This window comes from Vicugna pacos, chromosome 16 (genome assembly GCF_048564905.1).
Source record: "Vicugna pacos chromosome 16, VicPac4, whole genome shotgun sequence".
In the NCBI taxonomy this organism is placed as follows: Eukaryota; Metazoa; Chordata; class Mammalia; order Artiodactyla; family Camelidae; genus Vicugna; species Vicugna pacos.
Genome location: NC_133002.1, coordinates 26467630 through 26539718, shown reverse-complemented (window position 1 = coordinate 26539718; position 72089 = coordinate 26467630).

The window sequence follows — 72089 nt, the reverse complement described above, 5'->3', positions numbered from 1 at the left end:
TAATTGCAACAGACTAACACCTCCCTCCACCAAGATACCCAACTATGTCATTTTTCTCCCCAAAGAGAAAATAAGGTCCATAAAAGAGGAGACAACTCCATAGTCACCTCTGAATTCTTAGCATATAGTAATGTCAATAAATACAACTCAGATTATTGTTAGTTTCCTTTAAAACCTTTCTGGTTATTTGAATGAGACCTTGGAAGAGAGGTGTTTGCTGTCCAGTATCTTGATCCACAAGACTCTGGAGGCCTTTTTCGGAATAGCTGTTCACTGATTCATTCAAAATACAACTTATCAATCAAGGAGTAGCTGTGCTTTTCTGCCAGGAGTTTGTGGTCACTCTCATGCCAGAACAGCTTTAAACTATATCCTTACTTTGGATTTGTTATTTTTCCCCTCTTCCAACAAAATTGACTTTTCTTACTTTCTTGTCTTGAGGAATTTTTTTTTCCTATTTCACCCTTTAGTAAAGCAAGATTCTCAGGATGGGCTTGGCCCATTATATGATCACCCATCCAACTCCTAGTGTGAGAGGTCTGGGGCTCACATCCTTCCCTCCTGTCAAGGCAACTGAAAATCAGTTCAGGAGCCAACCAGCACACCACGGCTTCTAACGCTCACGTATCTCTCAGAAACCCTGCTTTCTCGTTTGTCTTGGCTTCTGAGAATTTTCCCTCACTTTCTTGACAATGAGTTGTGCAGCTTGAAAGATGAGGAAGGAAGGTTTTATTTCTCAATCAGCATTTTAAGGAACTTGTGTAATGAAGGTTTTCAGGAGTTTCTAGTACCCTCCATTGCCGAGACAGAAAACACACTAGACATTTTCTATATTTAGTTCTCATGTGCATTTTTTCTTTGCTTTTTTTTTCTTAACTGCTAACAGACATTTTTTAATTAAAAAAAAATAAGGCCCCAAAAAGAATAGAACACTGAAGGGGCAAACAAAATTAAAGGGTAAAGACAGAAAAATGATAACTACTCTACAAAGTTAATGTAATACATACACTATGTATCAGATCAGCAATTCTCAGTAACAGCTAATTGAAACATGACCATGAGGTAAAATTTCTCTCCTGTCAGGACATGGCCAACAGAAAATACAATTAAATCAACAAACTAATTTCCTAAGTCTGGCGAGGTACAGAAGTCTACAAGATAAATGTGTCTTATTCTAGAAATGAGGGAGTCTCACCAGCTCTTTTCTGTGGAGCCTGAGCCCACGGGAGGACGGTGAAGTGAGCTCTGTAAGTACCCAATTAGCAAAGTGAGTGATGAATAAATAGACGTGAGCTTTGATGACAGAGATAATACTACTATTCGTTTGTCCTTTAAAGTATGACTTCACGTTCAGTGATCAATACTTCGGCGTCCTTAGGAGTTGAGATTTTAGGAAAATGCACAACCTGGGCCCAGATCTCCTCTTTAAGCTCGTGACACTGCAGTTAGTTGTCTCAAAAGCAGCTCCAACTCCACATGCAAAGAGCTGACTTCACGGTGTTCCTCCCATAGCCGTCCTTACCAGGGCCCCTGGTCGGAGGGTAAGGTCTCCCTGCGTCTCCCAACTCAGGCCCATCACTCACAGATGTGAATGGACCCCTCCTTCAGGGACCAGATATCCTCAGACACCGAGTCCCACTACCCTCAACTGACCTACCAGATACTCACTGGCACTCACTCAGCACTGACTCTCTGCTGGAGACCACGCTGCACACTGCACAGTGTATCTCACTGGATCTCCACAATAGTCCTGGGAATTGGGTACATCACTGCTTCAATTGATTAGATAAATTGTTTCACTTCCTTGCGTGCGTCATTCAAACTGACACGGCTACTAAACCACAAGCCTGGGCCTGAAAACCACTTGAAAATTGGACACTGCTACACCTCGCAGCCACCCTACTCTGACTCATCACATCATCTCCTGCCAAGCCTTCTAAATGTTTCCAAACATTCTAGAAGACAAATATGAACTATGAGAGCACCCCACTCTCCTACTTAAAATCTGTCAATGATGGTTCACTCCCCTTAGGAGAAAGCCCAACCAGGCCTGAGCACAGCCTAAGGCCCCAGCATCCGCTTTCCCTGCACGGCCGCGCCGCCTCACCCACCACGCAGCTCTACACGTGCCGTGTCTAGGACAGGGATGCTGACTCCGCACAACCCAGGGCTTGTCTCACTCGAACAATGATCACCTTCTTCAGTGTTCATCTTCTTCATTGCTGACTCTCACAAAAATGTTTTCTCATGATGAATCAATATCTTTTTCCTTACAACTGCCCATCATTAATAATGAGCTCCCCCCAAAAGAGAGAAGACCTAATTCTCAGTCTCCTTATCTGTAAAGTGAGAATAACAAGGAAATATCTGAGGTTTCAAGAGAAATAATATTCATGTGAGGCTGAGGGGCAATTCCATCATACAGTAAGCATTCAATATGTGCTTACTTAATATTAATAAGAATATATTGCATTCTAGCAACCTTCAATCAATGTTTTATGACTTTGTCCAACAGACTACTGACAAACTGTTGGACGAACCACTTTGAGCAGATCAGCACAAGCATACTGGGAGAGGTAAGTGCTGACTCCAGTTACAGCTGCAGCCACCCAGCACTACGGGGCGGGGGCAGTTTGCTCAAACTCTTATATGTTGCTTGAGCATTTAGTTCTCATTATAGAATAAAGACAGTTGTTCTTTAGTCAAAGCTCCTGAAACATAAATCTTCAAAGATTGATGCAAATTACGTTTCAAGTACAACACTCTCACTAGAATTTATTTGAAAATTATAGTCTTAGCTACTCTGCACATCAAAAGGGCATAATCTTAATGTATCTGACTAAATACACTGAAAGGGTTGTTTAAAAGTAATTAAGAAGAAGCCATTCAGAATAAGCTCTCAGTATCATCTGCACAAAGACCCACACAAGGGTCTCATTTCTCACTTCCACATAGGTGTTTTCAAGTAGCTTACCTTGGGTCTTGGTTTCTTATAACACGGGGCAGGGAATAGTTGTGGATAGATTTATGTAGCAAATATATACCAAGGGTATTTGTTGTGAAGGAATTCTACAAATAAGAAGATTGATACATAGTCCCACCCATAAGAAATTCAGACTTTCCATTTACAACAGCATTAAAAATAAAGTGAAGATACATTTAACAAAAATTTACAAGATTTGTACATTGAACTTTTTGAAGTATCACCAGAATAAATTTTAAAAGATCTACATATATGGAAGGCATCCCATTTTCATGGAATGATTGACAATATTATTAAAAATGTTAAGAATCCTCAAAGTGAACTATATATTCAGTGGAATCCCTATCAAAATTCCAGCTGACTTCTATGCAAAATTGAAAAACTGATCCCAAAATTCACATGGACGTGCAAGGGGCCCAGGACAGCAAAAACAACCTTGAAAAAGAAGAGTAAAGTTGGAGGACTCACTTTAAAGTGTACTAAAATGCTATAGTACTAAGTCAGTATGATACTGGCATACGTTTGGATAAATAAATCTAAAAGACACAATAAAAACCCACGGCGAAAAACTTACATTTACAGACACTTTTCCACTAGGGGGCCAAAAACACTCCATTGAAAGAATAGTCTATTCAACTAATGGTTCAGGGACAGCTGGGTATCTGCAGGCAAAAGAATCAATCTGGAATCTGAACACCCATATTTTATATAACAAATAAAATTAATTGAAAATAGATCACAGACAGAAATGTAAAAATTAAACCTATAAACTTTCTAAAAGAAGACACAGTATAAATCTTTGTGGGCCTAGGATAGGCTTTGGTTTCCTAGATACAAAACCAAGAGCACAAGTGATAGAAGGAAAAAGCAGATAAACTGGACTTCATCAAAACTAAAACCTTTTTCTTACAAAGGACATCATCAAGAAAGTGAAATGACAGGGGAAAAGGGTATCTCAAGTCAGAGACTGCGTGCTTTGCAAAAAAATAAAATAAATCTTTACATCTAACTACCTCCCTTGTAAAGAAATTGTTTTAATGTTTAAAAAAAATATAGTTAAAGGACAATGTGCAGAATAGAAGAAAAATTTTGCAAAGCATGTATCTAATAAGAGAGTAGTATCCAGGATATATAACGAATGCTTACAACTGAACAATACAAAAAAATACACCCAATTTTTAAATTTACCACGAATTTAAATAGATATACAAATGGCCAATAACCATATGAAAAGATGCTCAGCATCACTAGGGAAGTCAAAAACAAAATGAGATCTCATTTTACACCCACTAGGATGGTTATAACCAAAACATGGACAATAACAAATGTCGTTCAGGAGGCAGAGAAACCTCATATGTGGCCAGGGGAAAGGAACAATGTTGCAGCTTCTTTGGAGAAGTCTGGTATTTCCTCAAAAGCTTAGAGTTATATGTCTCAGCAATTCCACTCCTACATATAGAGTCATCTCTCAATATCCTTGGGGGGTTGGTTTCAGGAACCCCACACCCTGGATACCATAATCCAAGGATGTTCGAGTCCCTTTACAATCAACCATCTGGATTCATGTAGTGGAAACTACAGATATGGCGGGGCAAATGTACAGCCAACAGAATGAAAACATATTCTCATAAAAAATTTCACATCAATATTCATAGCAGTATCTTTCAGAGTAGCCAAAAGTTACTAACAATATCCATCCATCAATGAACGGATAAACAAAATTACCAAGAATAGGCCCACAAACTTTTGGTCATTGAAACTTTGACAAAGGAGGTGACAACATACAATGGAGTAAAGACAGCCTCTTCAGCAAATGGTGTAGGGAAAACTTAACAGCTGCATGTAAATCATTGAAGTTAGACTACTCCCTCACAGAATATACAAAAATGAATACAAAATGTGTTAAAGACTTAAACATGTAGACAAGACACTATAAACCTCTTAGAAGCAACCATAGGCAAAACATCTGACATACATCTCAGCAATGTTTTCCTAGAGCAGTCTACTCAAGCAATAGAAAAACAACCAAAAATATACAAGAGGGATCTAATTAAACTTACAAGCTTTTGCACAGCTATGGAAACAGTAAGCAAAACAAAAAGACAACCAACCTATGGAATGGGAGAAAATATTTACAATAAATGAAACTGCTAGGGGCTTAATTCCCAGAATATGTAAACAGCTTTTACACTTAATAAGAAAGAAAAACAAACAATTCAATTCAAATATTGGCAGAAGTCCTAAAGAAACATTTCTCCAATGAAGACGTACAAATGGCCAGTAGCCACATGAAAAAATATTCAATATCATTATCAGAGAAATGCAAATCAAAACTGCAATCAAGTATCACCTCTCACCAGTCAGAATAGCCATCATTCAGAAGTTCACTGACAATAAATACTGGAAAGTCTGCGGAGAATTGGGAACACACCTACACTGTGGTGGGGATACAGTTTGGTGGAGCCATAGTGGAAAAGTTTATAGATGTTCCTCTAAAGACATAAAATTGACCTCCCAGATGACCCAGCAATCCCACTCCTGGGCATATATCCAGAAGGAACCCTAATTGAAAAAGACACCTACACCCCAATGTACACAGCAGCACTATTTACAATATCAAGACATGGAAGCAACCGAAATGTCCACTGAGAGATGACTGGATAAAGAGGTTGTAGCATATTTGTCCAATAGACTACTATTCAGCCATAAAATAATAATAAAATAATGACATTGGCAGCAACATCAATGGACATGGAGAATGTCATTCTAAGTGAAGTAAGCCAGAAAGAGAAAGGAAAATACCATATGAGATTGCTCACATGTGGACTCTAAAAAAAAAAATAGAAAGAAACAAAAAAATAAACTTATCTACAGAACAGAAACAGACACAGAGACATAGAAACCAAACTATGGATACCAGTGGGGAGAGGGTGTGGGAAGGAATAAACTGGGAGTTCAAGATTTGCAGATACTGAGTATGTAAAGAATAAACAGCAAGTTTATACTGTATAGCACAGGAGAATATATTTAATATCTTATAGTAACTTATGTTTAAAAAGAGGATGAAAATGAATACAGGTAGGTTCCTATTTAGCTGAAGTGTTGTGCTGTACACAAGAAACTAACACAAAATTATAAACTAACAAGACTTCAATGAAAATATTTTTAAATAGACCAAAAACGAAAAAAAAAGGAAAAGGATATTATCAAGGAAAAAGAATAAAGTACTGATTCAGGCTACAATTATGGATGAACCTTGAAATTTTATGCTAAAATAAGCCAGACACAAAAAGCCAAATAGTGCCCTTTAAAGTGAACTGTATCTAAGCGTTTATTGTACTACTCCTGTAAATTTTCCAGAGGTTTGAAATCTATCAATATCAAAATAAAATGTATTATGCATTAAAAACTTAAAACGCTTCCTCACAGGAGGGCTTTAATTATTAAATGCAGAAACGCATATAAAGCTCTTGGAAAAACAATTTGCACGTCCACACACAGTCACTGCTGTCACTGCCACTCAGAGGGTGGTGACAGCGCTGATGAGAGCTGCCTCCACTCGCTCCCCTGCAGAAAGGAGTGAAGGCCTGAGCTCTGACAGGCAGGGTGAGCGTGAACCTGAGTCATACACAGCCACGTTCCAGACTCTGCGTTACCCAACTTTCTTATACAAACTGCAACATGTAATGTAAACACGCTAGAGGGATGTATCTTACAACACAGGGAATACAGACAATGTTTTACAGTAACTATAAATGGAGCATCTATTGTACACCTGAAACTAATATCATATTTTAAATCAGCTATATTTTTATGAAAAATTAAAAAATATTTTTAAAATGCTATCACTTTAATATTCAATTCGGTTTTTAAGTTACTACTAAACAGCTCAGAATGTATAAAAGCATTTAATTGTGCTGTTTGCTTACATATTTATTTACATTCAGCCTCTTGCTAAAAGAGAATTTAAACAATTCTGTTAAACACAGCTTAACAACCATAACAACAAAAAGGCAAAACTGAGAGTGAAGAGAAAATGAAGATTCAATACTTAAATGAAACCAGGGGGAAGTAAACTCATAAAAATGGATTCCATGAAGTCAGGGCAAGTGTTAAGGCTGACTAGAAATTCAGCTGTAGGATTCTTGGCAGCGAAACCAAAAAGAAAAGTTGATGGGGCGGGTGGTAGAGCGTGTGCTTAGCGTGCACGGGGTCCTGGGTTGAAGCCCCAGGGATTCCACTAACAGGTTCATACATCTAATTAACTGCCCCCCTAAAAGATCACCAAAGAAAAGAAAAAGAGAAATTTCTTTCCCAAAGAACCCTGATATTAAATTTGGATTAAATATTAAAAAAAAGAAAAAAAGAAAAATTCAAAAGATAAGTGACACTGAAGGAAAACCACAGCTGGGCTAACAAGCTAAGTCACAAATCAAAGTGTGATAAGTGTCGGTTTCCTGATCTAAGTTTTGCTGGGCTACCTGGTAAATCTGAAGTTTAGTGTCAGTTTACTGGGCTAATAAGCTAACCCGAAAATCCAAGGTCAACAGTTGTCAGTAACGTGATCTGTTCCAAATTGATAAGCTTCAGTGTACTGATTCCTTGCTTTTTGTTGTTTGAGCCTTATTGGGTAATAGCCCCATACTTGTAATTAACCCTATAAAACCTCATGTGCACGTCTTGGAGGTGCTCAGAGCTTTGGAAAAGAAACCCCTCTGAGCCCGCCAGCGTAATAAATCTCAGTACTCCAACCCTCTGTGTGATTCTTATTTCTTGGCTGGCCTTTTGTTTCCATAACAACACAAGCGATAATGCCCGTGAGATAAATCTGGGGAGGCTGCTGGTAAATCCCCATGTCTCACGTGGGAAAATCTGAAACATCCTTCTCAACACTCAGAGTCATCATAAGCCCACACCACACCTCCTGCCGTTAAATGCAGGAGCACGGTTAGGGCCCGGCCTTTGCTGTCTTTGTGTCATCACAGTGATACAGGATGGAAGGGGGAAGAGCACAGCCATTCAAGGAAGGCCGCAGCAATTGACATCAAAATGGTGAGGGATTCAACCCCCAATAGGCCTTGAGGCTCAGGATGAAGAGATTTAACTTCTAGCAGATCTTGAGATTCAGTAAACATCCATTGTAATAGTAACCTGGTGAATAACATGCCCCAGGCACCATGGCAGTCCCAATGATAGCCACAAAAGGTCAAAGGGTGGGAAATGGCCAACTCCCTGGGAATCCTAGCCCCTTGCCCTAAGGCTGGTCCTTCTACTTATTAGCATATGAAACCACCAAGCCCAAGAAAACAAGCAACACAGCGCCACCTCGCGGTCACCACTCTCTGTCCCTCTTTGGAGAAGACAGACCTTCTGTCTGTGGGGTGTGTACCTACTTCTAATCTGTGCATGAAACCCCCACACCTCACGACGTTTCTCTTGCATTTCAATGTATCTGTCTGAATATATATACCTTTACTCAACACTGGCTTGCTCTTGAATACTTTACTGCATGAAGTCAAAGAACAAAATCTGGTGGGGCACATCCCAGGGGCTCAACGAAAGCCTGGGACACAGCCCTTCTCATGCCCAACGTTTTTTATTCTTGTATCAACAGGACTGGGCTGTGAAGTGACGTCTGAGGCCCCAGCTAAGGGACAGAACCAGCTTCCAGGGTTCCAATTTGCGGGCAGCCTCTCCCCCAGCTTGGGCCTTGGGGTCTGTCCGGTTCTCTGTGTTTCTCTGTTGTGCTGACTCCCCAGCCATACAGCGTACTCCTAGGCCTGTCCCCACAAAACCCTTCTCTCCAAAATACAAGCACGTCATGTCACAATCCTCTTGTTCAACCAGGAAATGTTCAGCCCACTTTTTTCCTCCCCAATAAAGTACCCAACTGTCCTCCCTCCCATCACATCACTTCTTTCTTTGTGAGAACTCTGCACTCGCCACACCCCATCATGAACACAGGTGTCTTGCTGGCTGTGACCGAGATGTTTCTTTCTCACACAGCAAGCGTCCTTTCACTTTCCCCTTGTTACCTTAAAAAAGCCTTTCCTGAGTCACCCACCCCTCTGATTATGAACTCACAATGTGCTGAAGTTGCAGTCACTATGTGCATACATCCCAGTTTTGGCTAGGTTTCCATCACAAGATCTTCATTAAGGAGCTGCATCTAGAAGTTATACAGGGTATTCTTACATCAGAGTGGAGGAACCTGCAAAAAATTTAAACGGCTTTGAAGAGAGTGTTAACCAGGGACAGAGATGTCGCGGGTCCTAGTCAAAAGTGTCATGAGGCAAAATGTTCTCCCAAGGCTCAGAGTGGCTTCTGAACACAGAATCCTCAGGGAGGAGGTGACAGGCAGTGATTAGGGTGGGTGATACAGGTTACGCTCCCCCAGCTGGGGAAGAATAGGTTTTTTTCTTGTTTTCCAAACAATTTCTTACTACCTTTTTCTCTTATTGCCACATACCATTTCCTACGAATTAAGCATATCAATGTCAGTCATTTGGGCCACTTGGGAGAAGCTACATGATGCCATTCACAGGGATGGGGCATGACAGCCACAGCAGTCTGGGTTGAAAGACCAGTGGGGGTATTTGCAAGGTAATCACGGGCATGCAGCAAACTCCCCAGCTTCAATGACCTCATCTCAAAGCTGGGGTCAATAAAACTACCAAGCAAATTGCGTGAAGATTATGGCCAATGTTTACTAGGTAAGTGCCCGTGAAAGCTGCCGCTTAATGGGGAATGAGTACGATCAATGAGGCCCTGTCTACCTGCCCACACGCGCCCTGCCTTCCTGCCTTGCTGCAACAGCAGAACTTGTTTAGCTGAGATGAACACCCCCAGAGCAGCCCAGACGGGAAAGCTCCCAGCTCTGTACGGCGAGACGTGTTCCTTTCCTTCTCAGAGCTGATCACAGTTTGCTGTCGTATGTTTTTATGTTTATCCCTTTTGTAACTCCCTCTCCTCCGGAGTTTTTGCTCAAGCAGCACAGGGCCAGGTGTGTCTTGGGTCCTGCCGGATATTCTGGGCAGGGAAACAGCCAACTCCATATCTGGCTCTGGTGCTGAACGGAGAGAGCAGAAGGCCCAGGGGCCCATGCTGAACTGAGGCCCCTGCACCCAAAATTATGGTCTGACCTTGGGCAAATTACACAGCCTTCTTTACCCTGAGATTCCTCATCTGTCCATGAAAATAACTGCCCATGTCACACAGAGTTACAAGTATTAAAGGAAATCAACAAATTCACAACCTAGCCAAGGGGCTACAAGTGCATCCTCAACAGACAAATGCTGCCTTTACGGCTCTGATGCACGCTAAGCGGGGCGGCCCCACACAGTGAACACTGCTAAGTGCCAGGGTGTTAAATGCTTCATGTGTGCTATAATACTCTTTAGATCTTACAACAATACCAGGAAGAAATGAATATTATCATGCCCATTTCACAGATTCACCAACAGGTTGAGAGTATGCATTCTATTCCAAGGCCCTATGGTGAAGAAATGGCAATTTAAACCGGAATCTGGGCCCAGGCCTTGGCTCCATCTCTCTCCCATTCACCTGACCACTTGCCTATGAATTCCACCTGTCCAATATAAAAGTTTGCAGCCGGCCATCTCTTAAAAGCAATGTGTGCCACCGTTTGTCAATGTTGTTTAATTACCATAAACTGTTCTCAGAAACCACTACAGTAAAGAAAGTTGGACTTAAGGAATTCTGCATTGCGTTCTCCTGCAATGTGCAGGATCCCTTTCCTACACCTCCAAATCCAAGTGTATGCTTCCTCCATGTTTATGTTTGCACACGGCTTATTAAAGCAGAAGGTATCTGCAGTAATTCCATCTCGGTTGCTTTCCAAGTTTGCAGATTATCCATATTCGGTCTGTGAACGAAAATACTACAATGTGAATGAGAATACTGCAACCATGTCAGTAAACAAAGAATACTGATACCAAGTCATTAAAGGCTTCCGCCACTCCCCGGCGAGGACAGGCCTGCAGCCCAGCCACTGCAGCAACTCACAATGGTGCCCTCTGAGCAGACTCAGAATAAGAAAGGACGGGCTACTGGCCCGAGATAGCTAGGTGCTTGTCTAAAAAATGAATTCAGTGAGTCCTAATATTTGCTTCCTCCCATTCATACAAAATCACTAAATTCTTGAACTTGAGATACCTGGCTTTCTTTAGATAACAAGTAATCTTCTATTGTTCCAACAACCTGGTCTTTGTTGTAGTGCTCCTATATATCCTAGCTCTTCCTCAACCTCTTGGGAGCAGTCCCTCAGAGAGTTCTGAGAGACGGTCATCCTGGCTCGAGTCCTCCCGCCAAATAAAACATAACTCTTAACTTTTAGGCTGCACGTTTATTTCAGTCAACAGTTTTGGACACCATGAAGCACCACAGCAGATTTCTCTCCACCTGAACTCTCCAAGTAACCGGAGCCTTGGTACCAGCAGTGGCCCTTTGTGCTCATCCACATCCTCGGGGGGTCCAGATGAATTTGGCTGAGTCTCTCCTGGTTCTCAGATCTCACATATTGGTTGATGATCCTAAGTTTTATCTGGCGGTGTATCCAGGTACGTGGCCCTCCAGTTGAAAGAAACTGAGGTGAATTACCCACCCAGTGGAGACATCCCGAGTGGGTCCAAGTTGAAAGACACTGGGTTCAGGACTGAGTGGTTAGGTAAGAGGCTGGTCTAATGTTTTCCTCAATTTGGTTACCTCCATTGAATTTTTCAGGATAAAAGTAAAACTCTTATGAGGAAACTTTCAACTCCAAATTTTGGACCATCCTCCTGGCTGGTAACAGCATTCTCGGGTGACAGGGAATCTTCCGGGAGTGGTAGACACAAAGACTTCATGCCACAGAGTTGTCCCTGTGGGAAATCTTACTAGCAAATTTATTCTGAGAACCCGACCTTACAATGGGGAATAGAACTTTCAAAAAAAAAAAAAATACACAACAGAAAAGAAAAGAAAAAGAAATGACAGATTGCCAGTCTCCAAGTAAAACCCCAGCCAGATTTATGTACATACAAAACTTACAACATTAATCGGGAATAAGAAAAAAAAAAAAAAAACTCACTCTGGAAATAACCAGGCCTGATAAAAACATTTTTTGGCATTCTGAACTTATAAAAACAAAATCCCCTTTAGTGGGAACTTGGATTTCTCTTCCTGTGTCCTTGAAATGTAAACGTTTTATCTTTCTCTGGATGTTTTAAGTGTGTGCATGTAAGTATATATATGTTTAGTTTAGTTTTTAAAGGAAACCTTGGACTCTGCCATACAAAAGGTTCAAGTATTGTGTACATACGGTGGCCACGCAAATAAATTGGGATTCTAAGCAATTCTTTGATTGTACCAATTTTCAGATATTTTGCCATCTTAAACTTTGTTGCATCAGCCTGGACCACGAAGGCTTTAAGCTTTTGGAGAGTAAACCTTTGAATTTTATTTAGGCAACACCCCGACTCTCATGTGGAAGGGCCTCTTCATCTTATTGGTTTAAAATCACTATATATATATATAAATATATATATATATATATTTATATATATATAAATTGATGGCCATATGATGGATTTTTTAATTTGGAAAAACTTTTTAATTGGTGAAAGTTTAAAGAGATCTCATTATAAACGGCTGTTTTATTGGTACCTATTAAAATAAAGTTTAAATGCAGAAAAATATATCTAATGGTTAACCTAAGAACTCAAATATAAAAATATAACTGGTTTGAAAAGCTACATTTTTGTTTTTCCTTTCTGATAAATGTTTCTAGAGATGCTAATAAAAACTTAGTATAATTAATGTTAATTAGGTTGAATAACTGGAAAAAGGATTGTAAAAAAACAGATAAGTGGCTTATCCCAAAAGGATAAATATTTTTATATGGTTATTTTGAATGAGATAAATAAAATGGACATTTTTGGATTTACATACAGGGTTTTGATACTACACTACGTAAAGTTAAAAAAAAAGGGCCAAAGAGTTCACCTACTCCCCCCCAACATTAAAGTTCAAACAAGTCCGTTTTATTTACCACAGTTTAAAATATATTTATATGTAGACTGAAATACTTGATCAAGGATTGGGACAACAGACCAATTAATGAAATTAAAAATCGAGAAGGGCCTAAGCTCTTTGGCTGAAACTTGGGCATCCTAGAGACTTCTATAAAATTATATACAATGTACACCCACAAAAAAAAGGTTTCTGTCACTCCTTCTAGAAATAAGAATTATTGATTAAACTTAATAAATATAAAAATTAAAGGTATAAGATTTAATAAAATTGAGATAAAAGTTTGTGAAATTGGTATATTTAGATGGTCTTTATATAAACCTTTTGCTTATGTTGTGGGATAGATATGTTTCAGTGGAAAAACGCTTCCCCTTCTTGGTATTATAAGGCTGGGCACATGTCTATCCCTCTGAAAATATTAATTGAACAAATTAAAGGAAACCAATATAGTTACTTGAGACGTCCAATATAACGTAAATCTAAAAAGTAATTTGAGTAGCTAAAAAAAAAATATAGGTTTACCCTGGGTTTAACTTATAACTCAAGGAAAAGAGACCTTAATAAATGTCTTATGCAAGCTTTGGAAGACAAAATAAAGAAAACCTTAGTTTTAAAACATGGAATTCTTTGTTTACAGCTCTTCTCACTGATACAAAAATGCCAATTAAGGAGATAAAATTGGGTCTGGGTGACAGAGCAGTTATCTGGGGACCTGGAAGAGAGTGTCTTTGTCTTGCAGATCAGAAATATAAATACAACAAACAGTGACCTAGGACTGAGCCTAATTAGCTCAACGAAATAAAACTTGAGGCCATGAAATTTTTGGCATTTTAGAACTCAGAACTCTGACGGGTCCTTCAGACTTTGTGAGGAAATCTTAATTATCTGTTTCATAAATAGTAAGCCTTAGTGATTTGAGCAAGCAAATTCAGCTTACTCCAACTATTATTATAAATATAAGTAAGTTTTAAAGTGAAGCTATGAGATCTCTAGCTTTTGTCTGTTTATAAGCCTGTATACAGATTATAGAAGTGAGATATTTCTACTGCTAAAAAAAAAAAATTTCGAAGTCAAAGAGCTCTGCTTAATTGATGTAAAAATATAAGAGCTTAAAAATTAAGTATTTTTAAAATAAAAACTTAACAAATTGACTTTCAGTGTCATGTGAATTGGAAAATATTCAATATTAAGGTAATATTTGATATTGTTTAGTTTAAGTATGTTCTAATAAATATAGACATCTTTAAAATCATCCATCTTAACTATAATACCTTTACTGTACCTAGGTTTAATGAAAGTCAAATAAGATTCTGTTATATCTGTTGCAGATTTGTCAAAAAAAAAATAACAGTAATGTGCTGTGGTAAAATTTTAAGTAAATTAAATGCAAATGAGATGAGAGCTTTGGGTAAATATTTAAAATATATTTTTAAAATGTATGCTTAAAATAATCTCTAAATGTTTGATATCTTTAAATTCTAGAGTTGTGCTAAATTAAGTTAAATGACAAGATTTTATTAAATATCTATGCCATTTTCAGATAAAATGATTGAAATATGAATTACTTAACATTTAACTTCCTCTTACAGTGAAACTAAAGGTGTTTAGAAATATTAATAAATGGTTGGTGTCACACAGAAATAGTCTCTATTAGTAAGGGAATGATCTCAGTATCCTAGGAAAGTAATATAAATGCGTAAAGGAAGATGTAAGAATGGAATAATACTTTGTTAATGAAAAATAGTGACTTTCTCCTGAAGCTGGTTACCTCTGAATGGAAGACAAAATAAAGGACACACTAATATAAGTATAGAAAGCTGTGGAAGGCTTGTGGAAAAGGAACCCTGAGGAAAGTTTTGTACGTGGTCAGAATTGGCTAAGTTTAGAATCAAATTGGGCAACGTAAATGAATCTTAGAAGTTAGCTGGAACAAGATTAGATTTGGTTTTCTCTCTGTTAAGAGGAAAAAATTTTCTTAAAATATTAATCCACCTTCAGTAACAGATTGTAAAACTTCTTATACCACTTAGCTGATCTGTTCTGCCTTTACATTTGACATATTTTCTTGTTAATGAATTAGTACTACATTACAGTGATCTATATGTTTATCTGATCAAGTGTTCTGAAATCTTTCAAAAAGCTCCCCAAATATAAAATTCTAATTAATTAAATAAAAATTAATTTAATTAATTAAAATTCTTTTAATTTCCAGTTAAGTTTGGGATGCTACAGAAGGCCCCTGAAACATCCCAAAGAGAGATTTTTAACTATAAAGTTTCATTTGGCATTTTAAATAACATGGAATTGTCAAATGAATCATAAAACTTCTAAGGTTATATTGAATGAGAAATATTATTAATATAGGTATTGTAGAAATTATATGGACTCCCTAAAATTCTGGTTTATCTGAAATGTTACCAGTGATAATTATGGGTATAGTGAACAGGTTTCTTTATTGATTATAGTGTAACGGTGTTTAACCATGCTTTTAAATCTTTTGTCATTTATAGACAGTTAATTGTTTTCTTCTGATGGTTTTGCAAAATGCTTTCTCTTCAAGGAGATTTACTGATTTCTAATAAATTTCAAACTACAGCACTGAACTAAACTGGGTAAGAAATTTTAAAGTTCTAATGAAAACTCTCATTAAAAGAATTAGTTACATGGGACTGATTAACCAGCTGAATATGGTTATAATTTTTGATATTGTTTGAAATACTACTGCCTTTTAACCTGTTTCCCAGACATAAAGAATCTCTTCTCCTTAAGCTAGCTATGGTTCACAGCAATTTGATAAATTATAACAATGTATACAGACTTGGAACAGGTTTCTTTTCTCTCTATCTGATCCCTCAAAAGACTAAAAATACTTAGGTCCCCAGTGGCTCTATCAGACAAATTAGGGAGATCATCTCCTAAGAGATATAGGAGTATAAAGGTATTTTAAGGATTTTAAAGAGAAAAGAATTTACCTAAATCTGTAAGGCAAAAATCCATGAAAAGCCTTGACGTGGCTTTCTTGGCCTTAGAAAACCTTATTAACATTCTACCCTGAGACTCCGTATTAAAACTTCCAACACAGTCAATTTAAAAAGCCTATATGATCAAATAATCAGATTTAATTTGTAAAGAAATTAATCTTGATTTGGCTATATTTGAGAAAACTGAGGGTAACTTTAGAGGGAAAAAAATATATTTTAGTCGATATTAAATTCTAGTTTTGTTAATTGAGGTCCATATTTACTAAGACACTTCCCAGATCATTCCTTGCTGTTATGTCACACTGCTGTACAGTTTAATTGAATTATGAAAAGAATACTCTAGGTTTGTTTCTGAAGCTCAGTAATCTATCCTTGGGTAAAATTCCAATGCCCCATGACCTGCAGCCAGGGGATTATGCATACTGCAACAGGCATGACTTAAAGAACTGTCTCCAACCTGAATGGAAAGACCCTTTTTCAGATACTCTTAACTAGACCATACACACCAAAGCTGAAGGAAACGGAGTCTCGGATTCATTTCCTATCTGAAACAGCCCCTGCAGTGCACTGGCCTATAGAGCGCTGCTCACCTTAAAACAATGCCCAAATGGAGAAAAAGCTTCCATACCAGGATGAGAAGAAGACGACATCTGAGCTAGACTGCTGACCCAAGACACCGGACCAGGACTGTATACCAATTACTTTGATAATTTCTCCAACCTTTGATTATGAACTACTCCACTTGTTAAGTTTATGATAAATTACCTATGTCTAGTACTTCTGTGTTACCTTGGTGGGTTTCCCTAATACAAGGCTCTAACTAGGTAGCCCTCAGAAACATTATTCTAAAAAGAAATTATAGTTCTGTTTAGGCCACTGTTGATCTTACAAGGTGGGAGATTTCAGCTGGCCAATTAATACCTGCTCTGACCCTGACCATAAATATGAACTTTCTCATAGGATCAAACTCAGAAACACAAGCAAAATTTTAACCCAAAAATACAACTTCTCGACTATTAAATTCTTACTCGTGACTTTATTAACGTTACTAGCTGTATTACTTATATCCTGTCTATTTTATAAAATTGTTGTCTATTACATTTCCCAATGTGTAACTAGGCCCACAAGATTGATGATGGCTAAACATCTTGAAGAAACAGATAAAATTTATAACCCTGAATAAAATAAATATAATAGTGTGATTCTAGGTATGGGAATGAGCAAAGAAGGTTAAACACTTCCTGGATCATAATAGAGTAGTAAGACAGGTGATCTAGAGAACTTTTAGTATCAACAGGGCCTGATAAAAAAAACTAACACCTTGAATGGCAACTCAGAAGATTCTTCACCTGAACTAGGAATGAGCCATCCTAGCAACGTGGGACAAAATTGGTCATGAAATGTCTCTCAAAATATTGGTCGAATTTAGGACCAAAGGGGAACACTGTGAATGAAAATACTACAATGTGCATGAAAATACTGCAACCATGACAGTAAACAAAGAATGCTGAATCCGAGGCATCAGCGGCTGCTGCCAACCCCCAGCGAGTACATGCCTACAGCCCGGCCTCTCAGCCACTCACAGTGGTGCCCTCTGAGCAGACTCAGAGTAAGAAAGGACAGGATACTGGCCCTAGATAGCCAGGGGCTTGCCAAAGGAATGAATTCAATGACCCAAATGTTTGCTTCCCACCATACATAGAAAACCACTAAATACTTGAACTTGAGATATCTGGTTTTCTTTAGATAACAAGCAATATTTTATTGTTCCAATTACCTGATCTTTGTTGTAAAGATTCTATTTATCCTAGCTCCTCCCCTACATCTTGGGAGCAGTCCCTCAGAGTGATCTGAGAGGCTGTCATCCCGGCTCGAGTCCTCCAGCCAAATAAACCAAATCCCTTAACATTTAGGCTGAACGTTTATTTCAATGAAGTCCCAGAATAGACACAACTCATCAATTCTGTAATGGAACACACTGAATCAGGAACCAAAAGCGTGTTTTAGTCCAGAAAATCTCCAGGTTCCTATTTCTTCCTGTCATTATACAATCCCTCCAGAACTCATTACTTTGCTGTCTGCTCCTCTGGCAACCAAACTCAGAGAAGAGTCAACTCAGCAGAGCACCATGCTGGGGAGAACCCCCCGCAGAAGCACTGCAGGCTGCCTTCCCTCCCGCACGCTCTGCTGACCCTTGGTGTCCTCCGTGGAGACCAGGCCAACACAGCTCTTCCCAACAGCTGCAAAGTCGCTCACGTTAAATAAATCATTTTATTTTATATGATATTTTACGTATATACCCATCTCTGAAAACAGCTTTGCCAGAAGCCCAAACCTTCAACATTAATCTGCAAAGGCAAATCAGGTCCCAAGGGAAAACAAGTCTTAAGACGACGCTAAGGCCTCCAAAGTCCTCTCCACGACCATGAACCAAACTGCCTGCAGGTCTGCAGCTGCAGGAGGCTACATGTCTGCTTTTAAAGCAACCCCTTTCTGCCCTCGGGTGCTACAATGCCCTTTTATGCCCTCCCATCACAGGGCAAGAGCAGCCGCTGCAGAACCTTGCAGGGCAGCACTGACAGGACTGGACAAAGGGGATCAGAGCTAAACAAAGCATTCTGATGACACGAGCTTGTCACTGTGTCTCTTTACAGATGTAGATATATATAGAGAGAAGTGGGGTGATATTGCTCAAAGTCACACAGCTAATAAGTGGCAAAGTATATAACTCTGCTCCTCCCTCCTGTGTGACGCCCAACTGGGACAACCACAGGGTTCTCTCGTGGCTGCCTGAACAGTCTTTTCCTATCACTCATGACACACAATAGTGTCTGAACTTAGCCTGCATTTGCAGCATCTTTTCCCTCCAGTTTCTCAGGAACAAGGCTGTTCGGGCCTGTATGAATTCCGGCTTCCTGAAATCTCCGTGCTCAGGCTGGTCTTGCCTGTGCATCCAGCCCGCTGCTCAGAGGCTCTTCCTCCCCTGCAGGAGGACGTTTCTAATCTTCACAGGGACACAACCTCAGGGGAGCTCTCCTCTCGCCCTCAGCATGGCAGGTGTCCCAGGCCTCATCCCGAGCAGCCCCGTTAGGACGGTGTCTGCCCAGCTCTGCTAGTCAGATCAGCAGCCTCACTGCCAGGGATTATACCCAGGTCACACTGCAAACCTACTGCCCGCCTCACAGCCCCCAGCCAGCAGGTCACCTGGAAGTCACAGCAAGTGCCCCACCCAATCCAGCAGTCTCTTCTTTTGCCAGCACCACTGATGAATGGTTTCCAACCTTCGGTCAGTTTCGCACAAAACAGCACCTTCAACTGTGAAACGGGCAGTTTTTCTTCTGCACCTCATCCTTACTGGAAACGTAAAGGGAAACCAAAAGGCCTTTTCTCAACCCTTTTCTGATGAAACCCTCCCACCCACAATACTCATATGCTCAAGAGCTTTGGATCCACATGATTTTCTTTCTCTTAGGCTAAGTGGCTCAAAAAACTAAGGGATTCTTTCTCCTTTGAGGGTATTAGCACTCAGTTTCTCGGCTTTAATCTGTTTTTGTCTCTCTCTTCAGTGACCCTAGCAGTTGCCACCTCTTACTCCCTTCAGCAGCCTCCCTCCCAACATCTAGTCTAGGAAATCAGCTGTGATGAGGGGCACGGGGGCAGTCACAGAAGATGCAACTAAGGCACAGAGAGGCTACATAATTTGCCCAAGAAATCACCTTGAACCACCAACAGAGTGTGTCACGTCCCTCTGTTTAACTCTAATGCTAAGCAAGTTAACTTTTTGTAGATTATGTTTATAAACAGATGAGGTATGAAAATACATACAAGGACACACATCAACTCTAAGATATTCATTAACTCCACTATTTTGTTTCTATTTATTTTATTTCTATTAAAAAATTAAGAACCCCTGCAGTCAATATAGCAAAATGTTACTGGGTTTTAAATCCAGAATATACAGGGGTTGTGTCATTACTCATTCTTGTATGTATTTTCACAAGACAAAATGATTTGAAAGTCTCTCTCCCCGCCCCCTACTCACTACTGGCTCTCACCAGAGCTCCCAGACCACACATCTAACAGCCTTTCACTTTACCCACAGCTGAACTCATCAGTTTTCCCCCAGAACTCCCTCTGCTGCTTTCCCTCCTCAGAACACAGCAGGACCATTATTTAACTCATTAATCCACCCAGAAACCTGGGCCTTACTCCATCCTACCTTCACAGAAATCATTGATCCTTTCCTCTTTACCATCTAAACATGCCTTCAATCTGTTCGCTTTTACCCACTGACCGTCCCACCGCTCAAGTGGAAGCCAACAACACTGCCCACCTGGACTCATGAGTCTCCCAAGTGGCCCCACAGCCACTCTCCCCTACTTGAGACAAATGTGATTGTGTCTCTCCCACGCTTTTGGACTCATTTCAGACCCACTGTTCTTAGAAGAAACTTCAATTTCTTCACCTGGTGAAGGTCTTTGCCATGAAACTGTCAGCTCAGGAAGGGCAGGACACACCCTCGTCCCTCGGCTCCACCATCTAGCAGAGCATCAGCTTGGGAGGATTGAGTTCTTAGCAAACTACTTCACTTATCCATACAAATCCATGGTAGATTAGAAAGATTTTAGATGTTGAGCTTGACTATTAATTTGGGGATTTTGCACTGGCAACCTGCAAGTATATATTCTAATTATTGTGTCTTAAAACCATACCCAGATTAAAGGAGTATTTGTGGAATGTCTTTGGAGTAAAAGGGACTGTACTTTTACAGATTTTATGTTTTAAAATATGAACAACCCTGACAGGGTCAAAAATAGTACCGCCTCACAAGTGACAGAAGACAGGTGAGACGCATATAGCAACAGGTCACAAAGATGGTAAGAGCAAAGTTGTTTCTCCAACCCCCGAAAAAATTCCTCCAAGAACTGAAAACTCAGAAATTTGAAAGTAAAATACTATCATATAAAGAAAGAAAATAAATAATCCTCTTCATCAGGGTTTCTAGATCTGACTGCAGAGTTATTAGCAGGCCATACTGAATCCTAGCACAGAAAAATCAGATGGACTAGTGGTGAGTAAGTTCCAGGAAAACGGCAGTAACTCCTCCACTTGAAAGAGGACACACACTCACTTGTTCAAGGTGATTGTAAACCACATTCTGCAGAAATTCAGAAGATTCAGGCACCGCTTCTAGATGGTGATGACACGGAAGGACGGCTTGGATGCATGCTTCTAACTGAGTCACCGGCATTCTTACACTGCAGGGGGAAATGGAGGCCCTCAGCCAAGAGCACAGTTGTTCCTGTCATGTATCCCAGGCCGTGCCTCGGGGACTCAGTGTACTGTAGCAGTCTGGCCCCAGGTGAGGACCCGCAGCGTGGCCCAAGCAAGCAGGAGGGGCACTGTGCTTGAGAAATCCCATCCCCCATGGGGGCAAGAGGGGCTGGTGGGGTTGTGTGAACCTATAAATGCTCATAGAAATACACCTGCATACATTGAAGTGATAAAATTAACTGTAGCAGGCTATTTAACAAAATTTCAATTGTCAGTGTTAATTTTACCATTCCATTCCGCTTGTCCCCTGCACTCTGAGACAGGCTTAGGCTCTCTCACACATGCAGCTCTGATGCAATAGTTGTGAAGTTATTTTACTTTGCTGCAAGTGTCTTCGCTCCCAGTGTCACTGTGACTGTCGTCTCTTAACACAGTCAGATATCTTCCTGGATCTCTCCCTGAGTTCCTTGCTCCTGCTTCTCAGATCCTGAGATAAAGAACAGGTAAAGGCACATGACTGGAAAAGTCAATGTGGACTTGACCAAAGTCCTCAGTGACCCCCTAGGTGAGTGCTGCCCACCCCTTACCTTCGATTCTCAAGGTTCTGCCCAGGGTGACATCCAGCCAGGAGAGAGTCCTGGGCCCTATTAAAAGCTGTGTGGCTTGGGTGCAGGGAAAGCTGCAGGAGCTGGTTCCGTAGCCGGTCCCATCCACACCTCTGCTCCTCTCTCCCCCGAGGCAGCGCTGCCAAGCCCCCAGGCTCCCTGAGCTTCTGTCTTTCTCTTCTACTCTAGTCAAGCCCTTTTCCTCTTCCTTTATTCCCTGATTATCCCTAGCTGGAGTGATTTTTCTATCATAGAATCTGAAAAAATTTCCTGCAGCTGAAAAAGAGGTGCCAGAGGTCAACGCGCATATGGTGGTTCCTGAATAGAGCCCCTGGTTAGGGGGACCCTCACCAACACTCATGGGGCATCAGGCATGTTGCAGGGTCGACCACCACCAACAAGAGTTTGCTGTGACACCAAGGCACGCACAGCATCCCTGCTCACTAAATTGTAGTTGTAGTCCTTTATTAAGAAGCAAAAATAAAAAAAATTGCTCATGTTTCTTACTAAAATTATTTATGAGGGAGAAAAAGAAATTGTAATAGAAAGAACAAATTTCACTCCATGTTAGATGTGTTCATTTGGCTTTAATCCTGTACCTTGTTTTCTAGGCTCAGACTTGCTATCTCTGCACCTTTTGTAAAAGAAAGTTGCCTTTAGCCTGAAATATCCAGGAGGGTCTATTCTCCGGGCTCTGATCTTTAAGGATATTTGCTCTTCTACACTTATGTATAGATGGCAAGTTGTAAAATAGTGAATAACCTTTCTTTTTTTTGGAGGTTTTACAGGGGCACCATAATTTGACCCACATGGACAGCTGCAGGAACAAAGGATTTCAAGGACAAACAATTCATACAGCAAGAAGTTTGCAACAACCAGCCACATCCCCGCCACTTTTTAGTATAAAAGGAGACTGAATTCTGCCCTGGGGAAGAGAGTTCTACTGGATAACAGTATGCCATTTTCTGGGTCTGCCAGCTTTACAAATAAAGTCTCTTTTCCTTACTCCAACATCTCATCTCCCGATTAATTGGCCTGTCATGCAGCAAGCAGAACGAGTTTGGACTTGGTAACAAATTGACTGCCTTAGAGGTAGTATGTCTCCACTGTTTCCTCATTTCCAGTATTTCACAACCTATCAATTTTATATGCTTTTTAACAACATGAACAAAAAACCTATTACAAGGAATTGATTCCACAGAAATAAAATTATTTCTACTCCTTCAAAACTTTTTTCTTTTCTATTTTATTTTGTTTTGCTTATTGAAAAGAAAATAAATTCAAATCTTTTTATTTCACGTATTTTTATAACTAGATATTGTAAATAGTACAAAGATATTTAAATTGCAATAAAAATTGTTCATATATTAGTATAAAGATATATACACAATCAATGCAGATTAGGAAAGGAGTAGATATTTACTAAAAATCCACTGCACATCCAGTCTTTTACAAGCATATCCTGGAATATAAGCTCTATTATCCAGGGTCCCCCACCCCCAATCTCACTGCGGAGTCCCTTAGTAATCAACTACCAAGGCACCAGCATAGAACCATGAGATCACTATTTTAGGTATAAATGAGAGTATTAGCTCATTCAATTCTAAAACAGAAACCTTAAAATAAATACTGAACTTACAGATAAACAAATTTGGACACAAAAAAGTACAGTTTCTCCCCAAATTCACAAAGATAATAACTGGTAAAGGCAAGATTTGAACTCATCTGCCTTGAATATAAAGCTAAGTTGGAAATCCCCTTCAACTGTGGAGGACCAGCAGCACAGCCTGTCACCCTATCTTTGTTCAGATCTGGCTTTAGACAGCCTGAGACAGCACCCCTTCCTATGGAACTCGAGGGCAAACAATAACAATAAGGATTTTATATTCAGTAGTTTCTTAGGTCTCAATTATATAAAGTGTCAGCAGGTCAGCAGAAAACTCTGGGAAATATGAGTGGGTCCAGAGCTTTTTGCTGATAAGAAACTCAATCTATCAGGACAGAGTGACCTTCCCATGAGAGGCCTCATGGACATAAACTAAAGGCAACTGAGCAATGAAAACTAGCAAGAACATGGAACTCAAGCAAGAAGGATCCCTACCATCCCCTGCCCAGTTGCCTCTTCACCTTTGTGGACAAGACGGCAGAAGGTCCATGTTCTTGTCCAAGTTACAACATCATGGATTCTCACCCATATAATATTACGACTCTATGCTGTCTTAAGTCCTTTCCAACTAAAATATGATGACACCAATATCTCAGCGGAATGTCTATGTCTCCACTTTCTCTCTTCTATTAGGAGACTATATCTATGGCCACAAAGCCGAAATTCAATTAAAAACACCATGCACGAAGCCTGGTGAAAGTCTGTGTAAGAGACATTGTTCTCAAGCTCAGTGAGTGAAAACTCAGAAAAAGTGGTCCTTCTCCCTCTGCAAGTGGAAGGTAGCCTGATTGTGTGTGTGTATGTGTGCACACGTGTGTGTGTAAATCAAATACAATGTATTCTGGGATGTGCACAGATTTTTTTTATGTTACTATCATTTCATGAGGATGAGCCAACCTTTAAAGTAATTTGAATCTACTATTCTGAGAGAGTCCCAGGATCTTTTGGTGGAGGATGGGAAAGGGGAAAGGAAAGGAGGAAAGAAGTAAATGAAGCAAAGCTGTAAGTATACTGCTAGGGAAAGGCAAGACATTAATTTTGTTCCTACTTGCATCACACACAAATTAGGGACTGGCTTTCCCACATGTCTTGTCAAGCACTGAGTTGCAGAAGAACAGGTGACAGCCCATTTCTCACTGAGCTTGTGACTGTACGTGGCATCTTATAGACACTAATTATTTAACCTGATCAAACAATCTAGCAGCAGGCTGTAATTCTCCTATTTTGAGAGATAAGAAAACAGGAAGTGAAAGAGGGTATATAGCTTGACAAAAGTCAGAGGACAAGTAAACTAAAGAGGATGAATTCAAACTCAGATCTGAATGCAGAGTCTGATCTTCCCACTCCGAGGGCTGGAAATTCCTTAACACACAGGGTCCCCAGCTCCTCTGCTTTGTTCCTGGCACCAAGCATTTCCCATGGCGATATCCTCCAGTTCTCAGACACAGCGCTCTGTGCAGCCAATAACCTCCATTCGACCTTGATCATCTACCTGTCACGCCCACCAGGCTTCACCAGGCAAGAAAGCTGGCTTTCAACTGCATACAAAGCCACCCCTGTTTTATCCTGGACTCTTCAGCGGCTTTTCCAGCATAAGCACAGCCATGAAAGTGCTCACAGTTTGTACATGAGCCACACTACCTCTCTCCATCTCTGTCCCCACCTATACTACTTTGCTATGACCATTTTGAGAATCTTGGAAACAAATTTTTAAAAACAGAAAAGAAAGGATTCTGTAACAAGTACTTAATACTTACAATTTAAATGAGAAGTTACAAAGTGAGTATTTACAAACCGAATCTGCCTTCCTAGGTGTCAGTTTTAACAGTTAAAATATACAATAGCAAAAAATTCTGACTTAAATAATTAACAAAAACATCAACAATAATCTGGAATAAACTCAAAAACAATGCCCATGTTGTACATGGAGGAAGTACACGACTGTACTGTGGGGTAAAATAAGAGGTGTGAAAGTAGAGACATCAACATTTTGTATGGAGGAAAGCAGTTTTGTAAAAATGTACGTTCTCCTAAAGATAATTCAAAAGTACTAAAAAATCCCACGACAGCACTTCTTTTTTTTTTTAACTTGAAAAATTATATTAGAATTCTTCAGGAATAATAAAGTCATAATACTAACCAAGAAAATTTGGGATCGAAAAGAGAATCAAAAAATCGCACTGTCAGATATTAAATAAATGTTTACAATATGTAAGATATAGTGATAGTGTAAGAAAGTAAGATTGATAAAAATAAACCATGAGCTCAAAAAAAGACTCTAGTGTACATAAGTATTCTTTACAGGTGGGATTTCAAGTTAAAAAGCAAAGTAGGAATTCAATAATTGTCTTGGGACAATCAGAGAATCCCCTGGAAAAAACAAATTCTATTCCAGTCATAATGACCGCAAGAAAAATTACAGAATGTGATGTGAATATTAGAAAGTACTAATAACAGCGAATATAATTCTTTGCTCATATTAATTCAACTTCTCTTCACTATAACAAGTACCATCATCATCTCCATCTTAGAGATTAAAAAAACCTACAGAAGAAATTTATACCATTATAAGAAAGTATTTCTAAGAATAATATCAGGAATAAAACCCAAAAAGAAGACATTTACAATCTTAAGATTATTTTGGGCCACAACAAAAATGAACCTACTGAACAAAATGAAAGGCAAAAAATGACAAGGAAAAGCTCTCTGATACATGTTGATGAAGACAAGGGGTTAATGTTCATAATATACATAGAGCTGTCACAAAGCAACAAGAAGCTGCCTCACTTAAATGTGTGCAAAGGACAAAAGAGATCATTCACTTTTTAAAAGTCAGATGGCTAATGAGTGAAAAATGCTCAATACCTCACTGGTCATCAAGTGCAAATTAAAACAATGAAAAAGTACTTTTGCTCATCATATTGGCACATATTTTTAAAAGATATTCTAGCTAGTGTCCATCTTTGAGAGAACAAACTGTGAGCGATCTTTTGGAGGATGACATGTCAATGGATATGTAAACTCTGAAAAACGTGTGTACACACAGGCTGAACTCCACATTTTGGAATCGTTTCATTTAGAAAAATTCAGTTCAAAAAGATGTACTTATCAGAGCATTTACACAGCACTGTTTACAATGGTGAGAAGAAAAGCTGAAGTGAAATCATATCCAGCGATAGAGAATTGGTTCCATAAGTTATTCTACATCTTTTCATGTTCCACAGGAGAAGGAATTTCTAGATTCACTTGAAAGGAGCCTGTGATTTATGTAGTTGTCACATCCAAGGACTAAATTTCCAGAAAACTTAACGAAAATAATACTCATACAAGATCACAGGAATGTTTGTATAAGAAGTATGCCAGTCAAACACCCTTTCTGACAGTGGAAAATGGAGAAAACTTAAGTGTCCACCATCAAGACAATGATGCGGTAAATCACGGTGAGCTGTGGGCACTAAAGTTCCGGTGTTTCGGCGTGGTCCAAGGCCTTGTCCACAGTACGCTCCCACGAAAGGTGTCCTTACACAAGAGACCAAACCTGCATATCAGGAAAACCCTCTACTCTATCTGAAAGGACCGGGTGAGTCTGGAGGGAGAGGACGTCTGTGATATATACCTGAGTGAATAAACCGAGCTGCAGAAAACATATAGTATGGCCTTATTTTTCAATAAAGCATATATACACACACATAGACATAGATTTCTCATATACGTGTATGTATGTGTTTATTTATATGACATAGGCATAAAGGTCATGAAATATATACTCCACATTGTCAGCAGTTTTTACTCTCAGGAAAAAAGGGGAAGGGATGTAGGGGACTTTCGGTACCACAACAGATCTCTTTTCAGAATTTCAGTTAAGTATACTTGGAATTTAAAAGTTTATTTAAGTCCAAAGTAAAATGGACGAGGACTCCACAAGACAGAATGCTATACTAGTCATTAAAAATCATGCCAGGGGAGATAGAATATTGTAGAAAAATGTGTAATAAGCCGAATGGAAAATGGAGGTCTCCACACAGTATACAGGCACACATTGCTCGCTGGTTTTTATGACAGAGGTAATACACACTGATGAAAAGAACAGAAAATAGATGTTAATGTGTTAATTATTATCTCTGAGTACTGGCACCAGGATAGATCCTTTTGACCCTTTTTTCAGACATTTATATTAAATACACACTATTTTTCATCTGAAAAATGCATTTTTAGATGTCTAGTACCACACATTGGAAAATTACACGAGTACTTACAGAAACAAATAACTAGGAGACACCGCAGCAGCGTCACAAAGTGTAGAAAGGGTGATCCTGAATAACACCGAACAGTTACATAAGGACCCACAAAGTGAGAGCACCTGCTGTAACAAGGCGCGGCCCCCTTCCATTTGTCAGATGTTTCTTCAGGGCTGAGGCAGTTCTGAGCACGGCCAGTGTCAGTGCTGGTGTCTGGATGGATGCCACTGGAGGTGAGGGCGCCTGCAAGCCGAGAGGAAGAACAGAAATCATCCTCTGCTTTTTCTGTCTTGTTTCTTTGTTACTTTTAAAGAGAGGCGGAAATAAGATAAACTGGATCTTTCCTACTGAAATTTCAGTAATGAAACCATTTTTAAAGTGATCACAACTTATATTCTGCCTATGACTGTCTTTTCAACAAAGCATCATATTTATAAAATGTTAATTAACTCAGTTAATTAACTCCCTGTTGAAACATTCTAGTAAAGAGCATGAACTGCAGTATGTAAAAGAACCACACCTGCAGTGACTAGCTCAGCTGTCTTGACGGCAGTGCAGTCAGCCCCCACCATCCCGTGGCCCTGAGCTCCTGATGCTGGTAAGAGAGCGCGCTGCTGCCTCAGATGGAAAGAAAAGGTGAAAGCATTTTCTGAAATCTACAGCACTGACAAAACATAACTGATAAATCCCAGGCTCCTTTGAGGCTGTCATTTTCCGTTTCTGGCCAACACCCGTCAATGAGCAGAACCACCCCATTCCCGAGTCATGGGACTCACGTGGGCAGCAGTTTTGGAGAAATTTCCAGGTATAGAATGTAAACCAACTATACATAAAACTCTGAAAAAGAAAAGATGCAATAATCTGATTTTGGAAGACACTAAAATATTCTCCTAAGCCTTAGTACTTGGAAAGGCTGGGCTTCTACTAAGCCACTTATTTATTTCACAGCCAATGAGCATCTCCCACAAACCCTGTTTCCCTGTGTCTGCTGGGAGCTTCAGGCACATTGATGTTGTCTATCTTATAAGTCACAAGGCAGAGGCGTGTGTCTCACGCTTGCAACTCTCACACAGGCTCAACTCCTAGCCTCACTGTATGAACTTGGCCCCATTTTCTCACCTGTTTATTTGGTATCTGTTCTTCTGTAAGCTGCCTGAAATGCTTATTGAAACAAGTCAGAAGAATGAGTGGGTAGAGAAATGGACAGATGGACAGGTGAGAGATGGGCAGACAAACAGGGAGACTCCAAGAGAAGGGGAGCAAACAAAATTACCTATGCAAAACCCTCTTCTAGTCAGGGAAGGAAACCACCACGGAGAAGTGTGAAGAGGCAGGTTGCTTAGGACTGTTTCCTGGATTCCATGAAAAGTCACACCAAGAGATGAGAGGGTAGAACTATAAATAATAAAAGAAAAAATTCATGCATGTTTGAAAAATATATCTACATTATGTACTTTCTAAAGAATAGAGTCAAATCAGCAAGGCCCAATAACACAATCCTTGGGTATTTACAGAAGTGAGAATCCCATCTCCAACCTGCAAGGCATCCCTTTGGAGCACTGAGAGTCTACACGGTGCGGTCATAAAGCCATCACCGCAAAAGCGATGCTATCCTGCACTTACGAGGAAAGAGCAGCTGTGCTCGGTCTGCCTACACGTGTCTTTTACACCCCTCAGCACCTCTACGGGGGAGGGACGCCTAGCGAGCCCCATCTCTGCAGGACAGAAAACAAGTCCAAGAGAGGCTAAGCCGACCTATCAATTCTCCATCTCACAGGACTTGTCACTCCAGACCAGGACTTGAACTCGGACCCACGTTTGTAACCACAGTACTACCGTATTTTATGTGCTTTTTGTGTGTATAATACATTTGTTTCTGGCATGAAAGGGTATTTAATAAATGATCGGTTGTCTTGTCTATCTCATTAGCTCACAATCTTTATATTTTTGAATTGTACTCTTCCCATGGAGAAAGGAACGGAAAGAGCGGGGATCAGAATGAGGTGGGGCTCCATTCTTTATCTGTTGCCTCATCTCATCGAAGTCCCCAAACAAGGAGATAGAGCAAATGTTCTCGTCATCATTTAAAGAGAGGGCTCCAGTGATGGTGACTTACTCAACTCCAAAACCAAGTCTGGGGGAAGGGCACATGCAGCAACGAGAGCAGTATCACCTGTAGGAAGGCAAAAAGAGCTCAGGGGATGGCTCAATGGGTCAGCCTGATTTCATTTCAATCGATAATAAAATAACACACTCTAAAAAATCTAGCATGCAATGGATTTGCTCTTTCATGACATCTAGCAAGTTTCCACATCTCACATGTAACATTATCACGAACTAGTGAAAGGAAGAGTCCACAGACAAGGAAAATCAATGCCACAGGCAGGCTGAAACACAGGCTGGAGGAAAGGAAGGGAAAGGGCATAGTTAAGAAGAGGCGAAATTCTGGGAAAAAGACATCATCACAAGGAATCTCAAGCATCATCCAGCAATCATATAATCATTCTTTCAAGGGAGAGTTACTTAGGTCCTATTTTGTGCAACATTGTACAGTGGGCGAAGCAAGAGCACAGCGTCCATGGTGGCAGCAAGTTGCGGAGCTCCAATACACTTCTGATCCCGGTACCTTGCACACTTGTCCTCAGAATAAAGGCAAAATATATAGTAAAATAATCCAATGTAAACTCTATGCAATGCTGAAAAAAATTAAAGAATACCTAAATACCTGGACAGACACACCACGCACATTCCTGAATCAAATGACAGCATTCTTGGGATGGCAGTGCTCCCCAGAGCGATCCATATATTCAACGTGGACTCGATCACAATCCCAGTGGGTTCCTCTGCAGAAACTGACTATCTGCTGCTACAATTCATATGAGAATTCGAGGATCTCAGTAACCAAACCGTACTTGAAATAGAAGAAGAGTTTGAGAGGACTTGTAATTCTCAATTTCAAACCTTACAACTGTATCTCCAGGTGAGATTAGAGGCCATTTTTAAGTTATAATTGTGTTTATCCTTATTTTCTAAATTCTGTACAACGAATATACCTGTTAGAATAAGAAATTTAAAAAGTAAAGTATCTTTTAAAACATGCAAACTGATTCATTCATTGGGAAGAAAATATTTTGACTATAAAGAAGTAAACAAATATCTAGTGAAAAAGGACTATTTAAAAACAGGAGTGAATTTACATTTTTTGTAAATTGGAAACTGAAAAGCACAAACACATCAAGTTTCTAGGGAGAGTGTTGCAACATATTAATTGTTATTTCCAAAATTCTAATTGAACAATGAAAACTCAAGAAAGAGAAAATCTTGATTGACAGCCAACTGCAAACACATGGAGAGCAAAGGCCTAGAAATCACAGTTCCTTTAACTCTGCTACTAACTCAATAGGAGAGGAAATTCCTCACAGAGAGGACAGTGGAATCCCATGCATAAGACAGGATACACAGTACAAACTGCACTAGAATTGGGGGTGATTTCCATAGAAGAATTCTAAAGTTACAACATTGCTGAAAAACTATAAAAACACTGACATACAGATTAAAACACACAGTCATATATATTATATAGAAACATATGAAGTCTGCTCCCATGTTGCATAGAAATACAAACATATTTGTTCATTTATGGGCACTGATTACTTTATCCCAGGTAGAATATTTCAACTAAAATAGATAATCAATAATACACTCCTCTTGTCAAAACTAGTTGATAAGTTACTCTGCTATGTATGCATAATGTGTCTAAGATAGATTTAAAATTAGTGAAAAAGATTTTTGTATGGTTTCTTGAACCCTTCTCAAAACACCAAGCTTAATTTTAAAATAAATCTGAGCAGTATTTCTATATGATCTTTTCCCTTGTGAAATGAACAACACAGTCTGTTGTCAAAATTCTTTCCTTACAATGATTCACGAGCACCGTATACTCACAAATCTGCTGGACAGCAAGGCACTATCCAGACACTGTGACAAATCAAATGAAACACAAGGAAGACAGTGACCCTATTCTGCAGGGCTTATAATCTGTTCCAACACCGGGTTTTTATTTGATTTGTTTGATTGGTTAGAAAAATAAAATCACTCAAGTACATTCTTCTTTGAGCATTATGTAAATCATGACTCTCTTTTTAGTGTCATGAGCAGGAAAGACTTGAGTATGAATTGATTAGATCAACTAGGCACAATCATCACTGGAGCCTGTGTAATAAATAAGTACATGAGATCTAAAATAAACCTACACAGATCTCTGCAAGGAAAATGAAGAGGTGAGTTCCCCAATGAGAAAACAAACAATCAAGAAATCAAAAAAGGAAAACTTTTTCATTAATGATTCCAGGCAGTAGTGGAGCATGGTGGTGAAGATCACAAATGCTGGGGACAAACATGAGGGTCTGAAATCCCACAGCACTGGGTAGCTGTGACACTGATATTTCAGTGAAATTTTCTGCACCTCAGTCTCCTATCCATAGACTGGGGACAACCACAGCACCCATCTCCTAGAACGGTCTTAAGAATTAAGTTATTTTTTATATAAAAGTTTAAATAAAATACCTCAGATTTTAAATATTACCCCAAAAGCTCAAGGAACAAAGAAAACAGTGATAAATTGGAGTTCATCAAATGTTAAAAATTTGCTTCAAAGGACACCATCCAGAAGGTGAAAAAACAACAGAGAGGAGAAAATTTTTTCAAATTATTTATCTGATTAAGTATTTGTATCTTCAAATAAAAGAAAAAACTCCTACAACTCAACAAGAAAAAGAGAACTCAATTAAAATGTGTATAAAGTATCTGAAAATGTATTTTTCAAAGAAAATATACAAATGGCCAATAAGCACAATCAAACGATGTTCAATATCATTAGCTGTAAAAGAAATCAAGTCAAAACCACTAGGAGAAACCGCTTCACACTTACTACAATAGGTTATAATAAAAAAAAGGTGTAACAAGCACTAATGAAGACACAGAGGAAGCGGAGCGCGCAGCCCTTGCTGGTGAGGATGTAACACAGCGTGGCCACTTTAGAAAACAGCCTGGCAGGTCCTCAGAGAGTTGAACATTTGGTTTATGAATGACCCAGCATTTCTGCTCTCTGGTCACACAAGTAAGAGAACTGAAAACAAATGTCCACATAAAAATTCCTACAGGAGTATTCACGGCGCCATTACTCTTCACAAACAAAAAGCAGAAACAACACAAACGACTATCACCTGATGAATGGGTAAACAGTAGGGCCCAGATATACAGTAGAATATAATTCAGCAATAGCAAAGCATAGAGTACTGACCCAGGCCACAACCTGGAAAAACATTGAAAAAGTTACTCAGTGTGAAAGAAGTCAGTCACAATAGACAGTTCCATTTACATGAAATAACTTGTTTTAAATGAAATGTCCAGCACAGGCAAATCCATAGAGAGAGAACAGTGGCTGCCTGGGGCTGGGGGAGGATGAGGAAGATGGGAATGACTGCTTGTGCATACAGGGCTTCCTGTTGGGGGATGAAAATATTCTAAGATTGACTGCGATGCACAATTCTGGGCTTTGAGTAAAAACCGCTGCACATTTTAATGGGTGAATTGTATTAAAACTGTTAAGGACAAAAGCACCTAGGGCCAGAACCTTCAAATAGTAAATGCAAATTGCTAACTTTTATTACAGGAAGAAGAAACTGCCCTCAGCATGAAAGCAGGAGATCGGCAAATATGGGTTAACAGAATTGGACAAGAGCATTTCACTTGAAAGAGTTGCTGAGTGTACACGAAATATTCAGAAATAGGAAAATCAGCTTGACATCACGAAGAAGCATTCTGCTTCAAATGCAGATCAAGGATTCGGCAAGCCCAGCTGCTAGAAATAACCAGAGAAGAAACCTGGTTCTTACAACAAGCACCAGAGCCAACAAGGAAATGGTGGTGAGGAAAGCAGGCAGCCAAAAATCTGGAACAGTTTGCTACAAATAATTTCTCCACTGAAAATTCAAAAATAAAATGAAAGTGATGCAATGCTGAGCTGGCCTCACGTTAAAGGGCTTCCTCTGCTGCTCGACAGTTCTGTAACCCCGAATGAGAGACTCAGGAGAATCAGCATGGCTCCTGGCAGTCCCCAAGTGACTGCCCACCAGCACGTTTACCACCATCACATCTGCCAGGGTTGTATTGCAGAGAAGAGACCAACTTCTAAAAGGCACAGGAAATGTTTACCAGGGAAGAAAAGGCTGCTGTCAGTCCTGGGACAGAGGCAGTGTGAGCAGAGGCCAGAAGGCTGCAGGTGAACTGGAGCAGACCTGGGGCAGGAAGGGACCACGGAAGAGCAGATCTCAATTTTCTACTCTCTCTCCCTCGGGTAGGAGAGATAAAGCCTGCATCCTTCTCACCTGGAACTGTGGGTTCTGGCTGGCAGAAGTCTTACGTACAGGGAATGAATACTCAAGACTCTGTGGAAAAAGTCACGAAAGAGAGAGGGCGTAGGGACCCAACTCCACGAGCCTCTCAAATGATCCCATATTTATTGTGTATAATCAAAGGAAAACGTCATTAACAGTTGTGTGATAGTAAGCAGGAACTTGGGGAAAGAAGGATGAGACAGAGATTGTAGAATCCACCATGAGTACAAAGGCTTAGTGTATCTTTAGGTAAGTCATGGGGTGAGGGGAATAAGATACATTCTTTAGACATGTGAATTACAAAGCAGACCACCAGACCAGCTAGGTCCTTGCTTGGGGGATAATAGAGTATCTAACTGCACACAAGCCCAGCCTTTATAGCTGTGGGCCTGGGTCATTGCTTTGCGATGAGCAGAGTGCTATCTCATACATCATCTACGCAAGCAAAGCATTATCTCTGCTTTTTAAGGCAAGGAGACAGGAGTGAGGATGCACAGGCACTTGCTTGCAAAGCAGTTACTAAGCATAAGTTTTCTTCTTAAATTTGACAGGCGGCTGGGGTCTGTTACAATTTGTTAACCCAATCATGGGCTCCCACATGGAACCATTATGGAGGACACCCTAAGGTGACAAATCCTGGCTCTAGGTCTTTTCCTGCCAGCTTCAGCCACTCTAGCAGAGTCTAGGCACATTCCTGAATAATGATCATACAGAACCACCCACACTGTTAACTCCTGGTGCTTGAAACTTAATTTTAGCTCTACACAACTTAACGTAGAAAAGTTTCAGAAATAAAAGATATTATATTTACTTTATATCTCATCATAGGACTGATTTTTCTGATTGCTCTAAGCTGCTTCTTCTTGGTAAAGCACCTAATTCTGCAGGTGAATTCAGTACTTTCTTTGGGCATAACTAGCCAGTTTGGGCTCGCTAACTTCTATTGGTCAAATACCGATACACTTAATTGATTTTATTTTTCATCAATTTCAGCTGGGAGCAGAGGGAGTGTCACTCTGTTCCTCAGCCCAACCTCAACTCTTTATCATAAGCAACTCAGGACTCCGGAAACCAAAAAAAGCTTTTGTTTCCCTTCTACAGTTTCAACAAACCCAACAGGATACATAAGCCTGGAGAAAGAATTCAACACAAATGTTAAAACAAAAATCAATAAACCTGAAGCAACTCCATCTCCGAATCATGATACACAATGACATGAGATTAAGTGTGTCAGGCCCAAAGCATGGGTGAGCCTGACCACCTGATTTCTATTCTTCAAAGGAAGGAAAGTTTTCCTATTTTTTATTATCACTCTGTCATTGTTTCTGATTAAGCCAAAAACTAGTGTATGAAATAATTAAGCATTGAAATAACAGATTTTTGTTGTATCAATTACAGATGGCATTCAGAGGTGTTAGGAAAAACCACCTCTGTAAAAAATGCAAAATTTCTTCCACTGTGAAGAACACGTATACAAAATGCAACAGAGAATTCAAGCTCTTGTGGAGAGGAGCAAAAGCCACAGAATCAAAGCAAAGTCATTACTATGAGTCAACTCAAAATTCACTGGACAATCATGTTCAATGCATTCAATGAAATTTAAAGGCATACTGCAAACCATACAGTTAATGATCTGCAGGCTAGAGGAAGAATTTCTCTCTTTAACAGACAAGAGTAATCAATAGGGTGCCCCACCAAACAAGGACCAAAGAACAATCAGGTTTTTAACAGTTATGATAAATCAGCATTTTCTAAAGATCAAAATCCAGAAATTTTAAACATTCATTCACAACACAATGAAACAAGCACTTAAAAAAAAAAGAAAATAAGCACATAGAACATGTACATAGATCAATGAGAATTTCTTGAGACGCTGGAAGAAACAGGCTATAGTCTTTTACTTGAGAAATAAAACTACTTTTAAAGATAAATGCTAAAACACATTTCATCATTCATGTTGCCTTGAAAAATCTGAGGCACTTGTATCTGATTAGAAAAGCAATTCTGAGTAATAGTGTGTTACAATTCAGAGCCAGTTTGCTTTAGAAGAAAAGAGAAAAGAAAAGCTACTGTTTCTCATATACTGCACAAAGTGTGAAGTGTCTCCCTGCCTCTTTCTCCTCCCGTTTTCTAAGCTCATGCTTCCCAACCCTTCTGAAACAAGTATGAGAACCTCTTATTCCCGCCAATATGCCAAATGACAAAAGAAAATCAATTTATTTGTGGAAGTATATGCTTAAACCTTGAACTGGAAGAGAAAGATATCAGAAGTCTATATGGAACTTATTTCTACATTCCTGAAATCACACACACAAACGTTCACACAGACACAGACACAGACACAGACACATACCCCCTGGATTACTGGGAAATTCACAAACTTAGGATTTCCATCTTCTAGAAGATAACTTTGTAGTTAGTTTAAAATACAAAACTGTCAGCTTTGGAAAGCCTTGATCACCTGCTAAACCATCCAAATATCAAAGAGACCCAATTAGCCTTCTCGGTAGAATGTAATTTCCCATGATGGCAAAACATACCCTAAAAAGTCCTGGATCTAAGTCTCGTGTTTATCACTAGCTATGATCGTTTTTAAGCACATTAACAGATTCAGAAACGTATGTCTCAACAGCATTTATTCTTATTGAAATAGTATACGTGTTCATTTGCCTATACAGAGACCAGGTCCCATGATGGAGTTTAAGAGCTATTTTGTGTATTGCAATATTTATTTTTAAGTGCAGAAAAGGAGGGTGGGTATTACTCAGTTGTAGAGCACCTGCATAGCATGCACAATGTCCTGGCTTCAGTCCCCAGTACCTCAAAAAAAAATAAATAAAATAAGGGCATATTTAAAAATGAGTAAAGTTATTAAAAAAATGCAGACTAAAAACCACTGCAATCTAGAAGACACAATTACAATAAAAAAAAACAAGAGTTTCTGTCAATTATTGGCTATTTGCCAATCGCAGAGACAACCAGAAGTCACACCTGATAACCATCACGTGTGATTCTCAGCAACCCTACTAAGTAGACACGGATGAGAAACCAGGCTCTGCAGATGAGGAGACGGAGCTCAGAGGAGCCGGGGATGCTGACCGTCCTGCTTCCTGTGACACCACATCAGCCCAGGGCAAGCGCTGACGGAGCTGCAATGAGGGGACACCCAGCTGCATGGAACCTTGGGGCACTGGGGAGTCCCAGAAAACACTAAAAACTGTTCAGTGAAAAACCAGCTCAAATATAATACACTGTGCCACATTCTTTAAACAGGGAACATGAGTGAGACCTTTTTGATGCCTCCGTGTCCTTTCTGCCATCGTCAGTTACTTGCCCTCACAGCGTGACCAGTGATGAACTGGACCCCATATGAAGCGCACTCAGATGGCAGAGCATTTGAAGCTGGTTTATGAAGTTTGTAAGACTCTGTCTGTGCCTCACACAGGCGGTCATCCATCACTTCTCACCGGTGTGGACGTACCACCTGAAATCACTCCTTTCTGCTTTTTAAAATCCCTTCATCTACTCCAGACTTTTCAACAGCAAAGAAGCAGCTAAACCACAGACAGTGGACAGCTTTTCACCAAATTTCTTGAACAGCCCATCGGACTACCTGGAAGCCCTTTACTTTTATTAAACCCACTTCCAGGTACTTCATCATTTTCGGATTGGTGGACTTGGCCTCTGACTGAGCTACTCAGAGAGCTCCCAGCCTCACATCCGTGAGAGGACCCTGCTGTTGGGAGAAATCAGTGAGAAAGGCGTACATCCCCCAGTCATGTCTGCATGGCTAGAAGTGCCACAACGTGCTAAAAATTTATACCATCATAACCCCTGGGCTCCCATGGACTGGTTTCACATTAACCAAACTCATGAGACACTGATGCAAGAAAACCAGAAATTTAACTTATTAATGTAACAGAAGATGTGAAACTATGAACCAGACTGCAATATCAGAGTTCAACCATGAGTATATGTTCTCCTCCACGGCCCAAACACGGGAAGGCAGTCACATGGCAAGTGTGGACAGAAGCAGAGCAGGAAGGATTTCTAGATGAATTCAATGGACTAAATTTCTGTTATACCAACAGATCTGCTGCCTGGAAAACAATTAATTCTAATCACAGTGCACTCTTCGTGGACAGTTGCCGAGACACGACTGTGAGCACCTGTGTAACTCTCCTTTCCCTGTCCTTTCTGGGCTAATTGATGCACAGACGTACAGAAATCGAGGGATGCAGATACATCTAAACACCCAAAGCCCATTCTGGGAGCCACAATACCATACAGCCATGGTTAAAATACTTGCTCTGCCACTTACTAGTTCTGTGACCTTGGTCAACTTACCCTCTGTGTGCCTCAATTTCCACACTGTAAAACTGGGATAACAATCAAACCTTCCTTACTCGCTTGTTGAGAAGATTGAAGGATTCATTTCTGTAAAACGCTCAGAAAAGAATGTAGCGCATTTTGGGTGCTCAACAAATGTCAAATTAATATTACAGTGGTTTACAAGTCTCCTTCCTAATCATCTTCTGTGTTTCCTGGCTAGACTAATACCCAAAGGATATTCTTATTTCTCCTTTTATAAACTCATGGGATGCACCCTTCTGTTCCATCCCACCACCTGTTTAAACTGATGGAAGGGATACCTCCTCCCCACTCCTCTGGGCCATGCAGAGTGCTACTCCCTTCACAGCCCTGACGCCTGGCCCACAGCTAGCCCTCCTCACATTAACAGATTGAGTTGTGATTCCGGGGAGACAAGCAGGGCATGTGAAACCCTTCCTTTCCCTCCAGTGTTGACTACCCTAGGGAAGCACCCTGGATGCTCAGCTGCATTGCAGAACAGCCCTGTGCATGATGGGGCACATTCTCTCAAGGGAAGGCTTGCTGTGGCCCAGAGATACCTGGGACAGGGTGAGTCTCTACTTCTGGGACACAGTATCATGACACTCATTTATCCACAGCCCTGAAGTTCATGGAGAACGTGGCTTCATCAGTAACAAAGAAGACATTTATCACCTGCCTACTCTTTTGTGTCATCTCTCAGTTGGCTGCTGGAGACAACATGTGTTGTCCCCTTAGGCCCCAACATATATGAAGTAACAAAAATTTCTGTGGCTTAACGTTGGTCCAGGGCGACTGTGTAACAGTTCTGACTCTGCTGATGCTAAATTATGGGTGTAGGAATTATGGAACCTCCTCAAATATCTTTCATCATAAAATCAGCTTTTCTTATTTTCTTGTTTCTTTGTAATTACCAAAGACTATAAAATGATGGCTGCACACAAAACAGCAGCTAAAGTTTATGAGCTCTCTTGACATACCCACTGTGGTAAACATGTTACATAATTACTAATTCTCACAATTCTACAAAGCAGATATGAGTGTCCCCTTCTCACAGACGAGGGGAAAACTCAGAACGAGCTGACTCAGGATCACGTGGTTCAGTGTCAGCACGTGCAGGCAAACCCAAGTCAAGAAACTACACCCCATCATATATGTACCAAATCAACTCCCACCAATTAACACACAGCGGCGGGGTCAATACTCAGGGAACTCAACACACTTTTCAGCTTTATGGTGCTCCAGAGGCAGCTTCTAGCTGTTTTAAAATATCCCGGCTCACTGGTTTCTAACACTAGAAGAAAAGCCCGATTTTGCCATTGTTTGCACAGCAAGTCTGAAATGTTCACAGCGAGATAAAAGAATAAAACTATGATATAAGCAGAAAAAATTTTCCAGGTAGAAAGACATAATGGACGTTGTGCTATTCTGAAGCATTAAGCAAAGGAATCAAAATAAAATCACATTGTTTAAGCCTTATTTTACAAACAGAAAAATTAAGACTGTAAAAAGTTGCAACAGCGCCACCTATGGCTAAAAAGACCTTCCAGGTTGCCGGGAAACATGCAACACAAAAATTGACTGTAAGATGAGAAACGAGAATCAGATAACTAGAAGCTTATGTAGCATATACTGCACTTTGCTTCGGGGGGATGGAGGGGTATTCAGTATTTAATCTGATATTGCTAATACTCCTAAATATAAACAAAAGACATAGGCTCATGGAAGCTCATCTTAGAAGAGGAAAGAATCCAGTCCAGCCACTTCATTTTACACCAGGGGAGACTGAGACATGGAATGTGTCCTCCTGGCAATCAGCAGCAAAGCTCTCCTAGGTCTCATGTCTTGCACTGTAGTAAAAACCAACAGAACTGTACTACGCCTATATTCATAAAAGTCACGTCTGTATTTTTCCAACAGTAGGTAATCTAAGTATCTTGCAAAATACTTCTCAAAGAGCCAGGAAATCATAGAAGGGTATTGAAATACAAAAACATTTATTTACATATTAAAACAGCATGAGCTTTATTCTCTCTATTAAAAAAGTGACATGTCAAATGAAAATTTTGAAATTTTAAAACCTGAAAAGAGTGCAGAAAAAAATCAAAATTTTCTTTAGTCACAAAAGAGAGGAGCTTATTCCCTGATAATAATCAATGTGGATTTTTCTAAACTTAATGGTTCTGGTCAGAATCCCGAGAAATTAAATGTCTGATGGATGGTTACACGGCAACATGAATTCTGAGCTGTAACAATACACATTCTGTGTAAATAATCTTCAAGGTCGTCTGCTTAAGGCAATTTAAGTAGTCCCTGTCTCACTAGAATGACACAGATTTCACTAAAGCTTCATACTGCACTTAAAAAAAAAACAATCCTAGTTACTTTAAGCCATATTAATGTATATCATATATATACATATTGAATTTGCATCAGAAATAAGCTACCCTTTTTAGTATTCAGAGTTGATACTTCTAAACTATCAGTCACTGTGACAGCACATTTTTATTAAGCACCTCTACGGTGCTTTGTATACAAGGCGTCCAGCTCTCACAGTCAGACAAGGTAAACCATATTACTCAAATTTCACAAATGACGAAATATACTTAAGCCATGTAAACAACTAAGATATTCATCATCAGGAAAGAAAAGAGTAAGGATTTTACTTACAATACTCACTGACAAAGTTTTCTTTCATACTAAGACTACATAAAACAAATTCAGTGTTTGGAAATTTTTCAGTAAATAAGCACCACTAGAAAAAACAAGTAACATCATTAGCAACAGTTGGACTTTCAAAGACCACTTCTCTCTTGCACAATAATTATTTTAAATGTTTTGTTTTTAGTTCTCACAAAGCACTAAATTAAAAAAATATTACCTTTAAAGTCATTACCTGAGAATAAAACATTTGTGAAAATGTACAATTTTAATTTATGCCACTCTGCCTCTCATTCTCACTGGTGTCTCTCCTTTGAAGACCTCATCAGGCTGAGATAGCTAAAATCGGTCATTTATGGGCTCACAGGAGTTCGGGAAAACACTCAATGGGAAGCTGATTAGAGGAGCAATTGAGAATTCATCCTGTGCAGCCTGGATTCCAGCATCGAGCTAGCCACCGCCAGCTGCGTGTGATTTGGGGCAAGCTGACCCATCTCTCAATCCCTCAGCTACAAAAAAGGAGACACTGATACCTACAATCAAACACTTGCTATGAAGTAAAACATGAGCAAAGCATTTTAGCCTCAGTTAGGCGTCCACTCACAGCGAGTTTGGTCATTATGATGATGAGGATGGCTGTTAACAAATTAAGCTCGACCAAACAGGAGAAATCACCTTAAAGTAGAAACATTCTAAGTCCATGAGCATTTCCTTTTGGATGGACTGCAGAATATTCTATAGATTTTTTTTAATAAACCAAATTTTGTCCATTAATTGTAGATATACAGGTTCATGGACAAGTCTCCAGAAAAATAATTAGAGGCCTCTAACCTCTGAAAATTAAGATGTAAATTTTAAAAAAAATCAGGGAAGAGATTATACCTCATTTGGGAGAGTATGTACTTAGCATGCATGAGGCCCTCAGTTCAGTCCCCAGTAACTCCATCTAAAAACTTTGTTTTTTAAGAAATAGAGAATTAAAGCAAAAGGATGGAGGAATACGGAAATTTTTAGAGACTCATCTCAGATTTAAGATGGGGAAGAAACCATCCATTTCTCAGAAGAAATCTTGAGGACTATGTAAACTGGATCTGAGATGTCTAGTCTTTTAACATTATTCATGAAACCATATTACCAAGTCTTAAAACTACCTGATAACCCACAGTGGTGATACTGATCATAACAGCTACCATCACGTATCGAGCTCCAGCTAGGACTGCTCTGTTCTGACATCTCTGCCCCTAAGGCCTCACCAGGCGGAGAGCACTAAATTCGGTCATTTATGAGCATCTCGTGTAAGTCCTCCATTTGTGCTTCTGACTCTCCCCTCACCAGCTCCTCTGAGGGAAGCACTGTTATCATCTTCCCCACCCGCAGATAAGGCCACTGAGGCACAGACACTAAACCCGTTTCAGGCCACATTGGAATTAAAGGACGTCTGTATTTCTGCTGTTTTGCTTTTGACAAAGGAATCTGAGATATCAATTCAAAGCAGACTGTTAAATAATCAAGTCTGTCAGGTCTTCACCTCAAAGAGCAGATACTATAAATTCCTGTTGTAGGATGAGGCTGCCGCCACAAACTTACTCAGCTTGAAATTAATATCCAAGATGAAGCAGCGGATACACGTAAATATTCACGATTGTCAAGTCTGCCCACGGGTCTGGGCCCTTCACTGCCTGAAAGGGGGTGAAATCCCCACCCGTGTCTGGGAGGGAAGCGCGGCTCTTCCCGGGCTCACCCAGGCTTCATAGGCTATTTACCCCCACAGACTAGCCTCAAAGGTTAAAAGCTCTCAAGATTTTTACACCAGGCAAAACTGAAAGACATTTCTGCAGATGGAGCAATTTCTCAGGCTTAAATTTTTTTGCCTACACTCAGCCAGAGGGAGAAAAGAAACAGGACTCTACAAAGTCTCTGACCCTCACCACTCACAGGAGTAGAATGACCACAGCAGAAGATGGCCCTTCACATTGCAGGATGTGAACAAAATAAAGATGCCCCAACAACAGGCACTCCCAGACACAGCGCTCAGCAGTCTTCTGCACAATCACGGTTGTGCAGCCCTCAACACCTTCTATTTCCAGAACACTTCATCAGCCCAAAAGAATCCCCCTATCACTAGCATTCACCCCGTAATCCCCCTCCACCCAGCCCCTTCCAACCATCACCTGCTCTCTGCCTCTGCATGTGCCTTTTCTGGGCTTTTCAGATCACTGAAATCAACAATATGTGGCCGTTTGTGTCTACTTCCTTTCAATTAACATGCTGTTAGCAAGGCTTGTATATTTTGAAGTGGCATCAGCATCTCTTTATTTATTTATTTTTTTTGGAAACGTTAAAGATTATTAGAAGGTGGTAAGTACTATCAAAAAGAGTAGAGTGGAGCATAAGTGATTGGGTTTCAAAGGGAAAAGTGTGGGTTGAACAGTCAGGGTGGACTTCCCAAAACAGGTGGCATTTTTCATTTTCCTCTTTTTTTTTTCTTTTTTATTCACTCTTACGTGTGAATAATGTTCCACTACATGGAGATACTACATTCTGTTCATCCATTCAGCAGCTATGTATGGACGAGGTCCAGAAGAATGAGTGTAAGGGATGACTAGCATGGATGGCATTTAAGCAAAGGGCAAAATGTGCTTTCAAAAAAAAGCCAACAAACAGAGGCACAAGGAAATTCAGTGCGTTTCTGAGCAAAGTGCTTGCTTGCTTCGGCAGGACTACCGTGCAGGGCTGGGGCGGATATTGGCAGGAATCACGGTGAGGGAGTCACCTGAGAAGACACCCCACTGCAAGCAGCTCAGCCAATCCTCCTCCCTCATCCTGTATTGTTAGAGCAATGTTTCTAGGTTACTCTTATTTCAATTAATAGCATTTAACTGCACGTCTGATCATCACCATCAGACCACATTACCTCCAAGTCACAGAAAATCATTCACTGACCGGAGCAGCACCAGGACATAATGGTGATGGATTAGGGAGTCCTGCAGCATTCCAGCCTGCAGGCACAAACCCCACATGTGCCCTGGTGATGTCCAGAAAATAAAATGCATGGAAATATCTCACTGCTGGAACACGACATCTGCCCTCAAATTGCCCGAAAATCATCCTGGCAAAGCACTACTCAACCTTCTCAGTACAAAAAAAAAAAAAAGCTAAGAAGGCAAATTTAGGCTCTTCCATTGAAAACCAGCAACCATCACTGCCAGTATCTGAGCTGGAATGCTCCTGACTTTGAAAACCACTGCGCAGTTACTTTTCAAACGTGAAACTTATATATATATACCACGTAGATGATATTGCAGTAGGATTTTTCTTTTCAAAATTTCCAGTTGCAACATTAGCACAAGAAAGTTTATGTTTAGGCTTTAAAAAAAATCAATTATCCTCCATTTTCTTAATTTTGAACTTATTATTATTTTATAAATGGAGCTATGGTGTGTATTTAAAACCTTTTGATTTCTGAAAACAAGACCTTTATGACCTCACTATTTCAGAGCAAACTTTAACGATTCTTTGAGAGGTGGGGCCTGGGGTGCTCACTAACAGCTCTTTAAATACTGACAAGGATGTGCTATTAAGTAATGCAAAGGCTCTAACTCCACATTAGCTCAGAAAGCAAAGAAACTACACCAAAGACTTCCTTAAATATTTTATATATTCCTATTCTTTTGAATATTAAAGCTCTTAAAACATATGATTTTTTTTGAAAAAGACAACAGCTGTAATAATTTTCCTCTCACCAAGAAAGCAATCTTTATCAGGAATAAAAACCCCTATGGAAATCGAAATGACAGGACGTTTCTAACTAAGTGAACATCCAGATCTGAACACAAACCTAAATCCTATCAGATCTCACTCGAAGGAGCTCTACAAAGGCCTGGGCAACCCTGGAGATTAGCTCTTTTGTTCCAAATGTTGGCTGAGCTAAGATCATCACACTAGGCAGGGAAGGAGAGAAGAGGAATGTCCACCTGGCAGCCTCCATCAGTTTTCTTCCAGCAACAAGGTGCCTCTAGGGCAGCCCCGCTAACAAGTCCCCCATAAGGAAAGCCGGCATCCACACTGCCCCTGCCGTCCCCAAGTAGCCCCGATGCCCATATCCCAGCCTGTGAATGGTCTTCAAATGATCCCCCAGTTGGTGGCACCCTCCACCTCTTTCCCGCTACACACACACACAAAGCCACGACAGTCTTCCCAAAGCACAAATTTGATTACATCAACCCCACTTCAAACAGTTCAGAGGCTCCCTGGTAGAGTTCTAGCCCCACCCCAGACCCTGCTCGCCCAGCCTCATCTCAGTACATAGGTCCCCAGTGACCTCAGGAGCCCCCTGACCTGCTCCTACTTCCCACTTGCCTCCAGGTTCATTTTGACTGTTTCCCAAGGAAGCCTTCCCTCCCTCCAACCTCCACAATTTGTTCCTCTCTTCCTAGAACATTCTAGGCTAAGTCAACTTCTGACAATGCTAAGCTCTCAAGAAGCAAATACATTTTGCTTATTTATGTGGCTACACTCTCTCTCCCCTAGACTCACTGAAGTGCATGTGTTATGAATAAATGAATGACGGGTTGGATCTCAAAGGGACAGACATACCTGCTCTCGCCCGTCCCGACCCTTTTGTCTGTAGGATATCAGAAGCAAAACCAGAAGTACCTTTCCTGAGGGTCACTTCTGTTGACACCCTTCACTGCCTACTGTGTCAGTTCTAGTAAAACTCAACTTCTTCCAAAGCCCTACATCCCAGACTCTCTCCAGTGTCCTCCCCAGCAGGGGCTCCCTCCACCCTGGACCGCACAGGGCACTCTCCACGGGTGCCCACGCCAAAAGCCTCCAGGCCTCTGCCCGGGCTGCACCTGCGACCTGAGCCACATTCTTGACTCCTTCTCTTGGCTGACTCTTACTCTGTCCTCACAACTGAATGTACAGCCCATTTCTTCCAGGAAGTCCTCTCTGATAATGTCCTTTAGGTCTTGACTGGGCTCTATCTATAGCAGCAGTACATGGTGACCAACTGGGTGTTTGCCCGCTCCTTTGAGACCACGAACACTTGGGAACCACGTGGGAAGGAGTGAGAGATTACAAGACAGGTGGGGGAAGCAAAAAGCAGAAATCACAGCCCAAGTCCCAAATTCAAGGATACTTTCTCAGAAAAAAGTATAAACTATTTCACACGTGTGCAATTTGGCTACTATTTTTGTGGCTTGTGGACAGCAAGAACTTGGTGTTCTAGCCCAAAACCCAGGTTACATGCAAAGAAATGTATATATTCTTATCCAAAGGAAACCAGAGCTGCTCAACAACAGTTTTCAGTTAGAACTGAAAGGAAATTTGATAAAGGCAATCTCTCTCTCTCTCTTCTTTCTTTTCTGGAATCATATAATTTTAGAAGTATTTGCGTGACTAACAGACGTCTACAGCCCGTGATTCTGCACTGAAGTGTTTGGGGCTGAGGAAGCCCAGATTACATTCACTCTGTAAATGCAATCACACCAACACACTGATAGGTGCCGAGAGTGGTGGAGCTGATGTTCCAAAGCAGGCAACATTATTCTGTAAGAGAACTCTAAATAGAAAGTAAGAAATGCAATGTCCTGTACTCAATTTCATTTGCTATATGGGCCATTAACTGATAGTATATTTTGACTAATGAAACCCAAAAATAAATTGTCAACGTCGATTTTCTTCATCTGACCGTTTTATGCTAACATCGGATATTAAACTCTCACTCCATATGGAAAGCTCAGGCCTATGCTGCAGCACAGTTACATCCCGAGGAAGAAAGCTGACCAAGGGAGAACTGGAGAGTTTCCCTTCAGAAGCTGCAAAGTCTGGTTTTGCACCTGTACACCATTTGCAACCACGTCATCATCAAAGGAGTTAGACGTTACATCTCTGGGGCGAAAATCACTGCGTGCTTCAGAACCATCAAAGAATGCTGAGCTTTGTGAAACAGTCCAGAGGCGCTTAAATCATACTTTTTCTGAAAGGCTCCAAAACTGACCCACTTCACCATTCCAGGTATAACAGGGAAGTACTGGAAACAGTAGAGAGAACATGCCCTTGAAGTCTGACAAGGCCCTGCTTGAATCCTGCTACAGCATTTACTAGTCGCTAAATGAACCCAATTCTTTAACCCCTCTGAGAAGGCTTCCCAATCCCCAAAAGGGGGCTGTCAGCGCCCACCTGGGAGGCATGGATGTGAATGCAACACGCAAGTAGGGCGGCCGACTGGTACCTGACACGGGGCCTGGCTAGTTTCCCTCCGCTGCCCTTTTCCCCCTTTAAACTTGCACTGTTCCCCCGGTAACGATCAAGACCCCGGAACAGACTGCCCGTATCTTCTGTGTATCCCTGGATACATGCCTTACCCTTAGGAGGCCAGAAAAACAACTGCCTCCTCCCAAGTCACTAACAATGTTCTTAAGAGTCTGGGTATTTTTAACTCTATTTTTCAGGGAGACTATTCCAGAATTTTGCAAGCACCATTCTCCAGGTTGGCTCCCCTCCCAGTGCCCATCCCTTCTCACCTCAGATCCTCTGTCTGACTGCCTTCTGTTCATGGGAAAGCGAGTCCGGTAAGGTGGGGCTCCCTAGACCTCCCTCCCTCCCTCACAGGTGATTGTGACTAACTTCTCCCCATTCCTCACTGCAACTCTAGCATCTGAGGAGTCTACCCTCCCGTACCCTGCAGACTCTGCACCTTCCCAAGACGCACACGTGGCCACGACCCTCCCTTCAGATTTCTTCCTGGCTGGCCCTGCCCAGCCCCTGGCCCCTTAAGGATAACTGGCATTGCTTTGAAAATGGCAAACGCCACTGACTGACACACCAAAGCTGTATGGTCTGGGCTTTCCTCCAACCAAGACACAGCCCTGCCCCCCCTCAGCCTCAGTCTGCAGCTCTTGAGATGATCTAATTCACATGCAAGGCTGTGAACACCAGCTAAGAATAAAGACTCCCAACGTGTATCTCTAGTCCGGCTCCTTCACCTGAGCCCCAGGCTCATCGACGCGAGTGCCTCTTTGAAGTCCTAATTTGGATGACAAATGGCATCTTAAAAATGCCTCATGTCCACCATTTACTCTAGAATTCCATTCCTGGCAGGTATCTCCCAGACTCCCCATTTTAGTAACAGCCCCAGCACCCACCGAGGTGTCTGAGGTCACATTCAATTTCCACTGTTCCCTCCCCCAGGCCCTGCCCTGGAATCAGTCCTGTTATTTCCATCAATAAGCCCATCTCAACTGTAGTTCTGTAGGGACCATGGCCGGAAACACACAAGCTCACAGCATGGTGCAGTAACAGTCCTCCGTAGGGTGCTCCCTGGAGGGGGAGGCATCTCCTGCCGCTGTTCACCTCAGAAGGCAGTGGATTCTCACACAAGATGTCCAGGAGAAGGGACTCAAGGTTCTCCCATGGTCTGAGCTTTGAAGGGCCCGAGGTCTGGGGGAGCTCCTAATTAGCAGACACACTTGCCAGTGAGCAGATGAGGATGGGGGAACCCACGCAAGGCTGTTATCACTTCAACTCATGGGCTCTCAGGAGCCATGGGAAAGGCCTGTGTCCAGTGTACAGCCCAGCCATCACAGATCCCAGCCTGCATTTGCCAACCCGGACAGCCTAGACTCCATCTACTTGCGACACTTACTTCTGTTCTGTTCCCCACCCAGAATGTGACGGACTCATTCAGATATTCTGGCCTGTCTCAAGCGAGACAAATTCAGTGAAAAATGAAGTGTCCACATTTGGACCAGAGCATGAAAGGAGAAACAAGGCCTCATGGTCAGCATGATGGTGGTGGCCAAACCCTTCCACCGGGTGAGATGAACCATGGTGAGGGTGAGAATCCAGGGTCCTAGGTCGGCCAAATCATCTTCCTTCACGGTTGTCTGGGGTGTTGGAGACTGACTACCACAAACTAACGACACGGCTGTCAGTGGTGGATGTCAGCTGCAACAGAAACGGATTCAACTCTTTACTGCCAACATGGGTTAAAAGTAAAGGCCGGGGCAGGGAGGTCTGCACGGCTGCTGAGGCAAACCACAGACCCAGCTCTGAATGCCCACTGGCTGGAGCAGAGAGGAAGCTACGGCCCTTTTAGCTGTCCCTGTGTCCAACAGATCCAGGTGAGCCAGCTACTTAGGAGAAGGTCATGTTGTCCTGATACCCAGAAAAACCAGCCTCGTAAAGGGAACAAATAGTGTCATGGATTTTAGACCCAATTCTACCCCTTTATGAAGGCAAAGTAAAGTAAATGGCACGGGGAAGTTGAATGCAAAAAAAAAAAATTAAAGAACCAAACGGTGACCGCTTCCTCCAACAGCGTCCCCTGCAGCTGTCACCTCCGTGGCGGCCACTTCCTCACCAGTGACCGCCGGCCAGGAAGCGCCGTCACACACGTCACACAGCGACAGCCAGGAACCGCGTGCCGAGCACGTTTGTGTAAAAGCACGAATCGAGCAAAATGCTGCAGAGTTTGACCTTACAAGTTTAAATACTCCATGAAAAGAATCCCTGAGCAGCCGACAAAATCAATTCGCATCTTACTTCTTCAAAACAATCAAACAAATTTAATAAGGGCGCATTTGTCACCAAATAAAAGGAGGACCAAACATGTTCCTCAAAAGCAAGGATTTCAATAGGTATCAAACACCAGTGGGTGATGAGCTAACAAAGCAAATATTCCAAAAAATTAGAAAATAAAAAATGACTAAGATAATAGATGGATCAAAACAGCTGTTATGTTGTTGCTTTTTAAAGTGATGGAGACTGTACGGAGGGCAATCTGGCTATTTCCAATGCAGGGTGTGCACAACCCACATTTTCAGAAGCAACAACATGCTCACTGGGCAGTACAAGTGAAAAAGGAGTAAAGAAAAAGGAAAAGAGGAACAAGAGAAAATTAGAATCACACAAGAACAAAAATGATTTTGACTGCATGTACAAGAATTTATGTGAGTGTGTGAGGCCAGGGACACGGGGATGGTGAGGCCCAACCTCACCTCCTGCTCAAGGGAAAGCAGGGGCCTGAGGGGAGCGGCGCTGCCGGGGGACCACAACGTGTTCAGCTCCCCTAACCAAAATTCGACCTACAAGCGTCTAGGCAGATTTTGAGCTACAAATTGTTGTCGCATTTCAGTCTGGACCGTTTTACTCACTTCCACCAAGAGTAGCAGGAGAGAATGAGGCTCTGCTCCTGCACCAAAGCATTGTTTAAAAAATTAATGACTGTGGAATAGTAAAAGAAACAATGGAGTAAAAGTGACTGGAGGAGAATGTGCTTGACCCTAGCTCACTGGCCGCGTTATCTCAATGACGTTCAGATGCTGGCTGAGCCCTTATGGTACCACAATAGACAGACCCACAAGGAGGCAGGTTTAATGTGCTGAACCACTGTGGGCTAAGTACACATCCGGCTACTCCGCCAAGTCCCAAGGGCAGACTTCAAAGGCAAAAACAAGCTGGCATTCTCTGGTGGGTCTGCAGACTCAGAGACAAGCATTTGTTGAGCAAAAATGTCACCAGTGCCTCCTATGACAAAAGAAGTGGCACTGGCGTGGGGGCTGGGGCAGGGCTCCAGGCTTCCACTGCTCACTCACCACTCTGTCCAGGGGGAGAAGGTGGTCCCTGCTTAGGTTTCGCTGATGCACCTACCTTGACTAATGTCTGGGGCCTCAGCAGGAGTTGACAGGTGAGGTGAACAGAGCCAGACTCTGTGTAGCACGGTGCTGGGAGCTATGCCCTCAGCAGTGCCCAGGCTCCTAAACATGTCAACTCATCTCCAAGAAGCAGATGGGGAGTGCGGGCATGTAGATCACAGGGCCCTGTGAGGACAAGTACAGATCATGGCCACGACATGCCTCTCCTCTTCCTTAAGCCATAGAGGTATTTCCAGGGAGGAACAGAAAATTCATCCAGAGCCTGCTAGGTGGGCTCTCGCAGGTGGGACTCGGGTCCACTTCTCTTCTCAGTCACAGGGCTGGTCTAGATATTCTTTTTATCAATTCTCTAGCATCTTCTCCTCCAACTTGCCAACAACCAGAAAGTAGGATCTGATCTTAGGTAAGTTCAAGAATCACATAGCACCACCTCCAAAGCGGGCCCGGTAGCACATGCCAGGTCTTCTGACCGCCACCTGTGGGACCACCATGAGCCCTCTCCAGACTCAAGGACCGAGGCCGTAGGCCAGGGGGACACAGCTTCCCTCACTCACCCCAGCAAAGGGGGACCACGTCTCGGCAAAGGCATCTCACCCTCTTCAGCCCGAGGGACAACACGATAGATATATGGGGAAACAGAGCAGAAGGTGGGGGGTAGGCAGCCCAGAAGAGCTCATCTGTACTTCCGAGGCAAAGTGGGGCCATTGACTTAATCACAGGGACAAAGTGGGAATGAACATTTCCCTGCTCTGTCCCATACACCGTGATACGCCTTTCCCTGCATAAGGAGTTCATTAGGAAGTCCCTGGCGGTGTTTCTGATGTCCTAACTTGGCATGGTGGCTGTCGGGCAGGAAGAGACGGCCTGAGCTGAAAAGGTGCTGGGCCTGGGAGGCAGGTGACAGCGGCTCCAGCCGCAGCTCAACCAGCGCCTCGTTCTGCCTCTCGGGGCTCAGCATCTCATCTATAAGCAAAGGGATGAGCATGTACCAGGACAGGCTGCCCAACAGAAATGAAATGAGAGCCATGTAAAGAAAGTTTCCCAGTTGCCACGTTTAAAATTTGAAACAAAGAAACAAACCAACAAACAAAAAACAAATACTAGAATGTGATTTTAAGAACAGATCTTACTTAATCTACTGTATGTAAAATACTATTATTTTGACATGTAATCAATATAGGAAGTAAAGAGATAGTTTATGTACTTTTACTAGACAAGCCTCAGCGTCTGATGTGCATTTGACCTACAGCACATCTCAGCAGAGTCCAGCCTCCTCCCCAGTGCTCCTAGCATCAGTGGCTTTGGCTACTTTATTGGACAGCAACTCCAGGGGTCCCACCATGTTCCTGGCTGTAAAGCGGGAGTAAGTGTCCACACTAACCCTAAAAGGATCTCTCTGAAATAAAGGCGGATTCACTTTGAAATGTCTGGAAACCGGCGGGCTGCACCTCCCTCCCCCCTTGGCTACAAGATTGACTTCTTCCTTGCTGATCCCTTTCTGGATGTAGGGAAGCAATCCAGCACACAGCCAAGGTGGACTGGCTTCCAGGTAAACTTATCTGCTGTCTGTGTCCAGTCCCATGAAGTCCTCCTTCTCAAACGGGATGCAGGGGAGGGGGATCTTGTCCCCAGAATTCTTGGGGCCACCATCCAGCCACTTGGACTTCAGCAAGATGAAGAGTGACTCAGTGAAGTCCTCGATCCTCTTCTCCACCACCCTGCAGTACTCTTAGATTGAAAGCAACGTCGGTGCGCGTCTGCTCGGCTACCTCCCCATGCTGCACAAAGACAAAAAGCTGAGAGTCATTAAGCGATGTGCCATACAGCTCCTCTGCATGTGGAGCTTCTCGAAGGCCTTGGCAGAGAGACATTCGGTAATGGTGACAAGGTCCACGACCTTGGGGTGTTTCTGGAAGACGCTCCACCGATTCTCGGGCACATAGTGGTGCCTGTAGTGGATACAGAGTGTCCACTGGGAGCCACAAGGGCTGATATGGCTAACCGAGGTGAGTAGCTGATAGATGCAAAAGAAATTCTCCTCTGAGATGATCTCTATGGATTGGACCACAACGGGACGAGTCTGGTGGTCCTCAGCACACTGCACGTAGTCAGGGATGCTCATGTTGCAGGCCCTGCCGAGAGGGGAGAGGAGATCGAGGTACATTCTCTGCTGTGTGCTACGGGTCCATCTGGGTTGCGGTGACCTGGTGTGTACCAGCCAGAAGACAAGGGAAGCCAAAGCAAATCCAAGGGTACAGTTTGTCCTCAGAGTCTGCATATGGCTACTGTAGCTCGATCACATTACCCAGCTTTTGGTCTAGGCTTCCTGCCTCTGCAGAGAAAGGTCATTTCTTATTTTCTATTTCCAAGCACCTAGCAAGGCCCTGATGCAAAGTCACTGCTCAAAAATGCTGAATAAAGAAATGAACAAAGGAAATGCTTCCCCAACCCCCTTCAGCAGAATATAAAGAAAAGGACCACAGTAGGATCAAAAGATCTGGATTCCTATTCAATTTATTTGAACTCCTAAGCTTCATAATAATGGATAAGAAAACTTGCCTTGGGGTAGAGGGTACTGTTCATTGGTAGAGCATATGCTTAGCATGTACGAGGTCCTGGGTTCCAACCCCAGTACCTCATTTTAAAAATGAAACAAGTAAATACACATAATTACCCAGCTGAAAAAGTATTTTTTAATTCAAAAGTCAAAAAACACCTTGCAATTGACACAACATTGTAAACTTGACTATACTTCAATTAAAAAAAAAAGCCTTGCCTTACAAGAATATATCTGGATTACGGATGTTTGAAAATGTAAAATGCATAGGGTACCACCTGCATAAAAGGAGGTGACTGTACACATGTTCTATCCCTCCTTTATGAGTTATACTTCCTTTGGGGGGGTTATAACCTCTCAGAGCTAATTTTCTCAGATTAAAAAATATAAATATTACCTGATTCTCAGTACTGCTGAAGAATCAGGTAACTCTATGAAAGCATCTGACCCACAGAGTTTACTCAATAAATGTTTGTTGAATGAATGAATAAACAAGCAAAGTGAATGCTGCTCCCTGCCACAAACCATCATAATGGTACTGCCTGGAAATCCCAAGCCCACGTTCACCCAACTCTGCATTAACAATGTGGGTGACCTGGACAGGCCTGTGTGCTTCTCGAAGCCCTAGTTTAATCGTGAATAGAAATAAGGGCAATAACACAAACCTCAAATTGTTAGTGAGTCAGTAATGAATTGTACCCCAACACTGCAAGATGGAACCATTAAGAAAACTGGGCAAAGGGTCCATAGGCCTTCTCCATATAATCACTTACTACCACATGGGAATCTACATTACATCTCAAAATTAAAAGTCTAATATTTTAAAGAGGTTATCGAGGTTAGGTGAGCTCACTGTCTCAAATAAGGAACACACAGTACAAATAGGACAATGCCCAGCCCATGAGATACACTCAGTTAACATTCCCACTGAGCCCACTAGTCCCTCCAACTTCAGAGCAAGAGGATGGGTCCTCGTGGCAACAGGCCACAGCACCTGAAGCTAACAAAGCTAATGGTGTCCACTTAAAAGAGCCCCTGTCACCACCCTTGTTCTAATTTTCTATTTGTAATTTTTTTCTTTTCATTAAATTGGAACTCCAAATTGCATAGAATTCTTACCAGATATCATGATGGCAGCCCTTCAAAACCTGACCACAGAGATCATGATGGCAGCCCTTCTTGGTGAAACAATAAAATGAAAAGCCATTTCCACAAGACCTCTGTGTAAATCTACTAGGGAACTTCATCCTGGACTGAGGAAGAGGACTGGGGAGTAGGGGGTAAACTGGGACACGGAGAAATATGGGCCACCTGTCCCACAATGGACTTTAGACTCACCCTCACCCTCAAGGAACGTCTAAATACACACAGACAGAGTGCTATGGACAAGAATTTTTTTTTAAACAAATCCCTGAATCCCTAGCAGATCTTGTTTCTACCGAGACACAAATGTCTTATTTGTATAATGTTTCACAGAAGCCTTAAAATATTATCACCCCAACTTGACACATCAAGAAACTGAGGTAGAGAAGTTTATCACATTCTACAAGATTAGAGAGAGGCCACGTCAGACACCGTATTTAAATCCAAGTCCCTTCTCCGTTGCTCACACTAGAAAGTGTCACATACTGCCTCTTTCCTGCCCTCTCCCTGCAATAAATCTCTGAAGAGTCTTTTCTGTGTCACCTGCAATCAAAATCACATCAATTTTTCACAAAGAGTTATGTCACTCCTTGGAGGACATACCAAAATCTAAAGGGTTGTGTTGAGAGGAGAGATTTGCATTTTCTGTTTCTCAAAGGAAACATGGCTTTAAAAGAAACTGAAAAGTATTTATCTAGTCTAAGCGCTCATTGTGCACAGAAAGAAACGGAGGCTCAGAGTAGAAGAGGAAAGGGCGTTATTAACAAATATTGCCTCAGTGCAGCACCAAGCCAGCCCTGGGCACTTCTGGGGGAGGATCTGGAAGGCCCAGGAGAATGAGTGTTAGAAAATAGAAAGAGAAGAAGAATATAAGGCCCCGTCTCTACACCACCATACCATGAATTTCCACCAAATTACCCAGTATGGGTGCAGCCAATATTAAGGTTGTCTAAACAGGTTATTGAAACCTGGAATTCTCAACCATAGTGGAAATTCCAGCATTTACTGTGCTTTTTTCCCAGTTCAATCATCAATTCAGTGGGCATTCTGTACCAGGGACTACACGAGACCTGGAGTTCTCCCAAATAAAGGTCTCTATTACCACGTGTGCAAACCACATAAAGGCCACCAGAAGAAAAGCGCCCACAGATAAGATGGAATTACTGAAACTGAAAGCAGCCAAAGAGCATATATTACTAGGAAAAATGGTGCTCCTATAAATGGACTCATGGACATAGAAAGCAAACTGTATTTAGCAGGCAGGAAAGGAGGGATTAACAGATACAAATTAGTAAATATAAAATAAATGACAAGGACCTGCTATATAACACAGGGAACTATATTCAATTTCTTGTAATGAGTTATACTAAAAACAATCTAAAACATATGTATATACATATGCATATGTTTATAACTGAATCTCTGCTGTACACCTGAAACTAACATTGTAAATTGACTACACTTAAATAAAAAATAATTTAAAAAATAAGTAAAAATAAAAGCAACGCCATTAAGAAAAAATAAAAGAACACTCTAATCCCCTTAGTTGTAGGTGGTGGAGAATTCTGGTTGCAAACACCAAGTCCACTGGATCACTCCAGCAATGGCTGTCACTCTTTCTGACCACCAGAGAGTCACTTGTTTCACTGAGGTTTCTTTTCTCTTCTGTGAAAGGCTACAGCTGCAACTAACGATGTATAGAATCTCATCATTCACAAGCCCAACAAGTAGTGAGGACTTCCCATGGGCCAGGCTCTGGACAGAGGAAAATATAGGGTCCGAAATATATTCATGGGTAGAAGAAGTTTGTGCCATAAAGACGTTAATTCTTCCTGTTTTGATAGACAGATTCATTGCAATTCTGATTAGAATTCCTACCAGATTTTTCTTGGAATGTAACAAGTGAATTTATGGTCAAGATTAGCCAAGAAATTTCTTTAGAACCACCACTGGGGAGGGGTGGATAGGTCATTAATTTCCACTGCTCTTTCTGAAGTGATAAAAACGTTCTGGAATAATAATGGTTGCACAACTGTGAATATGCTAAAAGCTGCTGAATTTTACCATTTAAATGGATGGAATTCATGGTGTGTGAACTATATCACAATAACGCTGTTATATGAAAAAATATTTCTTGACAAATATTTTTCTTTTTATACCACTAGTCTGTCCCACATTTTAAGAAAAACAAAAAACCAATACAAACCAAACTGTGCCAGGAGTTCTTTAGGACTGCAATATCCCTGGGTCTCCAAGGCCTCTGGTGATGCTGTTCCTGTTAACACACACTAGCTGGGCTGGGCTAGTTAGGGACTGTAACTGTCTTTTTAAAATCGACGGTCACACGTTTCACCCTTGGAGAGGGAAGGAAGGAGGATATCACAGCTTCATGCCTTCAGCTCATTTTTAACAGAACCAAGCCCTGCTTTCACCACTGTTAATCCCTCTCACTATAAAAACACGTGACATCAACAAGCACCGCCATCATAACACCTGAAAGTGTTCAAGGTACTTACCTGCGGCAGAAACACTGAGGGAGGAGACAGAAGCTTGCTCAGCACTGATGCTCCCTTTTCCCGACTCCACCAGGTGAAGCTGGGCGCTACAGCCAGAGGCTCTCAGCCCGGGGAGCAGCACACACGCCACTGAGCTGGTCCTGAGGGAGGGTGAAAGGGAAAGGAGGGCAGCCCTAGGGGGGAGGGAAAGGGGGGGTGCGGGCTGCAGCCCCGCTCGGAGGCCAGCCCCAGCACCAGCATAAGCAGCCCGCTCCCGTCCAGGTCCGCAGACCACGCCCGCCCGGGAAACAGCCCGCCCATTGGTGGGGACGGGCAGGCGGCCGAGGAGAGGAAGCCCGGGAGGAGAGGACTCGCGGGCGGGAGAGGGGAAGGGGACGCCAGCCGTGGACTGAGGGGATCCCGGCTGCGTGAGAGGTGGCAGGCGCACACCTGGACCTGGACAGCTGTGGCCGGGGCGCCGGGGCAGGTGGTGCTGTCAGAAGGGTCTGGCCAGAGAAATTCAGCTGAACACGGGCTGACTGGCGCCCTTGGGGGTTGTGAAAGGCGGATCACCCTCCCGAAGCCGCCTGAACCCTTTCCCGGGAGCCCCCCACCTTGCACTTCCACAGCCAGAAGCCCCGGCCCCAGGCAGGAACCAAAGGCCTAAAGGGCGACAGAGTTGAGAAGCATTTGGGGCCAATCCCCGGCTCGGACATGGAGCTTCGAACCAGCGGACCACCAGGCACCGACAGCGCATGCGCAGGAGGGACATGGATCCTCTCTGGATTCTGCGAGAGAAGGTGGGACAGCGAGGGAGGGAGAAGATGGGAGCGGGTGGAGAAGAGGGGAAAAGTGGAGGGATACAGATGGACAGGAAGAGCAGAGAAGGGATGGGTCTGGGTAGGGGAGTGTCGTAGCGGAGTTGGAGAGATAAAGCTTTACCTCTAGGGCACCCTGAGATGGCAGACCTACCTCTGTACCCTTCTGTAACCGTTTAATTCCCGCAGCTCATGTTTTACCTCCCTGATCCAGCCCTCCATCAGATGCTTCTGCAGAAACACTACGGGGATCACACCCGTTGCCCCCATGCGGAGCTGGGTTTTCTGTTGCTCTGAGAACCAAGCACCCGCATGTTTTGTCGCTCAGAACTTCCTTGGGAAGAGCACATATTCCCCTTTTACACGCTGGGAAACAGGCAGGAAGGATCACTGCCTTAGCTCCACTGTCCCAGGTGTTGGGCTGGGGGGAGTGGTGTGGTACAAGATCAGAGCCCCAGACAGAGCAGACTGCCTGAGTGTTGGTGAATAGTCCCCATCCCTCCTGGGTAAACCATACCCACCCTAGTGGAAACATCAAGGGCTCACAGTGGTTTCCTGGGGGTGGGAGAGCTGTCCTCATGTGAAGGAAAAGTCCAGCTGGGCTAACAAGCTAAGTCACAAATCTAAGTGTGATAAGTGTCGGTTTACTGATCTAAGTTCTGCTGGGCTACCTCGTAAATCTGAAGTTTAGTGTCAGTTTATTGGGCTAACAACCTAACTCGTAATTCCAAGCTCAACAAGTGTCAGTAACGTGATCTATTACAAATTGATAAGCTCCAGTGTACTGATTCCTTGCTTTTTGTTCTTTAAGTCTTATTGGCTAATATCCCCTTACTTGTATTGAAGTATTTAAAACCTCATGTGCACGTCTTGGAGGTGCTCAGAACTTCGGAGCAGAAGACCCTCTGAGCCCGCCGGCATAATAATTCTGAGTACTCCAGCACTCCGATTGGTGCTTGTTTCTTGGCTGGCCTGTTTCCATAACACTCAGCTCCAGTGCCCAGCTTTCTAGGTAGATAGGAGTCTTACCAAGTCCAAATTCATTCTCCTCAGTGCAGGACAGGCCAATAAGTTTGGAAACCAGATGTTGGGGCTTGGAATAGCAAGTTTCTATAGACCTAGTTGGCAAACTAATGTTCTGGAAAACCATCTCCCCAAGTCACAATTCAGGCTCCTTTCCTACGCGCTTGGTTGTTGCAAACTTCTTAGTGTAGGAATTCCTTCTTGTTAGAATCCTTTGTTCTTACAGCTATCTGCGTGGGTCAGATCCCTGTAAATCTCCAACAAAACAAACGTTATTTTCTATTCTGCAATTTGCTATCTTTCAATGAATGAAAAAGTGTTAAATATCCTTAAAGGTCAGAGCTTCAGAATAAGCTCTCCTGTGTATTTCAGGCTCTAGGCAACAATTTTTTACAAGCAAGATGAAGCCTAGGAGACAGAGCATAGGGTTAAATTCAAAGGAACAGATCTAATATGGAGTCAGATTTGTTCTGTTCTATTACCCGGGCAGAAGCCACTTCAGGATTTAAATCTCTTTAAGTTAAAAATAACTAAAATTTGAAAGGAATTTACATACGTAGGTGGGAATGTGCAAAGCATATCTGGAAAAGCACCCAAAAGATAGTAAACAGTGGCATCTCCAGACAGGGCTGAAAGAACAGAGGATGAGGGAAAACTTCTTTCACTTGTGTATTTTTGTGCTCTGTTTGAGTTTTTTTTTTAACCATTTGCTTGCATTTCTTTTTCAGTTAAAATAATGTGTAATGGAGCAAAGGAGTAACTAGCTTAGCAAATACAGCAGCCATGGAATCACTAAGTCATCACTTTTGATTTAAGCCAGAAAGCATTTATTGGCTCTCTCCAATGTGCTCAGTCCTGTTTTAAGACTTCTTTTATTATGATAATAATAATAATAATAATAATAATAATTATTATATATTATATGATAATAATAATAATAATTATTATTATTATTATACTATTATTATTTCTAGTACTATTACTATTACTATTATTACTATTATTTTATGATATAATAACACGGTTTACCTCACCCCTGCCCATGGCTGGTGGAAAACCAACTGAGTTTTTCTTGAGTTGTTTTCCAAGGAGTAGAGATGAGTTTATAAACAGAACACATCTTCAGGGCAAAACAGGCAGTGTGCATTACCAGCAGGCCAGACAGCAATGAAGGGTTTTCAATAGAGGCACCCAGAAGCTGAGAGAGAAAGCCTCCAGGACACTACAAAAAGCTGCCCAAACTGCCATCTCCATGGTACTACTGAAATAGGAAAGAACAAATCTGACTCCATATTTGATCTGTTTCTTTGACTTTAACAAAGCCAAGTTAATATGCTCCGGTCTTTTCATGGGTTATGATGTCACAGAGGAAACGGACAGGTCAACAAGGAACCACTCTGCCGTGATCACGGAGCCGGGGAAAGGGACGGGCTGCAAGATGTATGAAGCAGCCACAACTGTGCCCGTGCTTCTAGGCAGGTATCCAAAATCGCCTCGACAAGGTGTCAAACATTTGTGCCCATGTCCTCATCAACAGACATGTATTAAAGACAAATGGAAACATATAAAAGGCCAATACCCTTGCTGGGTACACCATCCAAAGAACAAAGTCTCAGTTTGACAACTGGCCATCTCGGTTCCATGGGATTCATTCTTGGAGAACCTTAAAAACCACTCTTCTGTCCTCAAGAATTGCTGCATATTTGTCCTATCTTTGGCTCAGGGATGCAGCACGTTCAAGTGAACTTTAATGTCTGCACAGATTTGACTGTCTTTCTCCAGGTTCATTTGTCCATTCCAATGAGGCCTGAGCTAAGTCCATCCTCCGTAAGATCTATTCCCTCCAGTGACAGCTCATTGAGCCTGCAATTAAAAGCCAAGTGAACAAGACTGTCCTCAGCTAAAAATTTCACCCACCCTTCACTGTTTTCTTAATCTCCTCTCCTGGCTAATTGCAACAGACTAACACCTCCCTCCACCAAGATTATCAACTATGTCATTTTGTCTCCCCAAAGAGAAAGTAAGGTCCATAATAGAGGAGACAACTACATAGTCACCTCTGAATTCGTAGCATATAGAAATGTTAATAAATAGAACTATGATCATGGCTTCTTTCCTTTAAAACCTTTCTGGTTATTTGAATGAGACCTTGGAAGGGAGGTGTTTGCTGTCCAGTATCTTGATCCACAAGACTCTGGAGGCCTTTTTCAGAATGGCTGTTCACTGATTCATTCAAAACACAACTTATCAATCAAGGAGTAGCTGTGCTTTTCTGCCAGGTGTTTGTGGTCACTCTAATGCCAGAACAACTTTAAACTATATCCTTACTTTGGATTTGTTATTTTTCCCCTCTTCCAACAAAATTGACTTTCCTTATTTTCTTGCCTTGAGGAATTTTTTTTTGCCTATTTCACCCTTTAGTAAAGCAAGATCCTCAGGATGGGCTTGGCCCATAATATGATCCCCCATCCAACTCCTAGTGTCAGAGGCCTGGGGCTCACATCCTGCCCTCCTGTCAAGGCAACTGAAAATCAGTTCAGGATCGAACCAGCACCCCAGGGATTCTAAGGCTCGCATATCTCCCAGAAACCCTTCTTTCTCATTTGTCTTGGCTTCTGAGAATTTCCCCTCACTTTCTTGACAATTAGTTGTGCAGCTTGAAAGATGAGGAAGGAAGGTTTTATTTCTTAATCAGCATTTTAAGGAACTTGTGTAATGAAAGTTTTCACGAGTTTCTAGAACCCTCCATTGCCGTGATAGAAAACACACTAGACATTTTCTAAATTTAGCTCCCATGTGCATTTTTTCTTTGTTTTTGTTTTCTTAACTGTTAACAGACATTTTTTAATTAAAAAAAAATAAGGCCCCAAAAAGGATAGAACACTGAAGGGGCAAACAAAATTAAAGGGCAAAGACAGAAAAATGATAACTACTCTACAAAGTTAATATAATACATACACTATGTATCAGATCAGCAATTCTCAGTAACAGCTAATTGAAACATGACCATGAGGTAAAATTTCTCTCCTGTCAGGACATGGCCAACAGAAAATACAATTAAACCAACAAACTAATATCCTAAGTCTGGCGAGGTACAGAAGGCTACAAGCTAAATGTGTCTTCTTCTGGAAAAGAGGAAGACACACCAGCTCTTTTCTGTGGAGCCTGAGCCCACGGGAGGACGGTGAAGTGAGCTCTGTAAGTACCCAATTAGCAAAGTGAGTGATGAATAAATAGACGTGAGCTTTGATGACAGAGGTGATACTACTATTCATTTGCCCTGTAAAGTATGACTTCCGTTCAGTGATCAATACTTCGGTGTCCTCAAGAGTTGACATTATTCGAAAATGCACAGCCTGGGCCCAGACCTCCTCTTTCAGCTCGTGACACTGCACTTAGATGTCACAAGGGCACCTCCAACTCCACCTGCAAAGAGCTGACTTCACGGTGCTCCTCCAATAGCCGTCCTGCCCAGGGCCTCTGGTCCGGGGCTAAGTTCTCCGTGCCTCTCCCAACTCAGACCCATCACTCACAGATGTGAATGGACCCCTCCTTCAGGGCCCAGATATCCTCAGACATCGAGTCCCACCACCCACACCTGACCTACCAGATACTCACTGTCACTCACTCAGCACTGACTCTGTGCTGGGACCATGCTGCACACTGCAAACGTTATCTCACTGGATCTCCACAACAGTCCTGGGAATTGGGTACATCACTGCTTCAATTGATTAGATAAATTGTTTCACTTCCTTGAGTGCGTCATTGAAACTGACACGGCTACTGAGCCACAAGCCTGGGCCTGAAAACAACTTGAAAATTGAATACTGCTACACCTCGCAGCCACCCTACTCTGACTCATCACATCACCTCCTGCCAAGCCTTCTAAATGTTTCCAAGCATTCTACAAGACAAAAGTGAACTACGAGAGCACCCCATTCTCCAACATAAAATCTGTCAATGATGGTCCACTGCCCTTAGGAGAAAGCCCCACCGGGCCTGAGCACAGCCCAACGGCCCAGCATCCGCGTTCCCTGCGCGGCCGCGCCGCCTCACCCAGTACGCAGCTCTACACGTTCCTTCTCTAGGACAGGGATGCTGACTCCGCACAACCCAGGGCTTGTCTCACTTGAACAATGATCACCTTCTTCAGTGTTCATCTTCTTCTTTGCTGACCCTCAGAAAAATGTTTTCTCATGATGAATCAATATCTTTTTCCTTATAACTTCCCATCATTGATAATGAGCTCCCCCAAAAGAGAGAAGACCTAATTGTCTGTCTCCTTATCTGTAAAGTGAGATTAACAAGGAAATATGTGAGGTTTTATGAGAAATAATATTCATGTGAGGCTGAGGGACAATTCCATCATACAATAAGCACTCAATATGTGCTTAATTAATATTAATAAGATTATATTGCATTCCAGCAACCTTCAATCAATTTTTAATGACTTTGTCCAACAGACTACTGACAAACTGTTGGACGAAACACTTTGAGCAGATCAGCACAAGCGTACTGGGATAGGTAAGCGCTGACTCCAGTAGCAGCTGCAGCCACCCAGCACTATGGGGTAGGGGCAGTTTGCTCAAGCTCTTACATGTTGCTTGAGCATTTAGTTGTCGTTATTGATTAAAGACAGGTGTTCTTTAGTCAAAGCCCCTGAAACATAAATCTTCAAAGATTGATGCAAATTAGGTTTCAAGAACAACACTCTCACTAGAAATTATTTGAAAATCATAGTCTTAGCTACTCCGCACATCAAAAGGGCATGTTCTTAATGTATCTGACTAAATACACCGAAAGGGCTGTTTAAAAGAAATTACGATGAAGCCATCCTGAATAAGCTCCAGTATCATCTGCACAAAGCCCCACCCAAGCGTCTCATTTCACATTTCCACATAGGTGTTCAGGTAGCTTAACTTGGGTCTTGGTTTCTTATAACACGGGGTGGGGAATAGTTGTGGATAGATTTAAGTAGCAAATATATAACTAGGGTAATAGCTGTTAAGGAATTCTAGAAATAAGAAGATTGATATATAGTCCCACCCATAAGAAACTCAGCATTTCAAATTACAGCATCATTAAAAATAAAATGAGAGATACATTTAACAAAAATTTACAAGATTTGTACATTGAACTTTTTGAAGTATCACCAAAATAAATTTTAAAAGATCTACATATATGGAAGACATTCCATTTCCATGGAATGATAGACAGTATTATTAAAAATATTAAGACTCCTCAAAATGATCTACATATACAGTGGAATCCCTATCAAAATTCCAGCTGACTTCTTTGCAAAAATTGAAAAACTGATCCCAAAATTAATATGGACGTGCAAGGGGCCCAGGATAGCCAAAACAACCTTGCAAAAGAAGAGTAAATTTGGAGGACTCACTTTAAAAGGTACTAAAATGCTATAGTAATAAGTCAGTATGTTGCTGGCATAAGTTTGGATAAATAAATCTATGAGACACAATAAAAACCCACGGGGAAAAACTTACATTTACAGACAGTTTTCCACTAGGCGGCCAAAAACACCCCATTGAAAGAATAGTCTATTCAACAAATTGTGCAGGGACAGCTGGGTGTCTGCAGGCAAAAGAATCAATCTGGAATCTGAACACCCATATTTTATATAACAAATAAAAATTAAAACAAAGTAGATCACAGACAGAAATGTAAAAATTAAACCTATAAACTTTCTAAAAGAAGACACAGTATAAATCTTTGTGGTCCTAGGATAGGCTTTGGTTTCCTGGATACAATACCAAGAGCACAAGTGATAGAAGAAAAAAGCAGATAAACTGGACTTCATCAAAATTAAAACCCTTTTCTTACAAAGGACATCATCAAGAAAGTGAAATGACAGGGGAAATGGGTATCTCAAGTCAGAGAGTGCTTGCTTAGAAAGAAAAATAAAATAAATCATTACATCTAACTACCTCCCCTGTAAAGAAATTGTTTTAATGTTTAAAAAAATATAGTGAAAGACAATGTGCAGAATAGAAGAACAATTTTGCAAAACATGTATCTAATAAGAGAGTAGCATCCAGGATATATAACGAATTCTTACAACTGAACAATACAATAAAACAGACCCAATTTTTAAATTTACCACGAATTTAGATACATATACAAATGGCCAATAAGCATATGAAAAGATGCTCAACATCACTAGACAAATCAAAATCAAAATGAAATCTCATTTTACACCAACTAGGATGGTTATTACCAAATCACGGACAATAACAAATGTCGTTCAGGAGGCAGAGAAACCTCATATGCGGCCAGGGGAAAGGGACAATTATGCAACTTCTTTGGAGAAGCCTGGTATTTCCTCAAAAGCTTAGAGTTATATGGCTCAGCAATTCCACTCCTATATGTAGAGTCATCCCTCAATACCCTTGGGGGGTTGGTTTCAGGAACCTCACACCCTGGATACCATAATCCAAGGATGTTCGAGTCCCTTTACAATCAGCCATCTGGATCCATGTAGTGGAAACTACAGATATGGAGGGCCAACTGTACAGCCAACAGAATGAAAACATATTCTCATAAAAATTTCACATCAATATTCATAGCAGTATCATTCAGAGTAGCCAAAAGTTACTAACAATATCCATCCATCAATGAACGGATAAACACATTTACCAAGAATAGGCCCACAAACTTTTGGTCATTGAAACTTTGACAAAGGAGGTGAGAACATACAATTGAGTAAAGACAGCCTCTTCAGCAAATGGTGCAGGGAAAACTGCACAGCTGCATGTAAATCAATGAAGTTAGACTACTCCCTCACAGCATACACAAAAATGAATTCAAAATGTGTTAAAGAATTAAACATATAGACAAGACACTATAAACCTCTTAGAAGCAACCATAGGCAAAACATGTGACATACATCTCAGCAATGTTTTCCTAGAGCAGTCTACTCAAGCAATAGAAAAACAACCAAAAATATACAAGAGGGATCTAATTAAACTTACAAACTTTTGCACAGCTAAGGAAACAGTAAGCAAAACAAAAAGACAACCAACCTATGGAATGGGAGAAAATATTTGCAATAAATGAAACTGCTAGGGGCTTAATTCCCAGAATATGTAAACAGCTTTTACACTTAATAAGAAAGAAAAACAAACAATTCAATTCAAAAAATGGCAGAAGTCCTAAAGAAACATTTCTCCAATGAAGACGCACAAATGGCCAGTAGGCACATGAAAAAATGTTCAATATCATTATCAGAGAAATGCAAATCAAAACTGCAATCAAATATCACCTCTCACCAGTCAGAATAGCCATCATTGAGAAGTTCACAGACAATAAATACTGGAGAGGCTGCGGAGAATTGGGAACCCTCCTACATTGTGGTGGGAATGCAGTTTGGTGGAGCCATTGTGGAAAAATGTATAGAGGTTCATCAAAAGACAAAACCTTGACCTCCCAGATGACCCAGCAATCCCACTCCTGGGCATATATCCAGAAGGAACCCTAATTTAAAAAGACACCTACACCCCAATGTTCACAGCAGCACTATTTACAATAGCAAGACATGGAAACAACCGAAATGTCCACTGACAGATGGCTGGATAAAGAGGTTGTAGCATATTTGTCCAATAGACTACTATTCAGCCATAAAATAATAATAAAATAATGCCATTTGCAGCAACATCAATGGACATGGAGAATGTCATTCTAAGTGAAGTAAGCCAGAAAGAGAAAGGAAAATACCATATGAGATTGCTGACATGTGGAATCTAAAAAAAAAAAAAGAAAGAAACAAAAAAATAAACTTATCTACAGAACAGAAACAGACACAGAGTCACAGAAAACAAACTGTGGTTACCAGAGGGGGGAGGGTGTGGGAAGGAATAAATTGGGAGTTCAAGATTTGCAGTTACTGAGTATGTAAAGAATAAACAGCAAGTTTATACTGTATAGCACAGGAGAATATATTTAATATCTTATAGTAACTTATGTTTAAAAACAGTATGAAAATGAATGCAGGTATGTTCCTTTTTAACTGAAGTCTTGTGCTGTAGACAAGAAACTGACACAACATTATAAACTGACTAGACTTCAATGAAAATATTTTTAAATAGACTAAAACCAAAAAAAATGGAAAAGGATATTATCAAACAAAAAGAATAAAGTACTGATTCAGGCTACAATATGGATGAACCTTGAAATTTTATGCTAAAATAAGCCAGACACAGAAAGCCAAATAGTGCCCTATAAGGTGAACTGTATCTAAGCGTTTATTGTACTACTGTAAATTTTCCAGAGGTTTGAAATCTATCAATATCAAAATAAAATGTATTATGCATTAAAAACGCTTCCTCACAGGAGGGCTTTAATTATTAAATGCAGAAACGCATATAAAGCTCTTGGAAAAACAATTTGCACGTCCACACACAGTCACTGCTGTCACTGCCACTCAGAGGGTGGTGACAGCGTTGATGAGAGCTGCCTCCACTCGCTCCCCTGCAGAAAGGAGTGAAGGCCTGAGCTCTGACAGGCAGGGTGAGCGTGAACCTGAGTCATACACAGCCACGTTCCAGACTCTGCGTTACCCAACTTTCTTATACAAACTGCAACATGTAATGTAAACACGCTAGAGGGATGTATCTTACAACACAGGGAATACAGACAATGTTTTACAGTAACTATAAATGGAGCATCTATTGTACACCTGAAACTAATATCATATTTTAAATCAGCTATATTTTTATGAAAAATTAAAAAATATTTTTAAAATGCTATCACTTTAATATTCAATTCGGTATTTAAGTTACTACTAAACAGCTCAGAATGTATAAAAGCATTTAATTGTGCTGTTTGCTTACATATTTATTTACATTCAGCCTCTTGCTAAAAGAGAATTTAAACAATTCTGTTAAACACAGCTTAACAACCATAACAACAAAAATGCAAAACAGAGAGTGAAGAGAAAATGGAGATTCAATACTTAAATGAAACCAGGGGAAGATAAACTCATAAAAATGGATTCCATGATGTCAGGGCAAGTGTTAAAGGCCGACTACAAATTCAGCTGTAAGATTCTTGGCAGCTAAAGCAAAAAGAAAATGATGAAGGGGCGGGTGGTAGAGCATGTGCTTAGCGTGCACGGGGTCCTGGGTTCAAGCCCCAGGGCCTCCACTAACAGATAAATACATCTAATTACCTCCCCCCCAAAAGAACCCCAAAGAAAAGATAAAGAGAAATTTCTTTCCCAAAAAACCCTGATATTAAATTTGGGTTAAATACTTAAAAAAAGATAAAAAGAAAAATAAAAAATATAAGTGACACTGTGAAGGAAAACCCCAGCTGGGCTAACAAGGTAAGTCACAAATCTAAGTGTGATAAGTGTCGGTTTACTGATCTAAGTTTTGCTGAGCTACCTGGTAAACCTGAAGTTTAGTGTCAGTTTAATGGGCTAATAAGCTAACACGTAAATCCAAGGACAACAATTGTCAGTAACAGGATCTGTTCCAAATTGATAAGCTTCAGTGTACTGATTCCTTGCTTTTTGTTGTTTGAGCCTTATTGGCTAATAGCCCCATACTTGTAATTAACCCTATAAAACCTCATGTGCACGTCTTGGAGGTGCTCAGAGCTTTGGAAATGAAGCCCCTCTGAGCGTGCCAGTGAAATAAATCTCAGTACTACAACCTTGTGAGTTATACTAGTTTCTTGGCTTGCCTGTTGTTTCTATAACAACACAAGCGATAAAGCCCGTGAGATAAATCTGCGGAGGTTGCTGTCAGGTCCCCATGTCTCACGTAGGAAAATCTGAAACATTTTTCTTACCATTCAGGGTCATCATAAGCCCACCTTTAAATGCAGGAGCACAGGTAGGGCCCGACCTTTGCTGTCTCTGTGTCATCACAGTGAGACAGGATGGAAGGGGGAAGAGCACAGCCATTCAAGGAAGGCCACAGCAATTAACATCAAAATGTTAAAGGATTCAAACCCCAATAGGCCTTGAGGCTCAGGATGAAGAGATTTAACTTCTAGCAGATCTTGAGCTTCAGTAAACATCCATTGTAATAGTAACTTGGTGAATAACATGCCCCAGGCAACATGGCAGTCCCAATGCTAGCCACAAAAGGTCAAAGGGTGGGAAATGGCCAACTCCCTGGGAATCCTAGCCCCTTGCCCTAAGGCTGGTCCTTCTACTTATTAGCATATGAAACCACCAAGCCCAAGAAAACAAGCAACACAGCGCCACCTCGCGGTCACCACTCTCTCTCCCTCTTTGGGGAAGGCCCACAATGTGTGGAGTGTGTACCTACTTCTAATATGAGCATCAAACCCCCACACTTCGTGAAGTTTCTCTTGCCTATCAATGTATCTCTCTGAATAAATCTACCTTTACTCAACACTGGCTTGCACTTGAATTCTTTACTGCATGAGGTTAAGGAACAAAATCTGGTGGGGCACATCCCAGGGGCTCAATGAAAGCCTGGGACACAGCCCTTCTCATGCCCAACGTTTTTTACTCTTGTATCAACAGGACTGGGCTGTGAAGGGAGGTCTGAGGCCACAGCTAAGGGACAGAAGCAGCCTCCAGGCCTCCAGTTGGTGGGCAGTCTCTCCCCCAGCATGGGTCTTGGGGTCTGCCCGGTTCTCTGTGTTTCTCTTTTGTGCTGACTCCCCAGACATACAGCGTACTCCTAGGCTTGTCCCCACAAAACCCTTCTCTCCAAAATACAAGCACATCATGTCACAATCCTCTTGTTCAACAAGGAAATGTTCAGCCCACTTTTTTTCCTCCCCAATAAAGTACCCAACTGTCCTCGCTCCCATCACACCACTATTTTCTTTGTGAGAACTCTGCACTCGCCACACCCCATCCTGAACACAGGTGCCTTACTGGCTGTGATTGAGATGTTTCTTTCTCACACAGTAAGCGTCCTTTCACTTTCCCCTTGTTACCTTAAAAAAGCATTTCCTGAGTCACTCACCCCTCTGATTCTGAACTAACAAAGTGCTGAGTTTGCAGTCACTATATGCATACATCCCAGTTTTGGCTAGGTTTCCGTCACAAGATCTTCATTAAGGAGCTGCATCAAGAAGTTTAAAGAGGCTATTCTTACATCTGAGTGGAGGAGCCTGCAAAAAAGTTGAATGGCTTTGAAGAGAGAGTTAACCAGGGACAAAGAAGTTGCAGGTCCTAGTCAAAAGTGTCATGAGGCAAAATGTTCTCCCAAGACTCAGTGTGGCTTATGAACACGGAGTCGGCGGGGAGGAGGTGACAGGCAGTGAGTAGGGTGAGTGATACAGGTTACGCTCCCCCAGCTGGGGAAGAAAAGGTTTTTTCCAGTTTTCCAAACAGTTTCTTACTACCTTTTTCTATTATTGTCACATACTATTTCCAACGAATTAAGCATATCAATGTCAGCCATTTGGGCCACTTGGGAGAAGCTACACGATGCCATTCACAGGGCTGGGACATGACAGCCACACCAGTCTAGATTGAAAGAACAGTCGGGGTATTTGCAAGGTAATCACGGGCATGCAGCAAACTCCCCAGCTTCAATGACCTCATCTCAATGCTGGGGCCAATAAAACTACCAAGCAAAGTGCGTGATAATTATGGCCAACATCTGTTTATTAGTTAAGTGCCCGAGACAACTGTCGCTTAATGGGGAATGAGTAAGATCAACGAGGCCCTGTCTACCTGGCCACACGCTCCCTGCCTTCCTGCCTTGGTGCAGCAGCAGAACTTGTTTAGCTGAGATGAACACCCCCAGAGCAGCCCAGACGGGAAAGCTCCCAGCTCTGCACGGCGAGACATGTTCCTTTCCTTCTCAGAGCTGATCACAATTTGCTGTCGTCTGTTTTTATGTTTATCCCTTTTGTAACTGTCTCTCCTTCGGAGTTTTTGCTCAAGCAGCACAGGGCCAGATGTGTCTTGCGGCCTGCCGGATATTCTGGGCAGGGAAACAGCCGACTCCATATCTGGCTCTGGTGCTGAACAGAGAGGGCAGAAGGCCCAGGGGCCCATGCTGAACCGAGGCCTCTGCACCCAAAATTATGGTCTGATTTTGGGCAAATTATACAGTCTTTTTACCATGAGATTCTTCATCTGTCCATGAAAATAACTGTCCATGGCACATAGAATTACAAGGATTATAGGAAATCACCAAATTCATAACCTAGCCAAGGGGCTGCAAGTGCATCCTCAACAGACAAATGCTGCCTTTACGGCTCTGACACATGCTAAGCGGGGCGGCCCCACACAGTGAACACTGCTAAGTGCCAGTGGGTTAAGTGCTTCATGTGTGCTATAATACTCTTTAGATCTTACAACAATCCCAGGGTGAAACGAATATTATGCCCATTTCACAGATTCACCAACAGGTTAAGAGATTTTGAATTCTATTCCAAGGCCCTATGGTGAAGAAATGGCAATTTAAACCGGAATCTGGGCCCAGGCCTTGGCTCCATCTCTCTCCAATCCACCTGACCACTTGCCTTTGAATTCCACCTCTCCAATACACAAGTTTCAGCTGGCCAGCTCTTAAATGCAATTTGTGCAGTTTGTCAATGTTGGTTAATTACCATAAACTGTTCTCAGATACCACTACAGTAAAGAAAGGTGGACTTAAGGAATTCTGCATTGCGTTCTCCTGCAATGTGCAGGATCCCTTTCCTACACCTCCAAATCCAAGTGTATGCTTCCTCCATGTTTATGTTTGCACACGGCTTATTAAAGCAGAAGGTACCTGCAGTAATTCCATCTCGGTTGCTTTCCAAGGTTGCAGATTATCCATAATCAGTCTGTGAACGAAAATACTACAATGTGAATGAGAATACTGCAACCATGACAGTAAACAAAGAATACTGAAACCAAGTCATTAAAGGCTGCCGCCACTCCCCAGCTAGGACAGGCCTGCAGCCCAGCTGCTATAGCAACTCACAATGGTGTCATCTGAGCAGACTCAGAATAAGAAAGGACAGGCTACTGGCCCGAGATAGCTAGGTGCTTGTCTAAAAAATGAATTCAGTGAGTCCAAATATTAGCTTCCTCTCACACATTCAAAAGTACTAAATTCTTGAACGTGAGATACCTGGCTTTCTTTAGATAACAAGCAATCTTTTATTGTTCCAACAACCTGGTCTTTGTTGTAAAGCTCCTATATATCCTAGCTCTGCCTCAACCTCTTGGGAGCAGTCCCTCAGAGAGTTCTGACAGGCTGT